General features: G+C 47.7%; 1 protein-coding gene across 1 annotated transcript; it reads left to right on the top strand.

Annotated features, from left to right (window-relative positions):
* The first annotated feature begins 41,725 nt into the window (after positions 1–41,725).
* Positions 41,726–55,449, top strand: LOC136624348 (zinc finger protein 83-like). Its single transcript, XM_066598286.1, has 5 exons — positions 41,726–42,092; positions 42,173–42,296; positions 42,379–42,443; positions 42,812–42,914; positions 52,417–55,449. Exons 1-5 carry the CDS (start codon positions 41,871–41,873, stop codon positions 53,841–53,843), a joined length of 1,941 nt encoding a protein of 646 aa, XP_066454383.1. The 5' UTR covers positions 41,726–41,870; the 3' UTR covers positions 53,844–55,449.
* Positions 55,450–72,089: the final 16,640 nt, after the last annotated feature.

The following is a 72,089-nucleotide window of genomic DNA, read 5'->3' as shown; positions in this document are numbered from 1 at the left end:
TAATAAATGAATGGATCTCCTCCCCTCACATGTAACATTCCTGTTATGCGGCTGTTCGGGGTTAATAAGTGAATGGATCTCCTCCCCTCACATGTAAAATTCCTGTAATGCGGCTGTTCGGTTGTTAATAAGTGAATATATCGCCTCCCCTCACATGTAACATTCCTGTAATGCGGCTGTTCGGGGGTTAATAAGTGAATGGGTCTCCTCCCCTCACATGTAACATTCCTGTAATGCGGCTGTTCGGTTGTTAATAAGTGACGGTATCTCCTCCCCTCACGTGTGACATTCCTATAAAGCGGCTGTTCGGGGGTTAATAAGTGAGTGTATCGCCTCCCCTCACATGTAACATTCCTGTAATGCGGCTGTTCGGGGGTTGATAAGTGAATGGATCTCCTCCCCTCACATGTAACATTCCTGTAATGCGGCTGTTCGGGGGTTAATAAGTGAATGTATCTCCCTCCCCTCACATGTAACATTCCTGTAATGCGGCTGTTCGGGGGTTAATAAGTGAATGGATCTCCTCCCCTCACATGTAACATTCCTGTAATGCGGCTGTTCGGGGGTTAATAAGTGAATGTATCGCCTCCCCTCACATGTAACATTCCTGTAATGCGGCTGTTCGGGGGTTAATAAGTGAATGGATCTCCTCCCCTTACCTACAAAATTCCTGTAATGTGGCTGTTCGGGGGTTAATAAGTGAATGGATCTCCTCCCCTCACCTGTAACATCCCTGTAATGCGGCTGTTAGGGGGTTAATAAGTGAATGGATCTCCTCCCCTCACATGTAACATTCCTGTAATGCGGCTGTTCGGGGGTTAATGAGTGAATGGATCTCCTGACATGTAACATTCCTGTAATGCGGCTGTTCGGGGGTTAATAAGTGAATGGATCTCCTCCCCTCACATGTAACATTCCTGTAATGCGGCTGTTCGGGGGTTAATGAGTGAATGGATCTCCTCCACTCACCTGTAACATTCCTGTAATGCGGCTGCTTGGGGGTTAATAAGTGAATGGATCTCCTCCCCTCACCTGTAACATTCCTGTAATGCGGCTGCTTGGGGGTTAATAATTGATTGGAAATTCTCCCCTCACATGTGACATTCCTGTAATGCGGCTGTTCAAGGGTTAATAAGTGAATGTTCCTCCTCCCCTCACCTGTAACATTCCTGTAATGCCGCTGTTTGGGGGTTAATAAGTGAAGGGATCTCCTCCCCTCACATGTGACATTCCTGTAATGCGGCTGTTCGGGGGTTAATAAGTGAATGGGTCTCCTCCCCTCACATGTAACATTCCTGTAATGCGGCTGTTCGGTTGTTAATAAGTGACGGTATCTCCTCCCCTCACGTGTGACATTCCTGTGATGCGGCTGTTCGGGGGTTAATAAGTGAATGGATCTCCTCCCCTCACATGTAACATTCCTGTAATGCGGCTGTTCGGGGGTTAATAAGTGAATGTATCGCCTCCCCTCACATGTAACATTCCTGTAATGCGGCTGTTCGGGGGTTAATAAGTGAATGGATCTCCTCCCCTCACATGTAACATTCCTGTAATGCGGCTGTTCGGGGGTTAATAAGTGAATGTATCGCCTCCCCTCACATGTAACATTCCTGTAATGCGGCTGTTCGGGGGTTAATAAGTGAATGGATCTCCTCCCCTTACCTGCAAAATTCCTGTAATGTGGCTGTTCGGGAGTTAATAAGTGAATGGATCTCCTCCCCTCACCTGTAACATCCCTGTAATGCGGCTGTTAGGGGGTTAATAAGTGAATGGATCTCCTCCCCTCACATGTAACATTCCTGTAATGCGGCTGTTCGGGGGTTAATAAGTGAATGGATCTCCTCGCCGAACATGTAACATTCCTGTAATGCGGCTGTTCTGGGGTTAATAAGTAAATGGATCTCCTCCCCTTACCTGCAAAATTCCTGTAATGTGGCTGTTCGGGGGTTAATAAGTGAATGGATCTCCTCCCCTCACCTGTAACATTCCTGTAATGCGGCTTTTTGGTGGTTAATAGGTGAATGGATCTCCTCCCCTCACATGTAACATTCCTGTAATGCGGCTGTTCGGGGGTTAATGAGTGAATGGATCTCCTGACATGTAACATTACTGTAATGCGGCTGTTCTGGGGTTAATAAGTAAATGGATCTCCTCCCCTTCCCTGCAAAATTCCTGTAATGTGGCTGTTCGGGGGTTAATAAGTGAATGGATCTCCTCCCCTCACCTGTAACATTCCTGTAATGCGGCTTTTTGGTGGTTAATAGGTGAATGGATCTCCTCTCCTCACATGTAACATTCCTGTAATGTGGCTGTTCGGGCGTTAATAAGTGAATGGATCTCCTCGCCGAACATGTAACATTCCTGTAATGCGGCTGTTCTGGGGTTAATAAGTAAATGGATCTCCTCCCCTTCCCTGCAAAATTCCTGTAATGTGGCTGTTCGGGGGTTAATAAGTGAATGGATCTCCTCCCCTCACCTGTAACATTCCTGTAATGCGGCTTTTTGGTGGTTAATAGGTGAATGGATCTCCTCCCCTCACATGTAACATTCCTGTAATGTGGCTGTTCGGGGGTTAATAAGTGAATGTATCGCCTCCCCTCACATGTAACATTCCTGTAATGCGGCTGTTCGGGGGTTAATAAGTGAATGGATCTCCTCCCCTCACATGTAACATTCCTGTAATGCGGCTGTTCGGGGGTTAATAAGTGAATGTATCGCCTCCCCTCACATGTAACATTCCTGTAATGCGGCTGTTCGGGGGTTAATAAGTGAATGGATCTCCTCCCCTTACCTGCAAAATTCCTGTAATGTGGCTGTTCGGGAGTTAATAAGTGAATGGATCTCCTCCCCTCACCTGTAACATCCCTGTAATGCGGCTGTTAGGGGGTTAATAAGTGAATGGATCTCCTTCCCTCACATGTAACATTCCTGTAATGCGGCTGTTCGGGGGTTAATAAGTGAATGGATCTCCTCCCCTCACATGTAACATTCCTGTAATGCGGCTGTTCGGGGGTTAATAAGTGAATGGATCTCCTCCCCTCACATGTAACATTCCTGTACTGCGGCTGTTCGGGGGTTAAGAAGTGAATGGATCTCCTCCCCTCACATGTAACATTCCTGTACTGCGGCTGTTCGGGGGTTAAGAAGTGAATGTAGCTCCTCCCCTCACATGTAACATTTTGAGGAACACTTTGTTTTCCTGCACCAAGCCCAGTTTGCAGCGGCTCATAGGTGTCACAATGATAGATACCCCCCCCCCCCCCCAAATGACCCCACTTTAAAAACTGCACCCCTTAATGTATCCACTTAGGGGGGTCGTGTGTATTTTGACCCCACCAGTTTTTTTCAGGAATTAATTCAATTTTGAGGAGAAAAAATAAAAGTTTATATTTTTGCATATATGTCATTTTAAAGACATATTTTTTCCCTATAGTGCCCATGAAAATGAGGATTAACCCCCCAAAATGGATCCCCCTGTTTCTCCCCTCTTCAGAAATCTACTAATTGTGGCCCTAATCTTCTGTCTGGATGCACAACGGGGCCCAAAATGTAAGGAGCAGTCGGTGGCTTTCAGAACATAAATTTTGCTTGAAGGCGTTTTAGGCCCCATAGCACTTTTGTTGATCTCTTGAGCGGCCAAACCCAAAGAGAACCCCCACAAATGACCCCATTTTGAAAACTAGACCCCTTACCGGATTTATCTAGGGATGTGCTGTGAATTTTGATCCCTCAGTTTTTGAATGAATTCAAGGAACTCAAAAGGAAAAAATGTGATTTTCGTTTTTTTGTCAATTCTGTCATTTTAAAAACTGTTTTTTTGTACAGCACACACATGAATGAAGACTTGCACCCCAAAATGGATCCCCCCGTTTGTCCCGTGTTCAGAGACATACCCATTGTGGCCCTAATCTTATTTCTGGATGCACAACGGGGCCCAAAATGTAAGGAGCAGTCGGTGGTTTTCAGAACAGAAATTTAGCATGAAGGTGATTTAGGCCCCATTGCCCACTTGTAGAGCCCTTGAGCGGCCAAAACGACAGAAACCCCCCACAGATGACCCCATTTTGAAAACTAGACCCCATAGCGAATTTATCTAGGGGTGTACTGTGTATTGTTACTATATAATTTTTGAATAAATCAAAGCAAAGTAGTAGGAAAAAATAACAATTTTCATTTTTTTGGCAGTTGTATCAATTTAAAAACAGTTTTTTTGTACAGCACACATAGGAATGAAGACTTTCACCCCAAAATGGATCCCCCTGTTTGTCCCCTGTTCAGAATCATACCCCTTGTGGCCCTAATGTACTTAAAGGACACATGGCAAGGCCTATAATGGAAGGAGCACCCGTTGGATTTCAGGGTACAACGGAATAAATTCCAGGCCCCATTGCCCACTTGTAGAGCTCTTGAGCGTCCAAAACAATAGAGAACCCCCACAAATGATCCCATTTTGAAAACTAGACCCCTTAACGAATTCATCTAGGGGTCTACTGCGTATTTTGACACCACAGTATTTGAATGAATCTAAGCAAAGCAGAAGGAAAAATTTCCGATTTTCATTTTTTTGGCAATTTAAAAAGTTTTTTTGTGCAGTGTACACAGGAATGAAGACGTTCACCCCCAAATGGATTCCCCCATTTGTCCCGTGTTCAGAAACATACCCATTGTGGCCCTAATCTATGTTGTGGAAAGACCCTCTCAGTATGTCATTCGGCATCCAAATTAAAAATAAGTCTGCAGACTGAAAGAGTCAGTATATATCAATTGATAGGAAGAATGAAGAATCCGTCCATCTCTAGTGAGTGTCCAATACCATCTTCGAGTTTATTGCGCCTCCAACAGCTCTTTTTATAAGCATATCATATAATTAAAGTGACATTGATTTTGAGCCAAACATTACATACGTGTTTACATCATTCAGTAGTCTGCCACATGTTTGATCAAAGTTCATTCATAGTACCTAACATTTCTCCATTCCTCAGCGGTTTTGTTATTTTATTATAATCGATTAAACATTTGAACGTTTCCTGCTGATTCAGCATAGTTATTCAATCATCAGCTGTTATTTATCAGTACAAGCTTGTCTTTATTTATTCAGAGACAGGTATATAGCTCAGACCTGTTACACCCTGGTTTATTAGCCTTTATCAGTTGGTAGCTCGATCTTATCCATCTTCTGACTAACTAGCAGATGTTGTTTATTACTTGTTAGGTCACCCTGACTTTTTGTAATGTCTAAGGTTCATACGTGTTCGTCTTATACAAGAAAATGTAATACAGTAGAATTTAAAGGTAATATCACACACAAAATGGGGTCCTGGGTAATTTCCCCCACAATTCCCTCCTTTTTAAAATAGTCCATGTGAGGAGACGTTGTGGTACTTCAGGGAGGGTAGAGCCCTCCGAGCCGAACTTTTTCCCAATTTTCTCTTCCTTCTTCGGGCCGGGTTCCCACCGATACGGCTCCTCGATATGACTGTTTTTGAAATTCATTGAAGATTATGATAGAATCGTAAGTCCTTCATTGTATTCCTTGCGATGATCAAGATGGTTTTCTTTTCCTTCGTGTATATTCATTGTTTTGTATTACTTGATTTCTCAGATATGAACAAACAAACACAAGCATTAGTTCTTATATAAACGTGACATTTCTATGTTATTCCCATAATAGGGTGGTCTTCTTTTTGGCACACACTTCAGACATATAGTCACCAAATTTAGAATATACTGTATACAACAGCAAATCAAAATTAATCCCACAACTATTATTGCAAATATCAAAAACACTTTCTTTATCCAGCTCAGGCTGAACCATGAGGACAACCAACTGAACCATCCTTGATGCACATCTTGTTTTATACTAGTGGTTATTTCCTTCAAAGTGTTAATGCTTTGGTGTATTGATTCTGAATAGTGAGAAAGGTGTTGCGTCCTCCGGACGTGCAACCTCAATAACACAAACAAAAGGCACAACTGTGCAAAGGAAACATAAAACCATGGGGAATACTCTCTCTATAGTCCCCTAACCCAGGAGGGGGCCCTGCCTACTTGGCTGACCGATCACTCTGACAAGTGCGAGCCCCCACGCGTGCCTGGGCCATCGGCAAGTCCCTATCAGGGAGCCCTAGCACAAAAGAAAGGCGGAACGGAAAACCAAACAAAAACAGAAAAGCACTTAGCTCGCATGGAAAGCTTCAGCCAAGGTGTGTTCCTCCATCGCTGTCCAAAGGCAACTGAAGTAACACAAACAAAAGGCACCACTGTGCAAAGGAAACCTAAAACTATGGGGAATACTCTCCCTATAGGATTATGGGGAGAGTATTCCCCATAGTTTTATGTTTTCTTTGCACAGTTGTGCCTTTTGTTTGTGTTATTGAGGTTGCACGTCCGGAGGACGCAACAAAAGGTTGAAGCAACACATCCCTTCAAACCCTTCACAACCACGATTTAGTGTCAACAATAGGTAATCTATAGTGGCTCTATTTTGCAGGGCGGCCTTTCTTACACCTTGCACATCTAATAGGAGGAGGTCTAAAGCTTGAGAGGTAGTGTTTAAACCTTTTGCTAAATCACAAGCTATACCATTTATGACTCTCCCATTATATACGGCTAGCCCCCATACTCCTGCTATAGAAAATCCTAGAGCTTTTACTTCTGTGCCACTAAGAAGGGTAGGTGGACCCTCACAGCTTTTATCTAACCCTTTTATTTCTCTTGTTTCTCTGTCTCGTTCTTCTGGTTTCTGGTACATAAAAATACTCAAACGGGACCGTGTACATGGTTCTTCTGTGGCATTTGCTGGAATATATGTATAAGTGAGATTTCCACATGATAAAACCGAACCAGTTGATAATTTAACATGTCGAAAATGATTGGGGCTTCTAATAATCACTTTACAACGCATTTCATTTGCTACCTTCTTACATTGATTTACCGCATGATTACAGAGTATTTGAGAATCATCAGTAGCCTGTTCGGGGTGTGTTCTAATTTGCTGATATTTCCCAATTTCCTCTGGGTCGTAAGTGAAATTATAACACACCTCCATTCAGTATTCTCTGCTTCCCTACAATCCGGACAGTATTCATACACATTTAAGAAAGAATTCATGCTGGTTACATCGGATTCATTTACTAAACTATCATTATCTATTGTTGTAAATATATTTCTGAGCACTTTCACAGGTGTAGGAACTGATAACAAACATGTCCGTAAAATGTCTTCTCCACTACTCAAATTAGACATACACATACTTGAAATATTTAATACATCTCTTGCCAAATATTCCCACATATTGGGACGCCCTTCTGCCCACATGGACCATCTCCTTTCCACCTTTGTCTTTTCATTCTGTTTCCAATACCAAAGTATACCTGTAAGACAGATTGCAATACACTCCAAAAAAGCTAAGATGGCATACTTCCCCTGGTATCTGGACCTTTTTACAGTGTTAAGCATGTATCTAGTTTTGTTTTCCTTCTAGTTTTACTGAAGTAGAGGTGGTCAGGAGAACTTGGAAAGGACCATCAAATCGTGGTTCCAGTGCTTTTCTCACATGTCTTTTTATCACTACCCAATCACCAGGCTGTAACTCGTGCGTACCCTTGAGAGAGTCTGGATCTGGAATGGAAGAGAACACTTGGTCGTGTGTTACTTTAAGTTTCTTACTTAGAGTAATAACATAATCTGTTAGGGTGCCATACTGGGCCTGCAGTTGTTGTGGAAAGTACAGCCCCAGTCTTGGCACACTTCCAAACAGAATTTCATAGGGAGATAAGCCTGTTTTCTAGTTAGGGACATAGCTTACAGAGAAAAGGGCCAAAGGCAAACACTCTGTCCAAGGTTTGCCGGTCTCCTTCATGGCCTTCTGTATTTTTAATTTCAGGGTGCCATTCAACCTTTCCACTTTACCACTACTCTGTGGGTGGTATGGAGTATGAAAGGCCTGAGTGACGCCCAGAGCTGACATTATGTGTTTCATTATTTCTCCTGTGAAGTGGGTACCTCTATCGGATTTGATCACCTCAGGTACCCCATATCTGCAGATTATCTCGTTCATCAGTTTCTTTGCGGTCACTTGAGCAGTTGCTGAATTGACCGGATAGGCCTCACACCACCCCGAGAACATGTCCACACATACTAACATAAATTCATACTTGCCTACACGGGGCAGTTGAATGTAGTCAATTTGCAGTCTCTGAAATGGGTAGAGTGGCCTAGGTGCGTGTTTCTGGGGTACTTTGACTTTTTGCCCAGGATTGCTTACGGCACAGATCATACAAGATTGGACAAATGATGCGGCAGCTGCAGAAAAACCAGGGGCCAACCAGAATTTCTCTAACGTTGCGACCATTGCTGTCTTTGATAGATGCGTTCTTCCATGAATCAGCTGGGCCATCATAGGGAACAAGGCACATGGGAGGCAAGTTCTGGTAACAGTTCTCCATATGCTGTCATCTTCCTTGGCCCCAGCTCTTATCCACTTGTCCTTTTCTTCTTTGCTGGCTTGTATTGAGAAAGTCTTAATAATGTCCATATCAGATGAAACAGGTTTCCCTGTGTCTGTTTTAGAACAGAATGTCTCTGTATCTGTATCAGAACAAAATGTCTCTCTTGTGACTGGGTCGGGGTCTGTATGCTGCGTAGCAAAAATACCCTTTTCTTTCTTTTTCCATGATTGCATTGCAGCACTTTTTGCCATTGCATCCGCGAAGGCATTTCCTTTAGCTTCCATCGTTGTTTCTTTTGTATGTGCTTTGATCTTTAGTACTGCTATCTTATCTGGCCATAGCAGGGCCTCCATTAATTCTTTCACTGCAGCACCATTCTTAATAGGTTGTCCAGCAGAAGTTAAAAATTATCTGGCCTTCCATATGGGGCCGTAATCATGAGGAATGCCGAAAGCATACCTGGAGTCAGTGTACACATTAGCTGCTTTACCTGCAGCAACTCTACATGCTTCTGTGAGTGCTTTTACTTCAGCTTCTTGTGCTGAGACATGCGGAGGCAGAGACTCTGCTTTTACCGTGTCATGTTGTGTAACGACTGCATAACCGGAGTGGAATCGGCCAGCTTCACCCTGATAACGAGAACCGTCTACAAAAAGTTCAAAATCAGGATTATCTAGTGGTTTTTCAACAACATTTTCAAAACCTGCCGTTTCTTGTTGCATCAATTCTATGCAATCGTGCTCGTGTGTGTCATCATCAAATGTGTCGCCATCAATTTCTGAATTTTCATCATGGTTTTTCCCCTTCTTCCCCTCCTTCCTCCCCCCTTTTGGAATCCGGATAATCCACTGGCAATAGAGTAGCCAGATTCAAAGTAGTACATCTTTGAAAGGTGATGTTAGGGGGCATGAGGAGTGCACATTACAAGGGCATCTGTCTGGCTAAGAACATATGTTTTGGCTGTACCTGCGTGAGAATACCCTGAATGTCATGTGGTGTTAATACAACAACCGTGTAGTCGAGTACAACTTCTGAGGCTTTGTCAATCATGGCTTGAACAGCAGCAACAGCTCTGACACAAGATGGAGCTCCTCGTGCTACTGCATCAAGTCTGGCTGAGTAGTAGGCCACAGGCCGTGGCCTGCCACCATGCTGTTGACAAAGTACTGCTGTAGCATGTCCAGAAAGTTCTGCACAGTAAAGTCGGAAAGGAAGTTGGTAATTGGGTAGACCAAGTGCAGGAGAAGAAGTGATAGCCTGTTTTAGCAAATGAAAGTTAGTGACTGCTTCTTCAGAAAGAGTGAAAGGAGTGGTGGTAAGACAGTCATAGAGTGGTTGCATGAATAGAGAGGCTGAACGCAACCAAGGCCAGCAAGATGATACAAGGCCTAAAAAGGTGCAAAGTTTTGCAGCAGAAGTTGGGAGAGGCAAATTTTGAATAGCCTTTATCCTTTCTTCCGTCAAATGCCTGGTCACTTGTGACAGGCAGTGACCAAGACAGATTGCCTTCTGCTTACAGAACTGAAGTTTGTCTTTTGAAGCTTTGCATCCACTATCCGCTAGGAAGTGGAGCAGCGAGACTGATGCCTGCTGGCAAATTTGGAGATTGTCAGCACAGAGTAACAAATCATCCACATATTGTAGCAAGGCCATCCCTTGTGGCCAGGGCCAGGCCTGCAGAACGGTTTTTAGGGCCTGTGTGTACATATTTGGAGAATTCTGCGCTCCTTGTGGCAGAACTGTCCAAGTGTACTGTTTTCCCCTGAAAGTGAATGCAAAGAGATATTGCGAATTGGGGTGCAATGCAACTGACATAAAGGCATTGCTAAGGTCAATCACTGTAAAATAGGTGGCGCTAGCGGGTACTTGTGCCAATAAAATATGTGGATTTGGCACGACTGGGGTATTTAAAACCGTAACCTTATTAAACCGTAACCTTATTAACCTTGCACAAATCCTGAACCATAAGATAAACGTCTGGCTCCCCTTTTGGTGTCTTCTTTTTAACTGGAAACAAAGGGGTGTTGGCGGGAGAAGTGGTTTCCCATAGGGCACCCATTCTGAGTAATTCTCCTATTTGTAAGGCAATTGCCTCATCCTGCGCCATACTAAGAGGGTATTGCCTTACACGTGGTGGGGTACATCCAGGTTTTAAAGAAACTACCATAGGGGTTACATCCATTTTTCCTATATCTGCTTTTGAAGTGGCCCATAAGGCATTGGGCACAGTAGACAGTATTTGTTCTTCCTCAGGGGTCAGAACAAATACTGGTATGGGGGTCACCAGTAAAGCAGCTATTTGACAAAACTTTTCAGAGGACATGTCATTCATATGCACCTTGACCGTTCCATCAGGTGAAAAGTGAATAGAAGTTGACAGATCTCCCAAGATGTCTGTTCCCAATATGGATACAGGAATGTGATCACTGACTAAAAATTTTGTCAATATAGTATGCCCTTTTACTGTAGGAGGGAGAGGTTTATGCCTAGTACTGATTGTGTTTCTTTTTGTCTGTCCTCTAGAGCAGGGGTTCCCAACCACCGGGCCGCGGACCGGGGCCGGGCCATTGGATGTTCAGTGCCGGTCCGCGGCACCGCCGGGAAATTTTGCTCTAAACACAACGCCCGCGGGCCGAATCCAGCCCGCTGCCTTGTGTTTACGGACGCCGCTCACCACTGAAGTGATTACCAGCGGGGGCGGCGCAGCTCCCCGCTGGTAATCGCGCTCATCCCGGCGCACACACTGACGTCTGTGCAGCCAGGATTCTCCTCCCCGATTCCCCTGCTCATTAGTTCCACTGGAGAGGACTCAGGGAGGAAGCGTTCCGGGCTGCACAGACGTCAGGGCAAGCAGACAGAGATCGACAGCAGGGAGGAGGTAAGTATATGGGTTGGGGGGGCTGCCTATTACCGGGAAGGAGGGGGGGTGCTGCATATTATGGGGGGGCTGCCTATTACTGGGGGTGGGGGGGTGGGGGCTACCTATTACAGGGGATGGGGCTGCCTATTACTGGGGGGGCTGGTTATTATGGGGGGGACCTGCTTATTACTGGGGTGGTTGCTTACTGGGGGGGCTGCTTAGTACTGGGGGGGTACTTATTACAGGATAAGGGGCTGCTTATTACTGGGGGGGCTACTTATTGCAGGGGTAGGGGCTGCCTATTACTGGGGGGGGGGGCTGCCTATTACGCAGGGCTACCTATTACTGGGGAGGTGGGAGCTACTTACTACTGGGGGGGCTGCCTATTACTGGGGGGGTTGCTTACTGTGGGGGCTGCTTATTACTGGGGGGGGCTACTTATTACAGGGGAAGGAGCTGCTTATTACTGGGGTGGCTACCTATTACTGGGGGTGGGGCGCTGCCTATTACTGGGGTGGGACCTGCCTATTACTGGGGGGGACCTGCCTATTACTGGGCGGGGGCCTGCTTATTACGGGGGGACCTGCTTATTACGGGGGGGGGATGGATATTACTGGGGGGGGCGCTACTTATTACAGGGGGAGGGGCTGCTAATTACTGTAAGGTGGGGGCTGTCTATTACTGCGGGGGAGATAAATTATATGCTGCCCTATGTGTGTGCTGGGGGGGGGGGGGATAGATTATATACTGCCCTATGTGTGTACTGCCAGGACATTCTAAATGTCACAATTAAATAAGAATGGACTAAACTCCAACCCCCTTCATAACCCCGCCCCATATAACCAAAGCCCCGCCCATGTCCCGCCCAACCCTGCCGGGCCTGGTAAAAATGGTCTTACTGGAAGCCGGTCCCTGGTGCCGAAAAGGTTGGGGACCACTGCTCTAGAGGTATGTGTTGCCCCTGTATGACTGAAACAGCAGCCTCGGTATCTAACAAGAATGGCACTGGTTTGTCTACTACTTTACCAGTTACAAAAATTGAGACTCCTTTCTTTGGTGTGTTTAGTGGGAAAAGGGGCGCAGAGGTGCTGGACCTTCATGCTTGTTTCTGCTCAGTGTAAGCTGTCTTGCCTACTTCTGTACCCGGTTTTTCTCTCTGCAGTTTTCTACATTCCCTTTTGAAATGGCCGGGTTTCCCGCAGTAGTGGCATTTGAGATTGTTTTCCTTGAGGCTTTCCTTTAAAGCCCTGTCTCTGCATCATCATGACAGCTCTAGGATTTGTAACCCCTTCAGATCTTTCATTTAACTCTATTCCCTTTGCTGCCTGCAAAAGATTCTTATATTCTGTCTGCCACCATTCAGGCTTGCATTCCTGCAGTTTCTTGCGGATGGAGGGTTTAAGACCTTCCACAAAAGACAATGCTAACACAGAAGTCCCAATGTTACCATCAGTTATGCCGCTATACCCAAGGTCCGCCCACCTATTATGTAGTTTTGCCGCATAGGTCTCCACACTCTCACCCTTTTCCTGGATTACAGTGGACAGGGAAAGGGAAGACTCCCGTAACCTTTCACTAGCCCACTTTTGGAGACCCTCACAGTATTCCTTTCCGGATTGTAGTCCTTTTTTATCTCCGTAGACTACACCATTTAGATCTACAGCTTCATTAATGATTTTTCCCCCTGCTTCACCTGCTTTTAGATGAATCAAATTCTCTAGGTCTATGCAGGTGGCTGAGTATGTATTCTGTATCTGAACTATCTGTCTATAAAATGGCATAGGGCGAGAAATTGGGTCGGGTAACTGCTGTATTAGGGCCATATGTTCTTGCAGGGTCCATGGTTTATATTCTGTTACTTCTTTTAGGACTGCGGTCGGAATTTTTATTTGGCTTCGTGCTTTTCCCGTAGCAGTTTCCCATCCTTCTTCTAATTCTGACACTGCCATATTTTTAGTAATCATAGGGTAAAGTCCCTTAGGCATAGGGGCCGAAGGTTCTTCACCTACTGCTTCCTGCTTTTTTATCTACAGACGCGCTGAGAAAAGGGTTATTGCTGTGCTTTTGAGAGAGCCGTCTGCCTGAACCACAGGCAGAACAAGTGTCCCTCCAACACGGGTTTTGCTGTCTACAGTTCCAACAAGTCCATTAGGGCCTTTTTCCTCTGTGAGTAACTTTTGATTAGAATCATAGCGTGGTGGATTTTGTATTTTGGGGGCGTAATACATTATACCCTTGTACTCTTCTTGTTGATAATTCATGTCTTCGATTGTTTTACTTATTTTTATCCAACTATTTAATACCCCATACAAGTTTTTGTCTGCAATCCACCCCCCCCCCCCCCCTGGAAATTCCTGCATGGGAGAGTCCCGGAGCAGGCGGTGAGCGAATGCGGCGCCCCAGGAGCGGGGCGCCATGGCGGTGAGCGGATGCGGTGCCCTGGGGGGCGGGGCGCTATGGCGGTGAGCGGATGCGGCGCCCCGAGGGGCGGGGCGCCAAGCTCGACCACCAGGCAAACCTGAAGGTAGCGCTTTCGGTGTCACGGCGTGGCTTCCGGGGCAAGCCACGCCCTCTCTAACCGCGGGCAATTGAAAAGGAGCGGCCGGATAAGGATATCCTTATCCGCCCGCTCCTGTTATGCAGAGCTTGGCAAGCACAGTCTCGGAGACGCCACCCTGGCCCAGCACCGCGCCTCAAGACCACAGTAACGGCCTCAGCAATGCTGCACCGGCCTCAGCACCAGGCCTCAGCCTCAGCACCGGACTCAGCGCCGCCCCAGTACCGGTTTCAGTACCAGCACCAGCCGCAGCACTAGATACTGGCCGCAGCGCCGGCTACCGACCGCAGCACCGGCTACTGACCGCAGCACCAACCGCAGCACTAACCAGAGGCCGCTGCATCAAACGAAGCACCGGCTTAAGTGCCAGACACAGCTCCGTGTCATGTACGGGCGTGACGACAACCAGTGTCAGCCGGCGAACGGTACAAGTGCCTGCCAGAAAGAACACCAGCATCTGCTACTGCTGGTATCCACGTCACCGTCCGGAAGACCACCGGACGTTTCAGGGACCCAGAGGCTCCAGCTGGACGAAGGAATCCGCGTAACAGCTGCAAGACCAGGTAAGCCCCGCCAAGGCAGCACTCCCGCGGTTCCCCCTCCCACCCCCACCCCGCCCGCAGGTACTCGCCCGCGGCAGTACGGGTAGCCCCCCCGCTTCTTTGGGTGGAGGTCTCCCTTGCAGTACGCCATGTCTGACCCTAGATCAGAGGGTTCCAGCCCGGGTAAGGGGAGGGTTAAATATTATGCATACACTTCATGCAATACCAAGTTCGCTTACAGTCAGGGGGACCCCCGCTGCGCAAAATGTACCCCGGCGCGCCCGGCTCCAGGGATACCGGTGCCCCCCGCCGCCCCTGTGGAGCAAGGGACCGACCCGGAATGGGCTAGGTCGCTTGCGGACACAGTCTCAGGCCTAGCCAGTTCGTCGGCAGCAATTCTACGCCACCTAGAGTCCGGTTCTTAGGTATCCTCTCCGGAACACGCGCAGGGGAGATCACGCAAAAGGCGGAGATCCCGCAGTAGCGAGGGCACCTCCCGGAGGTCCCGTCATGCCAGGAAGTCTTCCAGGCCCTCCAGGTCCCATCGGTCCAGGGACTCTTATCATGACTCCCGGGGCTCTAGAGAGTCCATCTGGACATATCACCGATCCAGGCACTCCTCACGCTACCGGTAGTCTGCAAGACCGGCCCGATCCCACCCGGCCTCCCCCCGGGCCTCATGCTCCGGGGCCTCTTAGAGTACGGCTCAAACCCAACAGCCGCAATCATCGGCAGGAGATAGTAGTGGCTCAGAGGAGGGCGAACGTTCAGGGGTCTCGTCCCTATCTGACCTGGATGAAGAGCAGGTATCGCGACTGGCCACCCTGATGGACAGCTTAGTGATAGCTGTGAAAGAGACGCTGCAGGTGGCAGAGGAGCCAGTGGAAGCAACCCCGGCTACAGTATCTTTCAAATGCCAGAAACGGCCACGATTTAAGCACCCAGGAAAAACCTGGGAGGTCACATATCCCTTCCCAGGTTACCTTGTAAAAAAATGGTCGGAACCCCAAGTGGTGGACCCACCAGTGTCGCGTCTGTCCAGGGGCACGGCGCTACCGTCGGCCGAGGTCGCGACATTAACTAACCCACAGAAAAGAAAGCTCGATACGCTAGCGAAGTCGGCTTTTCAGTCGGCAGGCACGGTTCTACAACCCACTTTCGCTGCCGCATGGGTAAGCAAGGCCTTCGTGGCCTGGAAGAAACAACTCCGGAAGGACATCCTGGCAGGCGCCCCACCCAGCGAGCTGTTGGAGGCCACGAATAACATCATAGAGGCAGGCAAATTCGTGTGCGCGGCAGAATTGGACGCAGCAAAATTTGTGGCCCGGGCATCCACCGCATCAGTCGCAACACGGCGAACCCTCTGGTTAAAGGGGTGGTCGGCGGACACGGCATCAAAGATGGTCCTCACAAAATTACCCTTCGAGGGCAATAGGCTCTTTGGGGCCAGGTTGGACGACCTAATCAAGGACGCCACAGGTGGCAAAAGTACCTCCCTTCCGCAGATACCTACAAGGAGGGAGAAAGCTCCATTGAAGAAAAGGCCATTTTTTCGGTCCTTTCGCCGGTTCACATCCCGGCCTGTTACTGGTCAGTGGCCCCAACCTAGAAGGGCCCCAACTGATCAAGGGAAGGGCCCCGCCTTTAAAGCAAGACCCACCTGGCGGTCTCGGACAACCAGGGGCTCTGGCACAAAAAGCACAGCATGAGTTCCAGCCCCCACCCAGTGTCATCAGGGTGGGGGGCAGGCTCTCCCTATTCCAGGAGATATGGTGGAGCCGGGTGACCGATGCCTGGGTGCGGGAAATCGTGGCCATCGGGTACTCTATCGAGTTCACGACTCTACCTCAAGATTCTTTCCTCAGATCCAGGGTGCTGGCCACTCCGGAAGGAGCGGCCAAATTACAAATGGCAGTGGAGAACCTGCTGGCACAAGGGGTAGTGAAACTAGTGCCGACGACGCAAAGAAAACTAGGTTTCTATTCAAACCTCTTTTTAGTGCCCAAAAAGGATGGCAGGGTCAGGCCAGTACTAGGCCTAAGACGGCTGAAGTGGTATGTCAGAACAAGACATTTTCGGATGGAGTCCCTCAGGTCCGTGATATCCTCCATGGAGCCGGGGGAATTTATTTCCTCAGTGGACATCAGAGATGCATATCTCCATATTCCGATCCGGGAAGCGCATCAGAAGTTTCTACGCATCGAGGCGCAAGGAAAGCACTTCCAGTTTGCGGCCCTGCCATTTGGCCTCTCGACATCTCTGAGAGTATTCACAAAAGTCCTGGCAGCGGTGATGGCACTCCTCCACGCAAGAGGCATAGTGGCCATCCCATATTTAGACGATATATTGATAAAGGCGCCATCGCGGGACAGCAACCTTGAGAGCCTGCACATCACGATACAAACTTTGGAGGAGTTTGGCTGGATAATAAATCACAGCAAATCCTGCCTAGTGCCAGCGCAACGCCTGGAGTTTCTGGGGATGGTGTTTAATACCAAACAGCACTGGGTTCAGCTAGCCCGAACAAAAGGGGAAGAACTCCTTCGCAGTGTCAGGTCGCTGATGCAGGGGAGACCAGTGACCATCAGACAGTGCATGAGGGTATTAGGCCAGATGGTAGCATCTTTCGAGGCCATACCATTCGCACAGTTCCGCTCAAGGGCCTTCTAACACCTGATCCTGTCACACTGGAACAGTTCCTTGCTGACACTGGGCCATCAAATTCGGGTCACCCCCCCCCCCCCCCGAGTCCGGGACACCCTAAACTGGTGGTTGAACCCCAGGAGGGTTTAGGCGGGGCGAGCATTGGGCCCAAACCATTGGGTAATAATGACCACGGACGCCAGTCGCTCGGGCTGGGGCGGGACTCTGGGGAGTCAGTCCACTCAGGGATGATGGTCTCAGAGTGAGGCAAAACTGCCAATCAATGTCCTGGAACTGCGAGGCATACATCTAGCACTCCAGCATTTCAAAATGAACCTCAAAGGGAAAGACGTGCGAATACAAACAGACAGTGCTACAACAGTAGCATATATCAATCACCAAGTATACTCAGTTGGGCAGAGAACCACCTACGGTCCGTCTCGGCAGTATACGTCCTAGGCATGGACAACTGGGTGGCAGACTTCCTCAGTCGGGAGATGGTGGATTCCGGCAAGTGGGGATTACACCCGGACGTCTTCCAGGCAATCTGTCAGAGATGGGGCACCCTGGACGTAGACCTGATGGCATCCAGGATGAACTACAAAGTCCGTCCGTTCGTAGCCTGATCTCGGGACCCACAGGCAGCAGCAGCAGAACCACTAACCATCTTGTGGGGAGGCTTCAGGCTCCTGTACATTTTTCCCCGGCTCCCTCTTATCCCAAGGGTGTTAGGGAAAGTCAAAAGGGAAGGACGGACAGTAATATTGATAGCACCAGACTGGCCGAGAAGAAGTTGGTACGCGAAAATTGTGGAACTTCTGTCCGACGTGCCGTGGCAGCTGCTGGAGCGGGAGGATCTTCTGTCCCAAGGACCTCTCTTCCACTACGTTTGACGGTGTGGCCGTTGAGACCGAAATATGAAGAAGGCAAGGTTTCTCGGAGGGTGTAATTCGAACGATGATACAAGCCAGGAAGCTGGCTTCATCTACAATTTACTACCGGGTTTGGATACGTTTTTTTGGCTGGTGTGAGGATCGGCACATTCAGCCCATACAATTCTCTCTAGCAAATCTCTTGGCATTTTTACAGTCAGGCCTCAAGACAGGGTTGAAACTAGGCTCGCTAAGAGGCCAGGTATCGGCACTTGCGGTACTTTTTCAGAGGCCAATTGCAAGTAGGCTGGCAGTGCGGACATTCCTTCAGGGAGTCGCCCATGCCTTACCACCGTTCAGGCCGCCCATTCAGATGTGGGACCTCAATCTGGTGTTGGAGGCTATGCTAGCTCACCCATTCGAACCACTGAGAGAAGTCCCCCTGCGGCTTCTGTCCTGGAAGATAGTGTTCTTGGTCGCAATTACTTCAATTCGAAGAGTTTCCGAGTTGGCGGCCCTGTCAGTAGAACCACCCTACATGACGTTTCATCAAGATAAAGTGGTGCTAAGGCCAGCACCAGATTTTCTCCCGAAGGTGGTTTCGCCCTTTCATATTAATGAGGACATCATTCTACCATCCTTTTGTCCAACTGCGGTACATGCAAGGGAGAGAGCACTGCACTGCTTGGACCTGGTAAGGGCATTAAAGATTTACGTAAAAAGAACCAGAGCGTTCCGGCGAACGGAGACTCTTTTGGTGATTCCGGAGGGGCCCCGCAAGGGTTCAGCGGCCTCAAAAGTAACCATTTCAAAATGGATAAGATCTTTGGTAACGGAGGCATACCGCGCCTCAGGGCGCTCGCCGCCTTTCCGGGTTACGGCCCACTCCACTCGGGTAGTGGGGGTCTCTTGGGCAGTTCGCCACAGGGCCTCGGCATTACAGGTATGCAAGGCAGCTACTTGGACCTCCTTGCACACATACTTAAAATTCTATAAGGTCCACACGTCTGCGTCTTCAGACGCCGCATTTGGCCGGAAGATTTTGCAGGCGGCGGTCCTTTGATTGCTCTGGCCAATCTTGTAAATAGCCCACCCCATTCTTTGTTGGGACTGCTTTTGGATGTCCCATGGTCTGGCTGTGGCCCCCAATGATATGGACGAGAAACGGCTATTTTTGGTATAACTTACCGTAAAATCTCTTTCTCGTCACGTTCATTGGGGGACACAGCACCCACCCCTTTCTTTAAAAAGCGGTTGCTGGAACTTTTTGTTCTTCGGTCATAGATGGCGTAAGATTAGTCCTAAACATTATAGGTTTGGTGTGTATAAAAAATGTATTGTTTTGTGCTCGTACTCCCACTGGCGGCTCCTACTGCTTGCATACAGACTGATTAGCTGAGTGCCTGCAGGGGGGATATAGCCGGTGGGAGGAGCTAACACTTGTGCTTAGTGTCGCCTCCTAGTAGCAGTGGCTATATCCCATGGTCTGGCTGTGTCCCCCAATAAACGTGGCGAGAAAGAGATTTTACTGTAAGTTATACCAAAAATATCCGTTTTACTTTTGCCTGTACCTCTTCCCACTTCTTCCTGCTGACCTTAATTGCTACCCTTTTCCTAAGAAGGGTTTTTCCCCGACTAAGATGTGTATATATATATGTAGTCTATGTAAAATAAGCTACTACGCTAATTGTACTTCCCAAGGTTAAGTGAAGGGGATCTTTGTACCACAGGGCTATAAAACCTTCCTGTTGGTTATATGATTCCTTAAGCATACACACCCAAATTAAGAGGACAAAGTACAGTAGTAAACTTAGCAACGCACAATATTCTTCCCGCCCAAATGACATACCAGATCCCTTTTACAGGTTCTTTGGGAATCAGGCTTTATAGGAGGAAAAAAAACATTCACCCACTTAGCTCCGGACGGAAAGAGGAGAAGGTCAGAAAAGCACAGATTGGATGGTAAGCTATAAATTTCTTACCTGTACAGCGCTGTTTTGTGAATCTGTGGTTTCCTGGCGTCCTCGCTCTTCCACTGCTAGGTCCGGGGTCCAAGGGGGAGGATCTACTTACAGGACACATGGCAAGGCCTGTAATGGAGGGAACACCCGTTGGATTGCAGGGCACAAATGAATAAATTCCTGGCCCCATTGCCCACTTGTGCGGAATAAAAATTGGCACGTTTTAAAAATTCCTCCCCGTCCGCGCCCTTTTTGGCATTCCCAAATCGTAGATAAAAGTAATAATGTGAACTGTGTGGTATTTCCGAAGACGGGTAATTACGGAGGCTGGTTGGGATGGGTACATGGGGCAATAAAACCAGGTATGCCCCCTCCTGTCATGCTTTTTGGGGGTATTTTGTGACCTCAGCGGCAGGTATGGGGTGTAAAAAGTGGCGCTCCGTGAGTCTTCGTAGGCTTGATGAGGTGCGGCGGTCTCACACAGAGGGCGCTCAACAAGCTGCTCCTGGAACTGCATGAAGGCGAGCGTTCCCGGGGCTTCTTGTAAATTACGTATTACAGGTAGCGGTCTGAATAACGCTGGGCTCACGCGGCCGTATGTGGAATCCGCTTGGGGAGGCCCGCAGCGAATCCCAGCTATGAGCCTGGGTGTGAGCCCTGCGTACGGCCGCGTAATGTACTGCGCATAACTGCCTACTCACACAGACGGTCATTCGCATTACATTTTTTTTTGTTTGTATTTCCCGCACCGTCGCTTAGCGATGACACGGGTACCCGCAGTCCGTACACAATGTAGTTGCATATGGGCTAAGGGTATATCAGCAACCATGGAGCACAATGGGCTCTATGTTGCGGATATCTGCTGTAAAATAGAACATGCTGCGTTCTCTTTTCTGCGAGTGGATTACGTAATTCCGACCCACTAATGTGAGCGGAATTGTGTAATCCAATGCAATTGATCTGCGTATTACCGCGGATCAGACGCATGCGGAATCCGTAATTCCTATCCGGTCATGTGAGACCGGCCTAAGGTAGATCGCTACCTTTTTATCACGTGACCGGCGACCGCTCAACAAGGTCACTGCTCCAGTCTCTCGGTGACCATTGATCGCTGGGAGTAAGGAGATTTTAAATTTCCTGGGCCCCCGACTTCTGCGCATGTGTCCGGTGTTTTGTTGGTGGTCGCATGTGCAGAATCCGGGAAAGTTCACGGAGGAAGTTCACGTCGGGGTTTAAATACGGAGGCCTCCGGTAAAAAGTTTCATCTCATCTCACCGATCGCATCGGTGAGGGGAGATGAAGCTTCACCTTTTTTTTTACTTTTACGTGGTTGCCATTATCCATTGGATAACGGCGAACACGTGATCAGGAACCGCTCACTGCGGCTCTCCGTGAAATCACCGGGCTCTCGGCTAAGTTTTGTAGCCAAGAGCAGGGAGATTTTTAAATTGCCCTGGCAATCGACGGCTTTTGCGCATGCATCTGCCATTTTGGCGACGGACGCGTGCGCAGAAGCTGGGGTAAGGTCCGCGCATAAGTCCGGGGGCCTTAGGTACATCATTTCATCCTCCCTCACGGATGTGATCCGTGAGGGGAGATGAAAACGTAAGCTTTTTTAACTTTTTTTTACTTTTTAAAACTTTTTTTTTTTTTTTTTACTTTTACTTTACATGATCACTGTTATCCATTGGATAACAGTGATCATGTCCCCAGGGACATCCCTCTACTCCTGGCTGCCATGTGTAGCCAGGAGCAGAGGGATTTTGAATTTCCCGGGGCACGAGCCCCTCTGTGTACGCTCCCGATGATTGACATCAGGCGCGCATGCGCAGAAGGGGACCTCGGGTCCCGGGAGATCAGGACATTGCCGGAGGACCCGAGGTGATCTGATCCATGAGGGGAGGTGAAACTGACACTTTTTAAAAACTTTTTTTTAACTTTTTCACGATCGCCGCTATCCCGGGGACATCTCCTGGTTCCCGGCTACCTTCAGGACCGGGAGCCAGGAGATTTTGAATCTGCTGGGGCTACTGGCCTTCTGCTCATGTGCGCGACGTCATACACCGGGTCCCGGAGGACCCATTCACCGCGGGACATTGTGGACAAGCCGGGTGAGTATTTTCAGCTGCCCTGATGGATCCGATCCATCTGATCTAGCGGCTCTCTTGCTGCCCGGGAACAGTGAGAGGAGGGCTAGTTTCGGTGTCATTCTCACTCTTGAGTGGTTGATGTGGTTATATAGGGTTGTCACCCCGTCCCATAGGTCAGCCACTGGTCGACAGTCCTACCAGATGTGGGTCATTGTGCCTCGGATCCCACTGCATCTCCAGCACATGGGAGAGGACTGGTGAGGGATCCTCTGTAGGTGGTCGGGGGTCCTATACCACCTTGAGACTATCTTATAGTTGAGGTCTTCTATTTTGCCAGCTTTGGATAGCTTGTGGGTTAGGGCCCAAATTTTACACCAGTCCTCCTCCATGATGCTCTCCCCTAATTCCCGTTCCCAGGCCTCCCTATAGTTCAGGGTCTCCTCCTCCATCTCCCGATCCAGCAACTTTTTATATAACGTGGAGATCATGTGCCTCTGGCTTAGGCTTGATATGCAGAGTTGCTCAAACTCCGTCAAGGGCGCCGTCAGGTTTTCTTTCGGAATCGGCATACTCGCAAAGTCTCTCAGCTGCAAGTATTGAAGCCAGGACCCTGGCTGAGGTGGGGACTGGTTTAAAATCTCGGTTATGGGTTCCAAGCCCATCTGCGTTACTATGTCCCTCAGTCTGGGGGTTGGCTCTGCTGGGATGGACAGCAGTCCCTTCTGGCTTATAGTAGCTTTAAATAGGGGATTTGCTATGAGCGGGGTTAGGGGGCCTGGGACTGTGACCAGTCTATATTGGGGAGCAAAACTCGCCCATGTCTTAAATAGTTGTAGGCCAAAGGGGGAGATGTTGGGTATCGACTTAATCCATTTGGGCGGAATCCAGGGGGCTCTGTATAGGTCATCTATTTTGCCTGCGTGTTCTATATCTACCCAAAGCCTTGCGCTTCTACTTTTAAGGATGTCCAGGATGCAATTTGCAATGTTAGCCTTGTGGTAGAGGGAAACGTCTGGGAAGACCCCTTTTCTTTTCCCCCTTTAGCAGTGAGTAATGCAGACGCGGTTTGCGTCCTTTCCAAACCAAGTTTGAAATTAGGGATCTGATTTTTTTCAGGAATGTTCTTGGGAGCCCGATCGGGATTGTTTGACAGAGATATAGAAATCGGGGCAATACATCCATTTTAATTGCGTTGACTCGACCATTCCATGAGAGATATAGGGGGCTCCATTTGCTAAGGTCTCTCTCGAGTTTCTCAGCAAACGGAGTGAAGTTTAGTTTAAAGCTTAGTGATAGCTCTGCGGGGATATTGACTCCCAGATACTTTAAGTGCGAACCAACCCAGCGAAAAGGGAGTACCGACTCCAAGTGGAAGACCTCGGCCTGCGGGAGAGAAATGTTTAGGGCCTCTGATTTCTGCGCATTAATTTTGTAATTGTTGATCCTTCCGAACTTTTCAAATTCATTTAGAAGTACGGGCATGCCGACTCAGGGGTTGGATAGGTACCACAATAAATCATCGGCAAATAGTGCCATTTTGTGTTTCGAGGAGCTGACACATTTAATCGAGTTATTACTTCGAATGGCGTTGGCTAGGGTCTCCATGGTTAGGATGTATAGAAAGGGGGAGAGGGAACACCCCTGCCTCGTCCCATTGCTTACTCTGAGCGGGTCAGACAGGGTTTCACTTACTCTGATCCTAGCCGTAGGGTCTTGGTATAGGGCCATGATCCACTGGAGCATCCCTGAGCCCAGTCCAATTTTTCCTAAAGTGGCAGAGAGGAAGGCCCAACTTACCCTATCAAATGCCTTTTCCGCGTCAATTGAAAGGAGACATAAAGGGGTTTTTGTTGCTTTGGCTCTGGCTATTAGGGACATCGTTTTGATGGTGTTGTCCCTTGCCTCTCTGCCTGGGACAAAGCCAACTCCAAGTGGATCAGTCTAGGGATGAGGTTCTGGAGTCTGTTTGCTGTCAGTTTGGCAAATCTCTTAATATCGACGTTTATTAGCGATATCGGTCTATAACTCCCGCAGACCGAGGAGTCCTTACCCGGTTTAAGGATGATGGTGATATGGGCTTGTAGCGCCTGTTTGGACATCCTCTATTTACTGAGTTAAATGCTTCTAAAGCTATTGGGGAGAGTTCTTCGGCAAATAGTTTATAGAATCTGGCCGTATAGCCATCTGGCCCTGGACTCTTATTTACTTTTAGATTTTGGATTATATCTAATAGACAGATTGGCACACACCCCGCTTTGAAATGGGTCTCTTGCAACAGAGCCACCATCACCTTTTTTTCTGTGGAGATGGTAGAGGAGCTGTCTTCTTTTCTGTGGGCTGTTCAGCCCTTTAGTATTGAATGAGCAAAAGGTTAAATTCGCCATTCAGAATTCAGTATGGGGGTGGGTGTGTGCTTTATGTCTCTCCTGAATGGGTTGGAGGGGGGGGGGTGGCAAAGGGAGGGCACATGAGGAAAGAGGAAGTGGGGGGAAAACAGAAGGGCGAAACATACAACATAAATGTAAACGGAAACGAAAAGGGGCCACTGTAGAACCCCTAGAACTAAAGGTCTGGCTAAGCTTGGCAAAAAATATCCGCTTCAACTAGCTGTTAGCCCTAAGTGGGAGAGCGGGGGCTAAGGAGGGGTGGGTTTGGAGCTCCATTATCTGTTGAGAGTGTAAGTGTAGTTCCTGATTATGGACTTCTTGGGTTTCAGTGGTCTTCTCCTGCGCCTCTTCTACTGCCTCTACTCTCTGGCCTATTTGTTGGATCTAGTGTTGCAGGGAAGCCATCTCTTCCTTATGGGCGTCTTCCAGTTGCTGGAATAGAGCATTAATGTGGTTCTGGTTCGGCAGAGCCTTGAGACGTTTTTTCCAATCCCACTCTTCATCTTCCACCCGTGTGGGGGGTTTGGGTGTGGGTTGGTATCTGGGTGGATTGTCTAAGTGTTGATATTTGACTCTCTCTGTTACTGGGTTCCCCCTGGTTGTTTAACCCCTGGGTCGATTTGAGTTTTGTTGCAGCCTGGGAGTCGATCTTTCTGGGCCTCTTCTGAATAACGCTTCTTAGCGGCAGTGGGTCACTTTGCTGCGGCTGACATGTTACCGTAGCTGGCTTGTTGGGGTAAGGGTGAGGGCTGTTTGTGGAGCCCATGATAGGGCCTCTCTGCCCTGAGTACAGTTCTGAGAAACTGTGCGGAGGTGCGGAGCTGATCGGTGGCATTGAGCCGTGCGTTGGTGGAGAGCGGGCGCTGGTCTGGGGTGAACCTTGTTGTGGGGGTTCTCCCCCATTCTCTGTGTGCTGCGGGAGTCCCTTATTTGGTTTCTCTCCTGCACAGGGCTTATTGCTCGTGGGGGTCGTTGCTATCTCCCTCTGTGGCATTAGGGACACTTTGGACAAGGGGGGCTGATGTGGGCCTCCTTCCTCCTGTGCTGCATGCTCTTGCTCCTCTTCTCCTGAGGGTTTCTGCATAGTAATGTGAGGGGGGGGCTATGTGTGCCCCGTGGGACCCGGCTCTGGGCTGATTATGTCTCCTCACTCCTCTGAAGCTGGCCCGCCAGCTGCCCTCACTGCTCCTGCCACCTTGGATGCTGTGCCTCTGTCCCGGCTCGCCGCTGCTCCCCGCCTTCCCCCCTCTTCACTGCTGCCGGCGAGTACCCGGGTTTCACTCCTCGCCGTCTCGGAAGCTGCGCCTCTGTGCCGGTTCGGCGCTCCTCTTCTCACTCCCTCCGCGATGCCGCTGATGAGTACCGGGGATTCGCTTCCTGCTGCCACAGGTTCTGAGTCTCCGTCCCGGCACGCCGCTCCTCCTATTCTCCCCTCCGTGCGGCTGCCGACGGATATCGGGGTATCTCTTCCCACGGATGATTCTCCGCTGTTTCCACTGTGGTGGCGGCTGGTAGTTCAGGATTAAGGATAACTAGGGCCGGGTGCTGGAGCCGAGCAGAGATGTGTCCTACTCCTTCATTAGCTGGCCACCCCCCCCCTGCTTAATTTTTTTAAACATTTTTGGGGTGTTTTTTTTTTTTTGTTTTTTTTGTTTTTTTTTAATGCTGCTCTTCACAGACTCTCCAAAACCTCATCTAAAGCTCCTCGTGTGAATGTAGCCTCACTGCAATGTGATTAACTAATGTAGATATAAGGAGAAATGCACACATTAAGAAGTTCTTGTATTCCGTGTATCCTTGTGTGTTGGAAGCTTACTGACCCCCTCAGAGTGATGGTAGAGCTCTAAAATATACCAGCTGTACACAGAGATAGTGATTACAGTGCAGTTACCTCCAGTATTAGTGATTATAGAGCAGTTACCTCCAGTGTTAGTGATTACAGTGCAGTTACCTTCAGTGATCACAGGTGATGTGTCCTCTGATTGTGGTCATCCATTTATCTTCTTTCTCTGGGCCCAGACCATCATGAAGACTTCTTCCAGCGATGACTAGTCCCTGCACACTCTGTCCATCCTGACACTGCCCCAATTAACCTCTCAGTAACTCCCCTGTAGTATTAATGCATCTTCTGTGGTCTGACAAATTAGTAATGTCTCTTTCTCTTTAATTAAGAAGTCCCTTTGTGCCTTCACTAAGCTGTAATGCTGCCTTTGTTGCCCCACTTAGTCATAGTGCCCCCTATGTATCACCCAGAGTGGCTTTGTTCCTAGCATCACCTGACTCCGCCCCCTCTCCATCCTTGCACCCAGCATGTCTGGGGTTTGTGGGACAAGTCAGGTAATGCTGTGAACAGCGTGGCGCTGTGTGGCAGTCCTGTCAGTCAGGAAGACAGAAGATGGCTGATAATGGTGCTAATGAACTGGGGGTCAGCAGTGGGGGCCGAGCAGTGGGGTGTGGAGGGGGTTGTGTTGGGGCTCAGCGGGGGTGCGGAAGGGAAGAGGGAGGAATGCCCGGTAATTGTATTATTATAGCGGATTTTGTATGATGTTACATTGTCTCGTCTTCTTCCCATTCAGGATCCTCGGCTGATATCTTCTATATCAGATAATTATCCTGATTGACCCGACAAGGATGGATAGGAACCGGGACAAGATGGCGGAGAGTATATTCAACCTCACCCTAGAGATACTCTTTCAGCTTACAGGAGAGGTAAGAGCAGGGGCGTACCGAAAGGCTCAGGGGCCCGGGTGCAAAAGTTTAGCTCAGGGCCTCCCCCACCCCCTGTACCCATGCCTAAATCCTGCACTACAGGTAAACTTGTTTGTAGCCCCTTAGGCCACTCTCTCACACCGCTCTTTACCGCTATTAGCACGGCGCCCCGAGCGTCATGCTAACCACAGTGCAATGCTCCCATTGACCTTAATGGGGTTACTCAGACCTGAGCTTGAATGCAGTGTTCCTAATGCCACGATTTTCGAGAGCTGTCTGTTCTATTTTTGTGTTTTTTAACGTACCTCCTCACGCGTCACAATGGTGGGGTGCATTTAGAAGCGCTGTCAAATGTTGTACCATGCGGTCAAAAACTCCGCTAGAACTTGCAGTAAAAATGCCACAATTTAGAACTGCGTTTTCTGAACGCATGTGTGAGAGCGGCCTTAGGGTGTGTTCATGTTTTTTGTTATACTTTTGAAATAAAATAAAAGAATACATTTTTAAAAACTGCATGCGGTATTCAAAGACCACATACGTTTTTAAGATGCCGCATACACTATAAGAAACTGCAGGTGTTTTTGATGCATTTTTTAATTGTGTGCAAAATGTGCAATTATATACAGTCTATACAGGGAGATGCATAACTATATAGCAGTGATGGACAGATAAGGTAGATAGATAGATGAGAGAGGTAGGTAGATGAGAGTGTGGTAGATGGCTGAGAGGTTCACCATCTTGTCTGTATTTTTATAAGCTGTGAAGATGCTATATTGTGTCTCTAATCTAATCCTCTGGGGAAAGGGAACATCCCCCCCCCCCCCCCCTCCTCCACGAGAATTGAAGGAGCAGTGCTTTGTGTCCAAAAACTGGTCAAACCGGTTTTTAACCAGAAAACACATCTAGGAATGCCTTTATGTAAAGGGACAGGAAATGGCTGGTTGGAGAGAAACACAGGAAGTATTTCCTTCGAACAACAAGTCAAGAATGAATAGAGCAGTGGTCCCCAACCTTTTTGGCACCAGGGACCGGCTTCAAGCAAGACCATTTTTACAAGGCCCGGCAGGGTTGGGCGGGACATGGGCGGGGTTTTGGTTATAGGGGGCGGGGTTATGAAGGGGGTTGGAGTTTAGTGCATTCTTATTTAGTTATGACATTAGAATGTCCTGGCAGTACACACATAGGGCAGTGTATAATCTCCCCCCCCCCCCCAGCACACACATAGGGCAGCATATAATTTATCTCCCCCCCCCCCCCAGTAATAGACAGCCCCCATCCCTCAGTAATTAGCAGCCCCCCCCCCCAGTAATAAGCAGGTCCCCCCCCCAGTAATAGGCAGCGCCCCACCCCCAGTAATAGGCAGCGCCCCACCCCCCAGTAATAGGCAGCGCCCCCCCCCCCAAGTAATAGGCACCCCCCCCCCAAGTAATAGGCACCCCCCCCAAGTAATAGGCACCCCCCCCCCAAGTAATAGGCACCCCCCCCCCCAAGTAATAGGCACCCCCCCCCCAAGTAATAGGCACCCCCCCCCCAAGTAATAGGCACCCCCCCCCCCCAAGTACTAGGCGGCAGCTCCCCCCCAGTAATAGGCAGCCTCCCCAGTAATAGGCAGCCTCCCCAGTAATAGGCAGCCTCCCCAGTAATAGGCAGCCTCCCCAGTAATAAGCAGCCCCTTCCCCTGTAATAAGTAGCCCCCAGCCCACCCCAGTAATAAGCAGCCCCCCCAGTAAGCAATCCCCCCCCCCCCAGTAATAAGCAGGTCCCCCCCCCAATAACCAGGTCCCCCCCCCAGTAATAACCAGCCCCCCCAGTAATAAGCAACCCCATTCCCCTGTAATAAGAACACCCCCCAGTAATAAGCAGCCCCCCCAGTAATAAGCAGGTTCCCCCCAGTAATAAGCAGGTCCCCCCAGCCAGTAATAGGCACCCCCCCCCCAGTAATAGGCAGCCCCTTCCCCTGTAATAAGTAGCCCCCCCCCCAGTAATAAGCAGCCCCCCCAGTAAGCAACCCCTCCAGTAATAAGCAGGTCCCCCCCCCCCAGTAATAGGCAGCCCCCCCCCCAGTAATAGGCAGCCCCTTCCCCTGTAATAAGTAGCCCCCCCCAGTAATAACCAGCCCCCCCTCCAGTAATAAGCAGCCCCTTCCCCTGTAATAAGTAGCCCTCCCCCCCAGTAATAAGCACCCCCCCCCCCCCCAGTAAGCAACCCCCCAGTAATAAGCAGGTCCCCCCTGTAATAAGCAGGTCCCCCAGTAGTAAATAGCCCCCCCCCCCAGTAATAGGCAGCCCCTTCCCCTGTAATAAGAACACCCCCCCAGTAATAAGCAGCCCCCCCAGTAATAAGCAGGTTCCCCCCAGTAATAAGCAGGTTCCCCCCAGTAATAAGCAGGTCCCCCCAGCCAGTAATAGGCACCCCCCCCCCAGTAATAGGCAGCCCCTTCCCCTGTAATAAGTAGCCCCCCCCAGTAATAAGCAGCCCCCCCAGTAAGCAACCCCTCCAGTAATAAGCAGGTCCCCCCCCAGTAATAGGCAGCCCCCCCCCCCAGTAATAGGCAGCCCCTTCCCCTGTAATAAGTAGCCCCCCCCAGTAATAACCAGCCCCCCCTCCAGTAATAAGCAGCCCCTTCCCCTGTAATAAGTAGCCCTCCCCCCCAGTAATAAGCACACACCCCCCCCCCAGTAAGCAACCCCCCAGTAATAAGCAGGTCCCCCCTGTAATAAGCAGGTCCCCCAGTAGTAAATAGCCCCCCCCCCCCAGTAATAGGCAGCCCCTTCCCCTGTAATAAGAACACCCCCCCAGTAATAAGCAGCCCCCCCAGTAATAAGCAGGTTCCCCCCAGTAATAAGCAGGTTCCCCCCAGTAATAAGCAGGTCCCCCCAGCCAGTAATAGGCACCCCCCCCCCAGTAATAGGCAGCCCCTTCCCCTGTAATAAGTAGCCCCCCCCCCAGTAATAAGCAGCCCCCCCAGTAAGCAACCCCTCCAGTAATAAGCAGGTCCCCCCCCCAGTAATAGGCAGCCCCCCCCCCCAGTAATAGGCAGCCCCTTCCCCTGTAATAAGTAGCCCCCCCCAGTAATAACCAGCCCCCCCTCCAGTAATAAGCAGCCCTCCCCCCCAGTAATAAGCACACACACCCCCCCCAGTAAGCAACCCCCCAGTAATAAGCAGGTCCCCCCTGTAATAAGCAGGTCCCCCAGTAGTAAATAGCCCCCCCCCCCAGTAATAGGCAGCCCCTTCCCCTGTAATACGTAGCCCCCACCCCCCCAGTAATAACCAGCCCCCCAGTAATTGGCAGCCCCTTCCCCTGTAATAAGTAGCCCCCCCCGTAATAGGCAGCCCCCCAACCCATATACTTACCTCCTCCCTGCTGTCGCTCTCTGTCTGCTTGCCCTGACGTCAGCCCGGAACGCTTCCTCCCCGAGTCCTCTCCTGCGGAACTAATGAGCAGGGGACTCGGGGAAGAGTATCCTGGCTGCACAGACGTCAGTGTGGCCGGCATCAGCGCGATTACCAGCAGGGAGCTGCGGCGCCCTCGCTGATAATCGCTTCGGTGGTGAGCGGCGTCGGCACGCCGCAGGCCACATAACACAAGGCAGCGGGCTGGATTCGGGCCGCGGTCCTTGTGTTTGGAGTAAAAGTTCCCGGCGGTGCCGCAGACCGGCGCTAACCACCCAACGGCCCGGCCCCGGTCCGCGGACCGGCGGTTGGGGACCCCTGGAATAGAGCATGCTCAGGGGAAGCTTCCCCCTGGTAAATGATCTCACAGCTACCTCACAAATACCTCCCTATGAGAATGACCTACCAGCACACAAAATCATGTAACTGTATCCTAAATTACCTAACTTCCTGATTTAAAACCTTATATAAACTTTTACCCGCCTAAATAAAAGGAGAACCTTGGCACACATGATTTAGACGTGTGCTCTTTTAAAAGGGTCTCCAGGCCTGTACATTATTCCTATCTAATATGGCACCCACAGTATATCAAATAGCGAAAATTGCGGTAACAAGAGAGATAGGTAGGTAGCTGGAGAGATAGATGAGAGAGGTAGGTAGATAGATAAATGACAGAGATACGTAGGTAGATAGATAGATGAGGTAAATAGATAGATAGATGAGATAGGTAGGTAGCTAGATGAGAGATAGATGGGTCGGTAGATGATCGAGCTTGGCAGATAGATGAGATAGATAGATGAGAGTGATAGGTCGTTAGATAGATGAGAGCGACAGATCGGTACATACCCCGGACCAGTTCCCTGTGTGAGGAGACCAGCAGGCACAGAGATGCTGTACACTGTGCAGGAGTATGACATCATCATCAGCTTCCTCTGTTCCGAGCCATGTTATGTGTGTGCCTGCCTGCCTCTCTCCTCCTCCCTCCTCGTCTTCTGCTCTGCTGTTGTCTGACTCGCACTGTCTGCCGCAGCGTAACAATCACGCGGCTCGCAGTACGACAAGCCGGTAATGCACTGTATGTGCATTTGTATATGGCGGAGGTCGGCCCGTGGGCCCCCTCTGTGCAGGCGCCGCATTGCTATTGCGACCCCTGCGACCATGAACAGCATGTCAGTGGGTGAGAGATTCTGAGTATGACGTCACGTTCCATCATTCTTATCTATGTCAGTCTCTGGTCACATCTACGTCAGAGGACTTACTGCCAATTCAGTCCTTCTGCCACCTTCACATGAAGCATGATTACTACGGGCTTTACACAGTGGTAGCTTGCAGCTATTACACAGTAAATACGCAGGGGCCAAATCCACATCTAAGCCCGCCTGCACACAAAGAGGTGGATTTCTGTATGCGGTAGCCCACAGTGGAGTCTGACCCTGTGCCCGGCTGGCATCTGCGTGTATCTGTCTATTCTGTTCTTCATCTATACTGCGGATGGTCCACACGGCTCGCTGTCGGACATGCGCTGTACAACTTTTTTTTCTCAATTTTTTCCCCACACCGTCGCTAGGTGATGAATTGGAATCTGTGACCTGCCTGCAATGTCACTTGCGGATGGACCGCGGGTCGAGCGGCTTCCATTGACTTAAATGGAAGCCATCCATGCAGACATCACATGAAATGTGCTGCGATATTTCCTCCGCTCGTGGAAACCGCAATTTGTTTCCGTAAGTGTGCAGGAAAAAGCGTTTTTTCCGTAGCATGCTATGGATGGTATTTGGTGCAGACATCGGCCATGGAGTCCTTAATGCAAATCCGTTCATGTGCAGGTGGCCTAAATGGCTCGTATTATGCTGCGGACTTACTTGACAAACTTCTGTGGATTTTATCCTTTGTTCTTCAGGGGTTCAAAATCCGCAGCATAAATCCGTAGTATAAATAGTCTTGCTGCGGATTTAGAAGCTGCCGCAGTTCTCAAAGACTAAGTAGATTTGTTATAGAAAATACCGGCACCGCGTGAAAGACATTTTATAAATCTCCCCCGCATGGCCTGTACTGTAAATGCTGCAGCCAAGTGTGAAGACGGACGGAATGCTGGAAGCTATTGCAGCTGGTAAAATGCCGAACAGCCAACAGAATAGAACTGTCAGGGTAATCAATCAGTACAGCATCAGTCAAAACCCACCCTAATGTCCCGTTGTCGACGGTAAGGGAAAAACACCACACACAGGTGTGGTATGCTTCCCTGTACGGGAGTAATGGCCAACACTTTACTGGCTTACACAGGGCTTTATACCCTCCTGTTGCTACACAAAGCATATAGCATCTCATTGGTCCAGATATATAGCATCACCATATATGTCCATAATACTGTCCATAGCAAAAGTTAATCAGACAGGCGGCTGTATCAATCACATTGTCAGGGAAATTCTGCGTACAGCACCAATCAGGCCCACCCCAATGTCCCGCTGTCGACGGTAAAGAAGAAACACCTCACACGGAAGTCTGGTATAGTTCCTCACACGGGAAAATAACTGCGCACTTTATTACAGATTACATGGGGTCTTATACTCTTTGGTCACATCACTAGGAATGGGTAATAGTCTCATTGGCTCAAATTCACCGCATAACCATATATGTGAAATCCGGATTTCCGGCTGAAGCACTGATGGTTATATACGTAGTTAAACAGTCGTTATCTAGATACGGCGCTTCTGGGAAAACAGCCAAGCATGCGGCCTTCGTGTCCGGTTCTTCCTTGCGGTGTTTAAGATATATTTTGTCTTCGCCTTGCAAGGCCTTTGGAATATCTGATGTAAGGCGACAGATTAAGTTTTTCTCATTTTAACTTTGAATAGAACTTGCATATAGGTATAAAAGCATAAAAAACATATGGCAATATATACATATACCCTCACAAACCCCCCCTCAAAACTTAATATGGAGATCAAGCACCAGACCTTGCACTCTTCCTCGATTGCCTCTTCCTTGCGTCCGGGTTTCTCCACTGCCCGTAAGGCCCTACTCCTAGGAGGGGGGATCCCTACCTCACCTCAGAAGGAGGCCATGGATTCCCTGGGCTCATTTCCGGGCATCCATACCCTCTATCTGTACAAGTTAACACCCCGCAGAGTGTGCCCTCGCTCGAATTTAAGGTCTTCTGCACTATCCCTAGGCAAATGGGAAGTCCACTGACAGTGCATCTTATGAGATCGGGGTAGATGCAGTACTAGTACATTTCTCCATTCTTCTGGTAACGTACGTGATTAGCATTATCCGAACTGGCTCTTCATCTTTTTCAAACATGGGAAATGTTGGTGTCACATTGTCCAGTCCCTTACTCATACTCTTTTTTTGATCAAAGGGATAATACACATACAGGAAATTACATACCCCACCTCTTTCTGCTAAAATCATATCCAGGGCCACTCTATTTTGGAACGCCATGGATGCAGTGGGCCCTAACTGGTCAACTAACCCTTGCAAAGCATCTCTGGTGTAGTTTACAAACCTCTGCTGATTTGTAATAGATATAATTCATCCAATCTACATTATTATTAACAGTGACAATAGCAAATAAGGACTCAAAACCTGCTTTAAACTGATCTCTAGAATTAAATTAATCTGGCACCCCCCTTGGCACTCCTATTGCATCTATATATACATGTGGATCAAAGTTACCACCTGGAGCGTCAACTTCTCTCTTAGTACGATGCGGTGTTGGATTCTCACCCTCAGTGTAGTCTTATTGCACATTTGATTGTATTCATTTGTTCTGATCCCTGAAACAGGGGGCTAGTGTACAGTAGTCAAAGGTGTGTGTTAGAGGAATTGTACCACATTATAGCATGTAAAGGATATGCAGGATCATGAGTTCTGTGCTCCGGGACCCAGGGCCTTTTTGCAGTGCGAGGTGTGGATCCAAGTGGGCTTTCCTTCGAGCTTGACTACAGTTGGGGTGGTGAACAGCATCTGGTAAGGACCTTCAAAACGGGTTTCTCTCTCAAACTTTTTTACATAGACCCTGTCACCTGGTTTCAAATTGTGACACTCATCTGTAGGACCTGGGAGAAAAGCAGAGACTGCAGAATGCGTTATTGACAATTCCTTGGAGAGGCCTATGACAAAATTAACAAGAAAATCATTCCCCACACTCAGCTACTGTGGCATGTACCCTCCTGGAAAAGAACTAATGGAAGACACTCAATTCAAGATTTGCCCATTTCCTCCATTGCCTTTTGTATCTACTTTCCCACTACTCCGCGGATGGTAGGGTGTGTGAAAAGCCTGGAATATACCCAAAGCAGACATGATGTGTTGCTTTATTTCACCTGTGAAGTGTGTACCTTTGTTTGACTCAATCACTTCCGGTACCCCCGTATCTGCGGATTACCTCATTCATGAGCTTCTGTGCGGTTACCTGCTTATTTACTTTGGTAACAGGGTAGGTCTCCCCAACCTGAAAAGAAAAACAAGTACATATTCATACTTCCCAACAAGTGGGAGCTGAGTGTAGCCAATTTGCAATCCCTGAAATGGGTAGAGTGGTCTAGGCAAGTGTTATGGGGCAAATTTACTTCTGCCCTGTTGCTTACGGCAAAGATCATGCAAAATTGGACAAATGATGCAGCAGCTACAGAAAACCCAGGAGCCACCCGTCCTTGTTCAAGCGTCGACATCATTGCTGCTTTGAGAGGTGCATCTTTCCGTGCGTCAGCTGGGCCATCATGGGGCACAGGGACCGTGGTAGGCAAGTTCTGTTGACTGTTCACCATACGCCGTCCCTTTTTAGTCCATTTTTCCTTTTCTTCCTTGCTGGCTTGTAACTGTAAAGTCTTTAGCATATCAAAGTCCAAGTTTTTATCAAAGTCCAAAGTTTTTAGTCAATGTCCAAAGTTTAATCAAAGTCCAAAGTTATTGTTAAATTCTTCTTTTCTTTCATGGCTTGAGGGCTGCTGCCTTTGCTGTGTGGTCTGTGATGGTGTTGCCTCTTGTTTCTCTGGTGTAGGAATTGGTGTGTGCTTTCCACTTTCAGGTAGAAGTAGGGCCTGCATGAGACTCTGCACCGCTGCATCATTCTTAATTGGCTATCCTGTTGAGGTAAAAAACTGTCTGGCCTTCCATATTGGGCCGTAATCATGAGCTATGCCAAATACATACTGGGAATCAGTGTAAATGTTTGCCGTCTTACCTTCTGCCACTCTACACGCCTCAGTGAGGACCTTTAGTTCCGCTTCTTGTGCTGAGACATGCGGAGGCATTCTGCTTTCAGGACATCTTGTTGTGTGACCACTGCATATCCAGTGTGGAGTCGTCAATCCTCACCCTGGGACCATCTACAAAAAGCAACTCAAAATATCCATTGTTAACAAGGGGTTTCAGTAACCTTTTAAAACTTAAATTTTCTTGCTGCATCAATGCTAGACAATCCTGCTGATATTCTATTTCAAAAAGATCAGAACCTTGTTGCAAAAAATATTTTAAAAATGGCTTATTTGCAATACCTAGATCACCTATGCCTTCTCCCCCCCCCCCCCCTTTGAACCAGGGTACTCAATTGGAAGAAGAGTAGCCGGGCTCAAGGTAGTACAACATTGGAAAAAGATTTGATGGATGCAGATAAGGCCTGTAAGATGTTAGCACCAATAACAGAGACATGAGTTACATCAGGGCAGAATAATCTACAAACATCTATTAATATTGGAAATGTGATATCCTTTAAGCAAATTCATTATTAATCTGATCCTGCCTGCAATGTCTTATCAAATTTGTGGGGGAAAAAAAAACAACAAAAACTTTTACTAGCTGCTCAAGATTCTCACCCCCTCCTTTGTGGAGGGATGGCCCATTACGTCATCTAGCTCCACCCCCGCTTGCTTCTTTCTACACACCTTCATTTAAGCTCCACAGTCTGCACGTCCACATCTCAAACAAGTAAAGTCTTATGCATGGGGGAGGCGAGGAATTTTTCATCCCCAGTCAATATCCGCATCACACATTTTACATTCATCATAGCCTGAACACGGGTCACTTACTCTCATCCATCCATGCGCTCAAGCCTGCCCCGTCACCCCCCATTGAAGGTGTACCAGTACATACAGATGCACAGACAAAAAGTGTGACAAACATACATACATCAGTTGAATAACATTGAGGCGAGTGCTATAATGTTATAAAGTACATGATTCTATTGAGATGAGATTGTGAATGAGCGCTATTTTTGACAAATTATGTGAAAAAGTTTGCTGAGTGACTGAGGCATTCTATCTTTCTTATTTACTGAAGCTATTTAATGCTGTATTAAACGCTGAAGTATTTTAGTTTCTGTGACCCTGAGCTTGGAGTGAAGTCTGAAAGCCCCCACCTTTGCAAAATAACTGAATATGCATTCAACAACTGAACAGAGTTGTTTTAGTTTAACTATTCCCTGCATTTGAACTCATAAATAACACATATGCTGGGACCTCCTGACAGCGCAACATGTTCTTCATTTTCAACCCCCTGTATTCTTAAAAGCCCCCACAGGATGTGAGTGGGGTATAACTTTCTTACACCTGTATGAAAGAGACCAAGACGTGTCCATTTGTGACCTCAGAACCCAGTAAGAATATACCTTAGAAATTGCTATATTTCCTGCCTTCTAAGACAGTATAATTGATTAAATTCATTACAAGCTTCCATTCCATTTAAGCAAGCAAGGCTACTTTCCAGGGTTAGTATTGCATTTTCTCTCGCTCTGTTATCGCTTGGCCTTGAAAGCTAAATAGAAGCTGCAGCTTCAAGTAAACAATCCTTCTCCCACTAAAAGCAAGCTCAGTTAACCATTTGTACATATATACACACATATATATATATCTATCCACCTAGTATTATACACCTTTTCCTCTCTCCCTCTGCCACCAAATCACATGCTTTGTAACTTTCTTCTCGACTTGGCTTGTTTCCCATACTTCTCTCCCTACCTAACTGCCAATGTAACCTTCAGTAGACACTCTCCCGACACCCTCCAGATCACTTACTGTACTTTCCAACATTTCACTTACGGATACATTCTTAAACAAATAATGTGTACATACTTAACTTTCTCTGACTGTCTCTCTCCTCCTCACTTCAGCACTTTCTAGCAACCCTTGGTCTTTCAAGGCGCCCTTCTTGGTCCTAAAGACCTCCTCCCAGACACCATGCTGTAATCTCCCGTGCAGGTCCTTGTTACACATTTTCATAAGAGTTTTCTTAGATTTTACAAATTGGGACCCTTGTCTCTCCTCCACCAATTCATCTGCACAGCGGCGGCCCATAAGGGGATCCGTCTTCTTTAATAAGGTCTTACGCTTATTAGAACAACAATAATAATAATAACACGCTCCACAGAGTGCATCCTTCTGACCCGAATTGTTAGCCCCTTATATACGGCAAAACAACCGAAGGTATCTCCTTCTATGGAACCAGTCTCATAGAGTGCATCTCCTCCTCAGCTAAACCATCAACAACTAACTAAACTAAAACCGAGGGTCCCTTCTTCTATGAGACAAAATGAAAAGAGAAAGAGAAAAAAAAAAATTCTGCAGATACAACAAACAATCTCCACTATCTGTTACGGCACTCTGCCCCCCGAGCGCCAAGTGGGGTGCCCTGATCTTCCCGCACCCCACTGTCCCTGCCTACTTGCCTCGGCCCTGGCTAACCCCAGGCGGACAACTGGACGGCGGTCCCTGCCCTGGCTAGGGACCTGGCGGCTGACAAGAAGAAAGCTACCTAATGGGGGGAACAGAGTGCCGACAGGGGAGGCAGATGGATCAGACCAACAAAACTTACAAGGCTGGAGATGGAGCTCACAGGCAAACTGGAAGGATGCTGGATAGCAACTAGTGCTGACTGGGCCAGACTAGACTAGAGGCTAAACGAACTAACAAGAACAAACAGAGCAATAGGGAACCAGAAGGAGCTGACTGGCAACTAGGGACTGGCTGAGGATAACCGCAGACAGACTGGCTAGGTGCATGCAGAACCAATAACTGGCAGTGAGCTTAATTCACTGCCAGTCTTTTAACCACACGGCTCCGCCCAGGGGCGGAGAGTGGGAGGAGGCCACTCCACCCCCTGCTGTATAAGAAGAACGGAGGAGTGCGGGCGGCACCCTACGGGCGGGCACGCCCATGCCGCCACCCACCGGCCGCCCCAAGCTGCTGGGATAACCTCGACACAGGGCTCCAGGCCGCCGGAGCGACGCGCGCCGACCCCGGAACCCCGTGCCGCGCTGTATGGTAACATTACCCCCCCTCTGACGGGGGACCTCCGGGCCCCCGGAAACTCGACCAGGCTTATCCAGAAAACGGCTGTGAAAACGCTGTACCAACCCAAGAGTGTGACCCTCCCGAGCAGTCACCCAGGACTGATCCTCAGGTCCATGACTTCGGTAGCCTGTGGCTGCCCCATTTCCTTCAGGGGCTCAACGAGACTCATGCTTATCAGGTTAGCGGCTGCTCCGGAATCAATAAACGCCTGCCCTGGGCGGGAGAAGTTCCGGAATCTAACCTGGCAGGGTATCGGAAGTCTAGGACGTACCTGTGGTCCTAGGCGACCTTCCCTGCAATCGCCTAGGACTGGGAGTCTTTCTGCCGATTCAGACTGTGGACGCTGAGGCCTCAGGGGGCAGGTTATCACCCGATGTCCAGCTTTCCCGCAGTAGAGGCAGAGATGATGTAATAACCGAATCCGGCGTCGCTCCTTGGGGTCCAGCGGGTCCAGTTCCATAGGTTCGGGAACAGAGACTGATACGGAAGAAGAGGGAACGGGACAAACGACCTCCCTGACTCTATGGGTCGGTCTATCTTGCTTCCCAGCCCTGAGCCTCCTATCTGCCTTTACTGCTGGCTCCATAGCCTCCTTTAAGGACCCGGGAATGGGATGGGAGATCAACAGTTCTTTTACCGCGTCCGAGAGACCTTGCAGAAAAATGTCTTTCAGGGCACTATCGTTCCATGCAGTATCACCCGCATAGCGTCTGAAATTGGAGCAATAATCCTCCACACAAAGCGACCCCTGATGCAGCGCCAGCAACCGCGAAACCGCCAACCCCACTCGGTCTGGTTCATCGAAGATACCCCCGAGTTCCTGAAAAAAGGAGTCCACCGACTGCAGGGAGGGGGCACCCTCGGAAATGGAAAAGGCCCAGGTCTGGGCAGAGCCCCGCAGCAGGGACATTATAAGCCCGACCCTCTGGGCCTCTGAGCCGGAAGAACGGGGACGCATCCGAAAAAAACAGGCGACACTCCTGTTGAAAAACGAAAAACTTGTTCCTCTCCCCAGAGAACACCTTGGGAAGAGGGCACTTGGGTTCGGGACTGGTAAAGGCGTCCTGCCCCTGCGACAACGCCCACTGCTCCTGGGCCACCATGCGAGCTGACAAATCCCGGATCACCGGCACCAGGTCTTGCAGCTGGTTTGCAAGGGCGCTGATCGCTGCCATGAAAAGAAAAACAGTATTTTAAGGGCCAGTTATTATGTTATGGCACTCTGCCCCCCGAGCGCCAAGTGGGGTGCCCTGATCTTCCCGCACCCCACTGTCTCTGCCTACTTGCCTCGGCCCTGGCTAACCCCAGGCAGACAACTGGACGGCGGTCCCTGCCCTGGCTAGGGACCTGGCGGCTGACCAGAAGAAAGCTACCTAATTGGGGGAACAGAGTGCCGACAGGCGAGGCAGATGGATCAGACCAACAAAACTTACAAGGCTGGAGATGGAGCTCACAGGCAAACTGGAAGGATGCTGGATAGCAACTAGTGCTGACTGGGCCAGACTAGACTAGAGGCTAAACGAACTAACAAGAATAAACAGAGCAATAGGGAACCAGAAGGAGCTGACCAGCAACTAGGGACTGGCTGAGGATAACCGCAGACAGACTGGCTAGGTGCATGCAGAACCAATAACTGGCAGTGAGCTTAATTCACTGCCAGTCTTTTAACCACACGGCTCCGCCCAGGGGCGGAGAGTGGGAGGAGGCCACTCCACCCCCTGCTGTATAAGAAGAACGGAGGAGTGCGGGCGGCACCCTACGGGCGGACACGCCCACGCCGCCACCCACCGGCCGCCCCAAGCTGCTGGGATAACCTCGACACAGGGCTCCAGGCCGCCGGAGCCGACGCCTGAGCGACGCGCAGACCGCGGGACCCCGTGCCGCGCTGTATGGTAACACTATCGTTAAAACGCTACAGACTTCAAAGTACAAATAGACTACAGACTAGTTTCTGGGTGAGCGATTGGTGCGCTTATCACGGTCAGTGGTCCGTGACGGCAAACCCGAAGCCCACGAGTTACCGTGTAGAACTCTTAACCCAACCCGTCCGGTCACAAAACACAGATAGTCCCTCCTGCTGCAAGACTCTCAGCGTAAAACACAACATAAATATATGCCGGTCTTACCTGGAGTTCTGTGAGTTGATCAGGCTGTTTGCAGCAGGACGGCTTCCCCGTGGCGTGGATCCGGGTGGACAGGGCTGCACGGCTCCGGTTTTGTCGCCCCACCTTTGGCCGCCATTTGTCAGGGAAATTCTGCGTACAGCACCAATCAGGCCCACCCCAATGTCCCGCTGTCGGCGTTAAAGAAGAGACACCACATACGGAGGTCTGGTATAGTTCCTCACACGGGGACATAACTGCGCACTTTATTACAGATTACATGGGGTCTTCTACCCTTTGGTCACATCACTAGGAATGGGTAATAGTCTCATTGGCTCAAATTCACCGCATAACCATATATGTGAAATCCGGATTTCCGGCTGAGGCACTGATGGTTATATACGTAGTTAAACAGTCGTTATCTAGATACGGCGCTTCTGGGAAAACAGCCAAGCATGCGGCCTTCGTGTCCGGTTCTTCCTTGTGGTGTTTAAGATACATTTTGTCTTCGCCTTGCAAGGCTTTTGGAATATCTGATGTAAGGCGACAGATTACGTTTTTCTCATTTTAACTTTGAATAGAACTTGCATATAGGTATAAAAGCATAAAAAACATATGGCAATATATACATATACCCTCACAACATGTTCCTTATTCATATCAGACACTTCTCTTTTTCTCTCAGTCCTTCGAGCAAGATGTTGCAAGTTCCTTAAACTGCCAAGCTAATCGCCGTTGTATCTTGTTCCTCTTTGTAATTTTCCAAGAAACAGTCTCTTTCCGCCTTGCAGAAGCCTTTGTCGTATCTGATATGATTTTTTAAGAATGCATATTACATATTTTGAATATTAGGTTTTTTGTCACAAAGCATTGCATAGAATTTGCACGCAGGTCTAAAGATATAAAAACATATAGCAATATATACACGTGCCCTCACAGAACAACAGAACTGAGGAACACAGATGTGAAGAGCCGACATAACTGCCGGACCAGACTGGGAGGACTCTAGAAATGTCTGCAGGGATATTTATGGATGTATCTCCCCATAAACAGGATTACACGGTAGTGAAGAAGACTTCTAGTGATGGCTGTCAGGCCCCGGTGTCTGATGGATGGGGAAGACCCCTGAGCCCAATCACAGGGCCTCCACCTCACCCCCTGATACTGGAGGAGATCAATGAGCAGAAGATCCTAGAACTCACCAACAAGATGATTGAGCTGCTGACTAGAGAGGTGACGCTGCTGGGACAGTATACAGTAACGCTACGGCGGTATAACGTGTCTGGGTGATGACGGTATCATTGTGTTGTCAGGTTCCTATAAGGTGTCAGGACGTCACTGTCTATTTCTCCATGGAGGAGTGGGAGTATTTGGAAGGACACCAGGATCTGTACAAGGATGTCATGATTGACGACCACCAGCCCACCCCATCACCAGGTAATAAACAGGACTACATCCACATAGTCTTTATTATTTGTATGTAGAGAATGAATTCAGTGGCTGTGTGTGTTTTCTGCAGGTAGATCCAGTAAGAGAAGAGCAACGGAGAAATGTCCCCGGCCTCTCCTTCCACAGGATGATCAGGTAGATGGAGAGAAGGTCTCATGAAATCTCCCCTCTGGTCTTTCGACGGCTGGGAAGGTCTTGTGTTCAGTCTTATTATATGATTGATACTTGTGTAATGAGAAAGCTGGAGATGGCAGGATTACAGCCGACCGCAGACATTAGATCTCCGCATCTTATCACTATTTTCTGGTTCTGGAGACTTCTGGTTGGAATAAAGAAGCAACAGGTTGGAGTTATACAGGAGACCTGCAGCTATTTGGCCCAGATCACTACTGCTGTCATGTCATTCCGGCTCCTCATACTAATTAATTACCTTTTCTGGCCATATAAAACCTTCCACGCGACTTCTCCAACTGTGTGATGACTTTTACAATTTTATTTCATAGCTTGTGAATCCGATTGAAGATCTGCTCTATATTGATGCTACAGAGACACATGTGAGGGGGTATCAGCCGTGTAAGAAGGGGATTCCTACAGATGACCCCCCAGGTGAGACTACGTGTAGGGAAGAGTCTGTGTTGTCAAGGTTTTCAGCTGTATATTCCCTTATTCATTCCCTTATTATCTATATATAAAGGCAAAAGCCCTCACTGACTGACTGACTTGCCACTAGTTCTCTAACTTCCCGATGCCGGACAAACATAAAATTTGGCACAACGATTTTTTAGGTCCAAAATAGGAAAAGCAAAGGAGTCACTACTCGATTATTCAATGTTAAAAGCAAAAAATAAGTTACCCCCTATGTCAGTGGTGGCGAACCTATGGCACGCGTGCCGGAGGCGGTACGCATAGCCCACCCTGCTGGCACGCGCCGCCGCCGGTCACTCACCACGTTAGTAGTGAATACCGGCAGGGGCTGTTGCTCCCCTGCTGGTATTCACTCACTGCGCTGCTAGTGGCGCTGATCCCGGCACACACTGTGATGTCAGTATGCTGCCGGAATCCGCCTTCCCTTCCCCTGACATCTCCTCTTATGTTCCGCGAGAGCAGGGGAGAGGAGGCGTCTGGCAACACACTGACAGCACACTGTGCCCCTGTGATCAGCGCTGCTGGCGGCGCGTCGGGCAGAGGAACAGCGGAGCTTCCACGAGGAGGAGGGGGTAAGTATATGGGACTCAGGAGAGCACTGTCACTGCTGGGGGTCGCTGTGGGATGTCACTATTATACTGGGGGCCACTGTGGGGAGTCACTATTACCGTGGGGGCCACTGTGGGATGTCACTATTACTGCGGGGGCCACTGTGGGATGTCACTATTATACTGGGGGCCACTGTGGGGAGTCACTATTACCGTGGGGGCCACTGTGGGATGTCACTATTACTGCAGGGGCCACTGTGGGATGTCACTATTACCGTGGGGGCCGCTCTGATGGATGTCACTATTATACTGGGGGCCTCTCTGAGGGATGTCACTATTATACTGGGGGCCGCTCTGGGGGATGTCACTATTATCGCAGGGGCTGCTCTGGGGGAGGTCACTATTTCCCCTGGGGTATGCTTACATGTGGCGGACATGGGCAGGGCTGTTTCAAAATAGACAGGGTGCAGATTTTGACTACTTTTTGGAATGCGGAAATACTGCAGAATTTGCTACAGAAATTTCTGCTGAGTACATTCTGCAGCATTTCCGCATCCAAAAAGCAGTCAAAATCTCCACGTTGTCTATTTTGAAGCGACATTTTCCTTTTTAGAACGACAGGGGTAAAAATCATACGTCGTGATAAGCCCCGCCCCCTGACATATTGGCACTTTGCAATAAATAAGTGGGTTTTGGGTTGCAGTTTGTGCACTCTGTCTCTAAAAGGTTTGCCATCACTGCCCTATGTTATATTACTTCCCGGAGTCGTACAAGCGTGAAATTTGGCATGAACATTCTTTAGGTTGTAAGTAGGAAAAGTCAAGGGGTGGCAACTTAGTCAATTCTAAGTGCAAAAGTAAGTGACCTCATATGTAATGTAACTAATAACACACGTATGAACTGCACAAACATGAAATTTGCCACAATGATTCTTTATGTCCCAATGGGGAAAGTAAAGGGGTTGCAACTTCAATATTTAATTCTAAGCCTGAAAAACTGAAAAGCCGCCATACATTACATAGTTCTTTTCTCAGAAACCATAAAGCCTAGGGAAATGATTTGTATACTGAGGAGAATATAACTGATCTGTGTGTGTATATACTCAGGAGAATCTACCTCACCTCTATGAGTATATACTGAAAGGCTATAAAGTACATAAGGAAGCCGCCATGCACTGCAGGCATGGAGCCTCTAAGGCCAAGAAGGGGCTGCAACCTCCAGTCTGGGGGTAAATTTGAATAAAAAAGGAGCGTTACCTTTAAAAGTAATATGTGAGGAGAGTGGTAGGGGTTGCACATTCTGCAGAGGGACATTGCTACATACAGTCTGAGGAGAATCTAACACTCCTATATGTGTATACATATTTTATTCCTTGGTTTTCAAGTAATTATGACTTCATTTTCCCTGCGAACAACATGTAAACACCTATACTAAATTAACTCAGGCGAAGCCGGGTATAACAGCTACTATATATATATATATATATATATATATATATATATATATATATATATATATATATATATATATATATATATATATATATATAATGAAAACACTCACTGACTGGCCATTAACTCTCTTACTTCCTGGTGTCGTACAAACATAAAATTTGGCATGACCATTCTTTAGGTCCTAAATAGGAAAATTAAAGCATTCACAACTTGATTATTCAATGCTAAGTGCAGAAGTAAGTGACCCTCTATGTTATGTAACTTCCCAGTGTCGTACAAGTGTTAAATTTGCAACGACCATTCTTTAGGTCCTACATAGGAAAAGTAAAGGGGTCACAACTTGAGTATTCAATTCTAAGCTTGAAAAAATCCGTGATACATAAAGCTTAAGGAAATGATTCGTATAATCTACCTCATCCTATGTGTATATACTGAGGAGAATCTACCTCACCTCTGTGTGTAGACATATTATATTCCTCTGTTCCTCTGAAGTAACCACAACTTCATAAAATGTTCCACGCAGACAACAGATAAACACTTGTACCAAATTTACTTGCCCGAAGCCTAATATATCAAATGTGGATGATCTCCATCCTCTGCAGACTCTTTCATGTCTGTTACATGTGCTCCTTGTGAAGCTGCTCTTGTCTGTGAAGAGAACAGGGTGCCAATGGTGGACTTGTCAATTCCAGTGTCTCTGGCAAATGCTATTCAAGCTACATGGTGCTGGGATGTGAGCTCAGCTTCCACTACAGGATGTTGGGCCCTCATGGTTCCCTCGCGGAGTCTGTTTCCAACAATTTTGTCAGTGGTGACCTGATGACAGCGAAGTCGAGAGGCGACTACTCCCTGCTAATCCTCCTTGACCTGTTGCAGCATTTGACACTGTTGACCACAAACTCCTCCTCAACATGCTTCTTTCTATAAGCCCTACTTACTGGCCCTATTTCCTTTCCACCTCCTCTCACTGTTGGGGTGCCCCAGAGCTCAGACCTTGGTCCCCTACTCTTCTCCTAAGTCCCAATTGGACAAGCTATCCGCAAACTCGGCCTCTAATTCCAGGTCTACGCTGAGGACACCCAGCTATATGCCTCTTCCTGTGACATCTCAACGCCATTCCTCCAAAATCCCACAGACTGCCTGTCTGCTGTCTCTAACACCATGTCCTTCCTCTTTCTCAAACAAAGCCTTTCCAATACTGACCACCTCGTGTTTCCACCCTCTGCTTACTGATCTCCCTCTAATATCTCCAGATCGGTATCTGGCACCACTCCCAGACAGCACGCCCACTGCCTTGGGGGTCATACTGGACTCTGACCTCTTCTTCAATTCCCACATCCAATCTCTGTCCCAAAAATGCCACCTGCTCCTCAGAAATATTGCTCAAATCTGGCTATTCCTCACCATGGACATGCTAAAGACACTTGTTGCCGCCCTTCTCATCCATTCCCGACTTGACTACTCCTACTTGCTGCTCAACGGCCTTTCCGCACCAGACTCTCCCTTCTTCAATCTATATTAGACACACCAGCTAAGCTCATTTTCCTATCCAGCCATTTCTCCGATGCCTCTGAACTATGCCAATTATTAAATTGGCTGCTCATCCACTGCAGAACTAAATTTAAACTCCTCACCCTCACCCATGGCACATCGCTTCCCTTCTGTCCATTTATCACCCAGCCCACATACTCCGATCCGCTAACACATGCAGACTAAACTCCCCACTAATACAAACCTTACATGCTCGCCTCCAGGACTTCACCAGAGCAGCACCCATCCTCTGGAAAGCTCTACCCCAAGGCATCTGGACAATCCACAATGCACAAAATTTCAGACTCGCCTTAAAAACGCACCTCTTCAGGGAATCTTGCTAAATCTCCTGATCTAGTCCCCCTCCCCCTCCCTACAGCTCCCCACACCTTCCACCCTGCATATGACCTCTATCCCGGCCCCTCCCTACCGATCCACCCGTTTTCTTCCTACCGTAATAACTGATTTACTCATGTAATTCCTGTACTGCCTATATCGCCTCCACCTCGTTTGTTTCAAATTGATTGTAGAAAAACATGTAATTTGTTGTATTGTCTGTTTTCTCCTGTGCTTGAAAGCGCTGCAGAACAAGTTGGCGCTATACAAATAAAGATTATTATTTTATGGTCGGCTGAGGGTCATTCTGTAGGGTTCTGGCACTACTTCTCCTGTTCCTCCTTGCACAAAGGAGCAGATCCCTATCCTGATGCTGTGGATAGTGAGTTCAGGACGGTCCTTCGCCGTGTGCCTGCAGGCTGCAACGAGCACAAATCAGTCAGGAGTTCTGTAATAATCGGGGAATATACAGCAATAAGCTATACAAGCTGTTATGTTATTTCCCCTTAATGTTTTGGTAGAGCCACAGGCGCCGTGTAAGGAGAAGCCATCCTCATTCTGCATTCAGCTGCTCCTTCCATCTGCCCCCAGCTGATACCCCATGCACTATGTCAGGGGCAACATCCAATCACTCTATCAGACCTGGACCCCCGTCCCCAGTGCTGCCTCCGCACATGTGCAAGTACTATTATCATGTCCCTCTCCTCTGCTGCTGGAACCAGAAGGACTGGGCATGCTCAGCAGGAATTTCCCACATCTTGGTACAAGTAACAGTCAGCTGGGTTAGTGAATGGCTACAAACATATGTGTGCCCACTGATAATGGCGGTGCCGGGCTTGTAAAGGCGTCTTTATTCCCCGGTCAGCAGCACTTGATCAGCAGACTGTAGTTGCAGCGCAGTACAGGGCAGTTTACAGCAGGGGGCGTCAGCAGCTCTTATCCACGGCTCGTTTGGCTCCTGCGCTCTGTAATCTTACAAGCTGTATGAGCGCCCCCTGGAGGTAGGAAATTACCATCACCGCATGGGAGGAAATCAGCGCAGAACACGTCCTACAATGTGGAAGTACAAAAAGTAAGTTTATTGGGTAAAGTAATTGTCCCATTAGGATGTTATCAGTAGACTAGGCGCTCCACAAATTATTGTACCTGCAGTTAATGGGAAAACCCCTTTAACTATTTAATATTTTTACATATCTGAGCTTGAATAACTACGACAAAAAATATCTCCCGTTTTGGTGGAATAAATGTGCTAAGGATGGACGTCGCCCCTCGCTTGTTGTACTTATTCCAGACTCTGCCTATTCAGCCCCCCGTGAATTTTTTAAAATGTCTACAATCTGCTTTTACACATCAGCTACCGAACCCTCTCAAAACCTAAACCCACAGGAGGGGCGGGGCTTTCTGGCCTTAAGCCTCTATCCTTCTTAGATCGTTCGACTGGCACTTCCACGGGAAGTCTAAACAATGGATTAAGCTAGAAACGGATATTGTTGGAACTTCCCTAAAAATGCTGCCTTGGATTTTTCCCTCAGCCAGACCCCACAACAATGTTACATTTTCCCTCTTTGCCCCCGTTCTTGCAATGTCCCGGCGGAGGGCTAGCCAGCTGCTGCTGAGACCACGGGCATATACAGCATGGCGGCCATGGTGGGGGTGGGGGTCGGGTTGCAACTTTTCCAGTTTGTTTGTAAATGTATTTTTTGTCCATCAGTACAAAGACATCTAATATTTTTCTTTGGTCAGTGGTGTTACGTGAAATTGTTTGTTTGCTATTAATATTCATACGGTGATTGTTCACTCAAGTCTGTAATGCGTTTATTGTTCGGCCCACATATTTCAGGCCGCATGGACACTCAAGGAGGTAAGTAATATAGATTGATCCATAGTTTAAAAGATATTGTAGAATATAACTTTTATTTACATCTATATATATATATATATATATAAGACGAAAGCCCTCACTGACTGACTTGGCAAAAGTTCTCCAACTTCCCGATGTCGTAGAAACATAAATTTTGGCACAAGCATAGACTATCTCCAGAGTAGGAAAAGTAATTGGGTCCCAACTCGATTATTCAATTCTAGCGCAAAAGAATTGACGTCCAAATTTAACGTACGGAATGTAACTTTCTCACTTTCCGGTGTCATAGAAACGTGAAATTTGGCAGGAGCATTGATTATGTCATAAATAGGAAAAGTTAATGGGTGCCAACTCGATTATTCAATTCTATGTGCAAAAGAATTAGCGTCCAAATTTTATGTGCGGAATGCATTTTTCTCACTTTCTGGTGTCATAGAAACGTGAAATTTGGCACGAGCATTGATTGTGGTTTTTTTTTAACCATTTAGATGACGTACAAATTTAACATTAATTTTCAGCATTTTGAGGAACACTTTGTTGTCTTACAGCAAGCCAAGTTTGCAAAGGCTCATAGGTGTCACAATGATAGATACCCTCCTAAATGACCTCATTTTAAAAACGACACCCCTTAATGTATCCACTTAGGGGGGTCGTGTGTATTTTGACCCGACAGTTTTTTTTTCAGAAATTAATTAAATTTAGAGAAGAAAAAATAAAATTTCATATTTTTGCAAATATGTCATTTTAAAGACATTTTTTCCTATAGTGCACATGAAAATGAGGATTGATACCCCAAAATGAATACGCCTGTTTCTCCCGTCTTCAGAAATATACTCATTATGGCCCTAAGCTTATATCTGGATGCACAACGGGGCCCAAAATGGAAGGAGTAGTCAGTGTCTTTCAGAACATAAATTTTGCTTGAAGGCGTTTTAGGCCCCATACCACTCTTGTAGAGCTCTTGAGCATCCAAAACCATAGAGAGCCCCCACAAATGACCCCATTTTAAAAACTAGACCCCTTAATGTATCCACTTAGGGGGGTCGTGTGTATTTTGACCCCACAGGGTTTTTTTTAGGAATTCAATTTAGAGGAGAAAAAATAAAATTTCATATTTTTGCAAATATGTCATTTTAAAGACATTTTTTTCCTATAGTGCACATGAAAATGAGGATTGATACCCCAAAATGGATACCCCTGTTTCTCCCGTCTTCAGAAATATACTCATTGTGGCCCTAATCTTATATTTGGATGCACAACGGGGCCCAAAACGGAAGGAGTAGTCGTTGTCTTTCAGAACACAAATTTTGCTTGAAGGCGTTTTAGGCCCCATAGCACTCTTGTAGAGCTCTTGAGCATCCAAAACCATAGAGAACCCCCACAAATGACCCCATTTTAAAAACTAGACCCCTTAACAAATTTATCTAGGGGTGTACTGCCTATTTTGACTCCACGGTTTTTGAATGAATTCAAGCAAAGCAAAAGAAAAAAATTGTGATTTTCATTTTTTTTAACAATTCTGTCATCTTAAAAACAGCGTTTTTTTGTACAGCGCACACACAGGAATGAAGACTTGCACCCCAAAATGGATACCCCTGTTTCTCCCGTGTTCAGAAATATACCCATTGTGGCCCTAATCTACTTAAAGGAAACATGGCTAGGCCTATAATGGAAGGAGCACCCGTTGGATTTCAGGGTACAACGGAATAAATTCCAGGCCCCATTGCCCACTTGTAGAGTCATTGAGCAGCCAAAACGATAGAGAACCCCCACAAATGACCCCATTTTCAAAACTAGATCCCTTAACGAATTCATCTAGGGGTCTACTGTGTTTTGTGACACCACAGTATTTGAATAAATCTAAGCAAAGCAGAAGGAAAAAAATTACGAATTTCATTTTTGTGGCAATTTAAAAACCGTTTTTTTTGTACAGTGTACACAGGAATGAAGACGTTCACCCCAAAATGGATTCCCCCGTTTGTCCCGTGCTCAGAAACATACCCACTGTGGCCCTATTCTACTTACAGGACACATGGCAAGGCCTGTAATGGAGGGAACACCTGTTGGATTTCAGGGCACTGCTGAATAAATTCCAGGCCCCACTGCTCACTTGTACAGAATAAAAATTGACAGGTTAAAAATCCCCCCCCCCCCCCCCCCCGTCTGCACCTTTTTCGGTGTTCCTCAAATCTTAGATAAAAGTAATAATGTAAAATGTGTGCTATTTCCGAAGACGGGTAATTACGGGGGCTGGTTGGGATGGGTACATGGGGTAATAAAATCTGGTATGCCCCCTCCTCTCATGCTTTTTGGGGGGTATTTCATGACCTCAGCGGCGGGGATGGGGTGTAAAAAGTGGCGCTCTGTGAGGCTTCGTAATCTTGCGGAGACGCGTCGGTCTCACACAGAGGGCACTCAACAAGCTGCTCCTGGAACTGCATGAAAGCGAGCAATCCCGGGGCTGAAACGTAAGCTTTTTAAACGTTCTTTTTACTTTTTAAAACTTTTTTTTTTACTTGAAATGATCACTGTTATGATTGAGATCGGGCGCGCATGCGCAGAGGGGGATTTCGGGTCCCAGAACACCGGGTACATCAGCGGAGGACCCGAGGTGAGTATTTTCACCTCCCCTCATGGATCAGATCCATGAGGGGAGGCGAAACTGACACTTTTGAAAAATTTTTTCGCGATCGTCGCTCTCCACTGGAAAGCGGCGATCGCGGGCCCAGTGACATCTCCTGGTTCCTGGTGTCATACGTCTGATGCACATGCACAGAAGAGCGGCGCCGGGTCCGGGAGGACCCTCCTCACCGCAGAACACCTCAATCAAGGCGGGTGAGTAATTTCAGCTGCCCTGATGTATCCGATCCATCAGGGCAGCGGAATCTTTAACTTTATTTACTTTTTTTTTCACTTTAATGCAATCGGCGGTATCCATTGGATAGCGCCGATTGCATTGCCCGGGGGGACTGCCCACAGCCCAGGATGACAGCTCCATGCTGTCGGCTACCTGTGGGCACCGACAACATTGAGCTGACACGTCCTCAGCTAAGAGGGCATTAATCCTAAGAGGACGCATGTTTCTACGTCCTCTAGGATTAAAGCCCACTTAATGAGGACGTAAAATCCCGATGGGGCCGTCACAAAGGGGTCAAAATTTTGGAGACTTGTGTGTAAAAAATAAAAGCACTCGTTTGTTATTATGTATACTTAATCTGTATAAAGAGCATGTGCAAGCCGAGCATGCGCACAAAATTGCCTTTGCTTCCGGTTAGGAGTGTACCGGGATATAGCTCAGCAGCTACTTTCTTCTGGATGCACGCACGTACACACTTCCAGTCGCCCCAGTTCTAAGAAGTACCTGATACTTTTATCATGTCTCTGTGTGATATGCTCATGAAAGGTGGCAGATTAGTCAGTAAGCCCTCCGACTCGCGTTGCATCTCCTGTATTGTATATATTGCCCTTACGCTAATGGAATAAACACCAGAAGGTACTGACTCTCCAAAAGAAACCTGGAGGAACGGGTGATAATTTAGAGGCTAACCTGGATTCTTGAGGAGGTTCGCTAATGTCTGCAAACCCCTTTATTCAAGTAAGTAAAACCCCATACATAAAAGAGCACAGGGTTTTTGTAACTTGTCTTTTTCACAATTTGTATGAATATTTTATATAGAAATTTTTATAAAATATTGATATAATTGTAATGTTAAAATCTGTTTTATTCTTGGCAGATGACGACATCAGGAGCTCAGAGGAACATTTGATATCTTCAGGTTTTACAGTGGAAGATGGTGGTAACATACAAGATACACACGAAGAGCCTGCCATTATCCCAGATGTACCCTCAGCCCTTCCCAGCAAACATCTGTCATCTGATCCTTTTATAGAGGTTCTATCTTATAATTCATCACAAACTAGCAAGCAACATAACATTTACAGAAGAGATGTTAAAGAAGAAACAGTTGTCACAGGGAAGAAGTCATATTCATGTTCAGAATGTAGCAAATGCTATGCCCAAAAATCATATCTTGTTAGACATCAGAGAACTCACACAGGAGAGAAGCCATTTTCATGTTCAGAATGTGGGAAATGTTTTACAAAGAAATCAAATCTTGCTAATCATCAGAGAATTCACACAGGAGAGAAGCCATTTTCATGTTCAGAATGTGGGAATTGTTTTCCTCAGAAATCATATCTTGTTGAACATCAGAAAATTCACACTGGTGAGAGGCGATTTTCGTGTTCTATCTGTGGAAAATGTTTTACCATGAAATCACATCTTGTTAATCATCAGAGAATTCACACTGGGGAGAGGCCATTTTCATGTTCAGAATGTGGGAAATGTTTTAACCAGAAATCAGTTCTTCTTTCTCATCAGAGAATTCACACAGGAGAGAAGTCATTTTCATGTTCAGAATGTGGGAAATGTTTTACCATGAAATCATCCCTTGTTGAACATTTGAAAATTCACACCGGTGAGAGGCGATTTTCGTGTTCTGTCTGTGGGAAATGTTTCACCCAGAAATTAGGTCTTGTTAGACATCAGAGAATTCACACAGGAGAGAAGCCATTTTCATGTTCAGAATGTGGGAAATGTTTTACCATGAAATCAAATCTTGCTAATCATCAGAGAATTCACGCAGGAGAAAAGCGATTTTCATGTTCTGTCTGTGGGAAATGTTTTACCATGAAATCACATCTTGTTAACCATCTGAGAATTCACACTGGGGAGAGGCCATTTTCATGCTCAGAATGTGGGAAATGTTTTGCTCAGAAATCATCCCTTGTTGTACATCTGAAAATTCACACAGGAGAGAAGCCATTTTCATGTTCTGTCTGTGGGAAATGTTTTACCCAGAAAACAGGTCTTGTTGATCATCAGAAAATTCACACAGGAGAGAAGTCATTTTCATGTTCAGAATGTGGGAAATATTTTGCTCAGAAATCGGGTCTCATTAACCATCAGAGAATTCACACAGGAGAGAAGGCATTTTCATGTTCTGTCTGTGGGAAATGTTTTACCCAGAAATCAGTTCTTGTTAATCATCAGAGAACTCACACAGGGGAGAGGCCATTTTCCTGTTCAAAATGTGGGAAATGTTTTACAAGTAATACAACTCTTGTTACCCATCAAAGAATTCACACAGGGAAGAAGTAATTTCAGAATGTAGAAGATGTTTTTTGAACAAATCACATCTTGTTACACATCAGAAAACTCACACAGGAGAGTGGCCATTTTCATGTTGTAAATGTGGAAAATGTTTTTTGTGGAAAACACTTCTTGTTGCACATTAAAGAATTCACATGGAGGACAAGCCCTTTTCATGTTCTAAATGTGAGAAATACCCATAAAGGGGATCTTGTTAAAGATCAGAGAATTCACACAGGGGAGACAACATTTTTATATTCTGACTGTTGTCAATATTTTTAAGACAAATCAGATCTTGTAAACTATAAGAGAACTCACACAGGGGAAAACCTGCATTTATGTTCAGATTGCTGGCAATATTTTAGCTATACATCAAATCTTGTTAGACGTTGGAGAATTCACACAGGGGAGCAGCCATTTTTGACTATGGAAAACTTACACAGCGGAGAACCCATATTAATATTTTAGAATCTGCTTGTCTTCTTGAGTTATCGTGATTGAAAACCTCGACCGCCTCACGTGAACTTCTGTTACCGACCATCAAGATGATCTCAGTTGTATACTAGATTTATTAATATCATGACAATTGAAAAGTCATACAATTAGTGGTTTCCATATTATATAATTCAATAAACTCTTATTAACAATCAGCATATCATCCCTAACTCAAAAGTGCTTGCAGGTATTGAAAAAAATTTACTGCGCCTATCAATTTCTGATGGAATTCTGCCCTTTAAACATCCATCCCATGATCCTCTTTCCATTGAAGTCTTTTGAACTTAATGTATAAGAACTCACTCACATATGTTTTATTTTGTCCTTATCCTGGCCGGCGCCTATTACTCCCTATCTACTGCGCCAAACTTTTTGGTTTGTCTTTGTTTTTTTCTGGATTACAGATTTGTAGCTGAATTTAGTTGAGCTTTAAAGGGATTGTCCAGTTGTCAACTATTGATGGCTCATTCTCAAGATCAGTCATGAATAATAGATCTGCGGAGTCTATCACTGGGGCCCCTAGTGATCAGCTGTTCTCTGGGCCAGTGTGCTCAAGCACAGTCTCATTATTGAAATCGCAAAGCCTAAGAGTGAACCTGTAAACCCCCTCTTCCCGCCTGATTCAATATCTGCTTTTTTTTTTTTATTGCCAGGGTTTTATCACCCAGGCTGTTTTAGAGGTATTCGCCCTTTTACTTAAAGCAATTTCCTCTATGGCTATGATTAAAGCACTGCTTGCATTGCACAAAGTAGACTTTCTGACTGTAGGTGTTGCTTTTATCAGCTTTTTAAGAGGCCCCAATTGCAGTGTAATCCCTCAGACATCTTGTCAGCACAATGTGCAGAGTTTACAATAGTTAGTAGGATGATTAACTCACTTCTTACAGGCAGTTTTCTTTTGAATGTACACAGCCGCTAAAGCTGGTGGAAACAACCCCGTGCTTAAGAGGAGTTCCTCTGTTGTGTCTTCTCTTAAATCTACTACCAAATTCCTGTAAGGCTCTCATGTGGCATACTCAAAAGCTTCTAAGAAGAACCATGTCTTCCTGGGTACGTCTGTCTTGTTAGTGTGACAATTTGCAGCTGATCGCCGGGATTATTAAAAAGGTTTTTAAATTTATCGGTCTACTTTTTTTTACCCTGATTAAATATGTTCTGTACCAGATAGAGAATGCTTAGATTTCTGCGATGCACATACTTGGTAAATGCCTTTCCTATTTCACAATTTTCACTAGCGCTCTGTCATATAAAGAGATTGAGAAAGTGTCCCCCCAGCTGTCCAGTGTCAATCAGTTGCCGTTCAGGACAATAGAAAAGTTGAGCTGACAACCTTTGCCCCTTGAATCTACTCTAATGATAGATAGTTAGATACTAGATAGATGGATAAAGATATGAGATGGGTAAATTATAATGTTCTAATACCCCCTTCCTCTTGTGTAATTGACAAGCCTTTGATATACAAGAGGACAGGAAATCCTTTGTCCCAATGTCAATACAAGTGGCCTTTTGACAGGTAGATGCTGATTTGCTCTCCCCAGGCTGGTGGTTGTTGCCTTTAGAGAGATAATTGCATTACCTCCCCATACCTCACCCCAAGCTCAGGAATTCCCCTCAAACTATGTAAACCCATACCTGGTTATGATTTCTGCCTCATGCTTGATATTCATGCATAGATAAAATCATGACAAAGATCTTCTGGATCAACAAGGGGGTGGGGGATGGTTAATAGGCTGGACATTTGCCTTTTTTAGCTTAGCATACTATATTACTATGTTGATCATTTTAGGTTTGTGAATTTAGACTGCATACATTCATTTGTAGAAGCTGTGAATGCTGTACACAGCGGACAAGCGACCATCACCTACGACCACAATGCTACAGCAATCTGCCTGGCCCTGCACTGCAAACCAATTTGCCCCACACTGGACAGGAGAAGAGAGTAGAAGGGACGATGCCAATTAATCCCGCCTCGGTCCTCAATCACCCTAGCAGTATTGCAAGCTTGAAGTCGTTAGAATACAGACTGATATGTACCCAGCTTTACTGGGCTCCTGCACGCATGCCAAGTGAAGGCTCAAATCATCCACCTGATCCTTTATAACACACTCCAGAGCTCTACAATACGCATAGAAATAAAACCCTGCCACTACTAGTTTGTCAATGGTGCACTGGAACTCGATTTATGAATAATTAATACAATCTTCGGAGAATATGGTTCGTTTTTAAAACTGACAGGGCTTGAACTGATAAATTCTAGAAAAGATTAACTACAAAGATTTGTAAGAAAACTACCTGCATATTTGAAGGACGCATCTCAATTATTATCCCTATTGCAACAGATCCCTTGGAAAAAAACATATATATGGGTAACTCTTGACGTTTGCTCCCCATACTCTAACATCCCACATTTACAAGGAATTGAGGCCATTGCCCACTTTTTAGAAAAAGATACTTTAATGCCACAAAACAAAAACAATTTCTGTTGGACAGTGTAGAATTTATCTTTACAATAATTATTTTAAATTTAACAACCACTTCTGCCTGCAAACAAGGGGGACCGCCATGGGGACCAAATGCGCGCCCTGCTATGCGAACCTATATATGGGCTCATTTCAAGAAAACATCAAAGATCCCCACATCTATTTCTATAGACTATACATTGATGACACCATCTTTATTTGGGACGGCACCATGGGAGAAGTAAAACAATTTATCAAAAATCTGAACCTAAACACATGGGGTTTAGAATTCACCGGCACTTGTAGCACTACACAAGTTACTCTCTTCGATTTGGACATCTATATTAAGGAAAATAAGAAAACACTCTATCAGCGCCTCCTATCTCATGATGGTTTGCATAATGGTGAATATGAGGTTAACTCACCTGGTGCTCGGTGGAACTCTCTGGCCTGAGAGTCCACGGGCACCTACTATCCACGTTAGCCTGCTCAACCACCCTGGGTCCTTGATCCGGATCTCCGGAGAGTCGTCCACGGGTTACAGCCTTCACCTCGGCTGTGGTATAGAATCACACGTAGAAAAAACAAAAGAACCCCGCGCTCGTAGAATCCAGGGATTTACAATAGGACACAGCGGTCCATGTAATATATATTTATTGATATGCAACGTGTTTCGGTGATATACAACAATCGCCCTTTTCAAGCATAAAATTAACAATACATTTATATAAGGTGCTCACTCACGCTTTCATTGTAGATGCCGCTGTCGGGGGCCATCTTCTCTTAAATCTACTACCAAATTCCTGTAAGGCTCTCATGTGGCATACTCAAAAGCTTCTAAGAAGAACCATGTCTTCCTGGGTACGTCTGTCTTGTTAGTGTGACAATTTGCAGCTGATCGCCGGGATTATTAAAAAGGTTTTTAAATTTATCGGTCTACTTTTTTTTACCCTGATTAAATATGTTCTGTACCAGATAGAGAATGCTTAGATTTCTGCGATGCACATACTTGGTAAATGCCTTTCCTATTTCACAATTTTCACTAGCGCTCTGTCATATAAAGAGATTGAGAAAGTGTCCCCCCAGCTGTCCAGTGTCAATCAGTTGCCGTTCAGGACAATAGAAAAGTTGAGCTGACAACCTTTGCCCCTTGAATCTACTCTAATGATAGATAGATAGTTAGATACTAGATAGATGGATAAAGATATGAGATGGGTAAATTATAATGTTCTAATCCCCCCTTCCTCTTGTGTAATTGGCAAGCCTTTGATATACAAGAGAACAGGAAATCCTTTGTCCCAATGTCAATACAAGTGGCCTTTTGACAGGTAGATGCTGATTTGCTCTCCCCAGGCTGGTGGTTGTTGCCTTTAGAGAGATAATTGCATTACCTCCCCATACCTCACCCCAAGCTCAGGAATTCCCCTCAAACTATGTAAACCCATACCTGGTTATGATTTCTGCCTCATGCTTGATATTCATGCATAGATAAAATCATGACAAAGATCTTCTGGATCAACAAGGGGGTGGGGGATGGTTAATAGGCTGGACATTTGCCTTTTTTAGCTTAGCATACTATATTACTATGTTGATCATTTTAGGTTTGTGAATTTAGACTGCATACATTCATTTGTAGAAGCTGTGAATGCTGTACACAGCGGACAAGCGACCATCACCTACGACCACAATGCTACAGCAATCTGCCTGGCCCTGCACTGCAAACCAATTTGCTCCACACTGGACAGGAGAAGAGAGTAGAAGGGACGATGCCAATTAATCCCGCCTCGGTCCTCAATCACCCTAGCAGTATTGCAAGCTTGAAGTCGTTAGAATACAGACTGATATGTACCCAGCTTTACTGGGCTCCTGCACGCATGCCAAGTGAAGGCTCAAATCATCCACCTGATCCTTTATAACACACTCCAGAGCTCTACAATACGCATAGAAATAAAACCCTGCCACTACTAGTTTGTCAATGGTGCACTGGAACTCGATTTATGAATAATTAATACAATCTTCGGAGAATATGGTTCGTTTTTAAAACTGACAGGGCTTGAACTGATAAATTCTAGAAAAGATTAACTACAAAGATTTGTAAGAAAACTACCTGCATATTTGAAGGACGCATCTCAATTATTATCCCTATTGCAACAGATCCCTTGGAAAAAAACATATATATGGGTAACTCTTGACGTTTGCTCCCCATACTCTAACATCCCACATTTACAAGGAATTGAGGCCATTGCCCACTTTTTAGAAAAAGATACTTTAATGCCACAAAACAAAAACAATTTCTGTTGGACAGTGTAGAATTTATCTTTACAATAATTATTTTAAATTTAACAACCACTTCTGCCTGCAAACAAGGGGGACCGCCATGGGGACCAAATGCGCGCCCTGCTATGCGAACCTATATATGGGCTCATTTCAAGAAAACATCAAAGATCCCCACATCTATTTCTATAGACTATACATTGATGACACCATCTTTATTTGGGACGGCACCATGGGAGAAGTAAAACAATTTATCAAAAATCTGAACCTAAACACATGGGGTTTAGAATTCACCGGCACTTGTAGCACTACACAAGTTACTCTCTTCGATTTGGACATCTATATTAAGGAAAATAAGAAAACACTCTATCAGCGCCTCCTATCTCATGATGGTTTGCATAATGGTGAATATGAGGTTAACTCACCTGGTGCTCGGTGGAACTCTCTGGCCTGAGAGTCCACGGGCACCTACTATCCACGTTAGCCTGCTCAACCACCCTGGGTCCTTGATCCGGATCTCCGGAGAGTCGTCCACGGGTTACAGCCTTCACCTCGGCTGTGGTATAGAATCACACGTAGAAAAAACAAAAGAACCCCGCGCTCGTAGAATCCAGGGATTTACAATAGGACACAGCGGTCCATGTAATATATATTTATTGATATGCAACGTGTTTCGGTGATATACAACAATCGCCCTTTTCAAGCATAAAATTAACAATACATTTATATAAGGTGCTCACTCACGCTTTCATTGTAGATGCCGCTGTCGGGGGCCATCTTTATGTCAAGTGTGCAGTGCATCATCGCTCCATCACCTGTATAGCACGTCATTTCAAATCACATGACGCTTCCCGTCACTATTGTAAATCCCTGGATTCTACGAGCGCGGGGTCCTTTTGTTTTTTCTACGTGTGATATTAAGGAAAATAACATTTGTACAGAAACACATTTTAAACAAGTGGATCCCAACAGTTTCCTGGACTTCAGAAGTGGCCATGCGAAAAAATGGAAATTAAATGTTCCTTTCGGACAATTCAAACGGATCCGAAGAAACAGTTCTACCCTTGAAACATTTGACGAGCAGGCAAAAATTCTGTATAATATGTTGAAAGAAAAAAAGTATCCAGAAGCCCTATTAAAAACATCTTATATTAGAGCTAGGCAAGAGGGCGGGCCAATACGTACTAATATAATAACAAGAAAACAACTTTTTATGAGGCCTGTTACCAGCCTCACCTGGTACGTGGGACTGGCCATCCCACCCTTCGCTTTGACCACTCCAGGAAAAGCTGGCCCGGACTATGCAGCTTGGAACCACTTTGTAAAACTACACCGTGTCAGTAACTTAGTGTTACTGACACACAAATGCTGGCTTCCTCCACCGAGCCCAGGCTGCTCGGTGACACGTTTCTGCCCAGGTGCTCCCTAAAGTCACATATGAGAGCATCCTAGGTGAAACATATCTGCCCTCCACCACTTTGCCGGTCACTGTCTCACATACCCTTCCTCTCTGTTCGAGCCCATGGGATCGGACACTTTAAGCTGCCATGCAATGCGTCCTAGACAAGGCATCGGCATTGCCCTGTAGCTTTCCTGCCCTGTGTTCTGCAGAAAAGTTAAAGTTTTGTAGTGTCAGGAACCACCTAGTGACTCTGGCATTTCTTTCTTTTGCATGTGACATCCAAGTTAAGGGAGAGTGGTCTGATTAGCCTGGAGTGCCGACCTAGTAGATAGTACTTTAGGGATTCAAGGGCCCATTTGATGGCTAAGCACTCCCGCTCAACTATGCTATAATTTTTTTCTGGTAGCGTGAGCTTCCTGCTCAGATAGAAGACGGGATGTTCCTCTCCCTCTACTTCTTGGGACAGAACTGCTCCCAGTCCCACATCGGACGCGTCTGTTTGGACGATAAATTCCCTTTTAAAATTGGGTGTGACCAACACTGGACATCTACAGAGTGCCTTTTTTAACTCTTGGAGCGCCTTTTCTGCGTCAGGGTTCCACTTGACCATAACTGACTTACTGTTCTTGGTCAAGTCTGTTAGGGGTGCTGCTATGCTAGCAAAGTTTGGCATGAACTGCCGATAGTACCCTACAATGCCTAAAAAGGCTCTCACTTGCCTTTTAGTTGTGGGTTGTGGCCAGTCCTGTACAGCTTCAATTTTATTGACCTGGGGTTTTATAATACCCCTACCTATTATATACCCCAGGTACCGTGCTTCTTCAAGGTCCAAGGCACACTTCTTTGGGTTTGCTGTTAGTCCCGCTTTTCTAAGGGAACTCAGTACTGCCTGTACCTTAGGTAGATGGCTATCCCAGTCTTCGCTAAAGATGATGATATCATCTAAATACGATGATGCATATTGACGGGGTTTGAGTATGATGTCCATCAGTCTTTGATGTCGTAGAATTCCTTTGCGGAATCACAGCTTACTCAATTTGGAATGTTTACAGCCCTCCATATTAATTCTGAATTGATAATGCGCATAAGAAGTTCCCACACTGACACGAGGTTCAGCATGCATAGCTTCCTCAATTCTAACTTTAATGATCGGCGTGTAGCCTATTTTAAGAGTTTAACAAATCCGCCCATCTGGGCAGGTCAAAGATTACATGCATACAACGTATTGTTTAATTATTGGATAAGCATCTTGCAATTCTTCCATCCTCCGGTCATCTGTGATTGGCCATCAGGTGGTGGATGAAATGAGTGGGTTGTCTTGGAGCCACGTGGGGTTCCTTCGATATGATTGGATGTTACATCATGAACTATAAATTGCACAAACCTCCCATGTTATTTGCATACGTTTCCAGTAAAATTGCTTGGGTAATTTCTGCGGTTGTCCATGTCTGATTCCTAGTTCCGTATTAGTGCATGCAGCTGGACAGTCAAATATATTTATACATGTTGGTTACGGGCTAAATTCCATCTTTGTCAGCAGAGTTATGAAAAACAGATACTTTCATATGTAGGAAGTACTTATTGCACAACTGTCATGAACTATATTTGTAGCAAGACAGAAGTATGTATACAGAATGTTAAATTGATAACTGTCTACTGCCAAGGCCCACCGATCCAAAATATAGGAATACTGGACTTCCACCACATTGAAAGATTGCTAGAACTCCATGCAAACCAAAAAGGTAGGCAGATGTACTGAAACAGCCCGTCTGGTGTGGCAAACGCAGTCTTTTCTTTCGCCTCTCTGTAAGGGGAACCTGCCAGTAACCTTTAGTAAGGTCGACAGTAGAAAAGTATCTGGCATGACCCAGTCTCTCAATTAACTCGTCTACTCTCTGCATTGGGTATGCGTCAAATTTTGACACATCATTTAGCTTCCGGAAGTCATTACAGAAGCGTAAAGAACCATCAGGTTTTGGTATCAGCCCGATAGGGCAGGACCACTTTTTGACTCCTCAATCACCCCGAAGTCTAGTATTTTCTTGACCTCCTCAGATATGGCTCGTCTGCGGGCTTCTGGAACCCTGTACGGTTTCAAATGAGCCCTTTACCCCTGGTTCAGTTACAATGTCGTGTTTTATGACACCAGTACGCCCTGGTATATCGGAGAACACACCCGAATTACATTCTATAAATTCCCTAGACTCTTGCTTTTGGGACTTAGACAGGGACTCTGATACACACACCTCTGGGACCACACTATGGGGGGCGCTCACCGCAGTCTGGGTCTCTCTGTTCTTCCATGGCTTAATTAGATTTACATGGTACAACTGTTCTGGTTTCCGCCTACCTGGCTGGTGCACCTTATAGTTTACCTCTCTGACTTTTCCAATTCTTTCATAGGGCCCTTGCCACTTTGCCAGGAATTTACTTTCTAGGGTGGGCACAAACACTAGTACCCGATTCCCAGGGTTGAAGCTTCTCACCTTGGCGGACCTGTTATATACCCGGCTTTGGGCTTCTTGGGCCTGCTGTAAATGTTCCCTAACAATGGGCATGACTGCCGCAATTCGGTCTTGCATAAGGGAGATGTGTTCAATAATTCTCCTGTAGGGTGTGGACACGTGCTCCCAGGTCTCCTTGGCTTTATCAAGGAGCCTCCGTGGACGTCTACCATAAACTAACTCAAATGGGGAGAACCCAGTGGAGGATTGTGGGACTTCACGGATTGAAAACATTAAATATGGCAGCAGACAGTCACAGTCCTTCCCATCCTTATTGACTACATTTTTTAGCATACTTTTCAGGCTCTTGTTGAATCTTTCAACAAGACCATCGGTCTGTGGGTGGTACACGTAAGTACGTAAGTGCATAATATTCAGCAACTTACACAGCTCCTTCATGACCTTTGACATAAAGGGGGTTCCTTGATTCGTCAGGATCTCTTTTGGTATACCCGTGTGGGAAAACATATGAAGTAGTTCCCTTGCAATACCTTTTGACGAAGTATTGCGCAAAGGAACTGCTTCGGGGTAGCGGGCGGCGTAGTCTACAACCACTATATATGTTGGTGACCCCTGGCAGACTTTACTAAGGGGCTGACTAGGTCCATAGCAATCCGCTCAAACGGTACCTCTTTAATGGGCAGGGGCACTAGGGGACTCTGGTAATGGGGCATAGGAGCCGTTATTTGACTTTCTGGGCACGACTCACAGTACGGCTTGACGTCACCTTGTTCTGCAGGCCAGAAAAAACGCTGAAGGACGCGGTCCCCCCCAGATGACCTTCTAGCACATGCTTGTGCGCCAGGTCTAAGACCATTCTGCGACAGGACTGAGGTTTCACCAGCTGTTCCACAACCTCCCCACGGACCTTGTCAATCTAATACAACAGTTCTTGATTTACTGCCAGGTGTGGAAACACTGCATCAGCCCCTGGGTATTGGGGTTCCCCATTTACTACCTTAATATTTTCCCTGGCTTTTACTAGGGTAGGATCTCGGAGCTGCTCAGTTCCGAAGTTAGCACGTAAGACCTCTAAGTCAGGCATAGCAACCACTTCGTCCTGTACCTCCATCTCACCTGCCAGTACTGTTAAGGGAAAATGATCCCCATTCTCTTGGGTCACCCGTACTGCCGGAACCGTACCATCAGGGTCAAACGGTTCTTGACACACATGATACACATTTACATCATCGTGAACAATACTTGTAGATGACCCTTGGCTTCGCCATAAGTCCTGAAATAGCGAAACGTGTCTCCCGAGAATCACGGTGTGCATAAAGGATTTTACGACGCCCACCTCATGAGTGGCAAGTCCACACAGAGTCTCAAGTCTTACAAGGGCAATAGGATACTCCTTGGTGTCCCCATGCACACACACCACCCCCATGCGACGGTCGGTGACTGTTGTGGGATTGACCAAGCTGGAGTGCACCAGCGTAACCAAGCTCCCAGAGTCCAGTGGAGCTGTCACCGAAGTCATTCACCTTTATGCAACATAATTGTCGATCAATCTCTGACACAGTCTCTGCAGAGCATACTGGCCATGCAAACATTGACCTCCGCTTGGCTGAGTCACAGTCCATTGGCTCTACTGTGAGTGGACAGTTGGCGGCAATATGCCTGGGCTCATGACAGTGCCAGCACAGAATGGGGCCCCAGTCTCCTTGAGGTTCTACCCGGGACCGAACTGTCCATTTGGGACTCCTCTTCTGTCCCAAATGATCCCCCTCTGAGCCGCCTCCCTTTGGGACACTTTTGACACCCCTTAAATAAGCAACAGTCTTACCAGATGCCCTGGCCGACTTGCGATTCCCGGGGTTGGAACATCCAGGAGGTGCGGCTTTATACCTCTTGACGAGTTTCACGAGCTGTTCCACGTCTTTGGGGCCCCCTTGTCCCACCCAGTGCTGGATTACGAGGGGCAATGCAATGCGGACGAACTTGTCCAAAACAACTTTTTGCACCATCTCCACAGGGGTCGACTCCTCTGGTTGTAGCCACTTTTTCACCAGGTGGAAAAGGTCATACTTCTGGGAGCACGCTGGCAGGTGGTCAGAAAAGGTTCAGTTGTGCACCCGTCGGGCCCGCACATTGGTATTCACGCCCAAGCGTGCCAGAATCCCACCCTTGAGTTTGGCATAGTCCTTAGCATCCTGCTCACTGAGGTCAAAATAGGCTTTCTGGGGTTCCCTCATCAGGAAAGGCGCCACTACCTCAGCCCACTGAGGCACTGGTAGCTTCTCCCTCTCTGCCACTCTTTCAAAGACAGCGAGATAGGCCTCGACGTCGTCTGTGCGTGTCATCTTTTGCAAGGACGCCTGTACCGCGGTACGGGCGGTGGGAAGCAAACCAGATGACCTATGCACACTTTGCGCCACCGCCAGGACTTGCTCTTGCAGCTGCTGGTTAACACGTTGTTGCTCCAGCAAGGCTAAACGGTTTGCTTCCACCAAGAGAGCATTAGTTTCGGCCTGAGCTCTCATGGCCTCCTCATGGACCTTTTGCTGGGTCGCCGTCATCAGCTGGAGGCTGGAGTTCGCCTGAATTAAAGGGGTTGTCCCGCGGCAGCAAGTGGGTCTATACACTTCTGTATGGCCATATTAATGCACTTTGTAATGTACATTGTGCATTAATTATGAGCCATACAGAAGTTATAAGAAGTTTTTCAGTTACCTGCTCCGTTGCTAGCGTCCTCGTTTCCATGGAGCCGACTAATTTTCGCCGTCTAATGGCCAAATTAGCCGCGCTTGCGCAGTCCGGGTCTTCTTCTTTTCTGAATGGGGCTCCGTGTAGCTCCGTGTTGCTCCACCCCATCACGTGCCGATTCCAGCCAATCAAGAGGCTGGAATCGGCAATGGACCGCACAGAAGCCCTGCGGTCCACCGAGTGAGAAGATCCCCGCGGCCATCTTCATCAGGTAAGTAAGAAGTCACCGGAGCGCGGGGATTCAGGTAAGCACTCTCTGGTGTTCTTTTTTAACCCCTGCATCGGGGTTGTCTCGCGTCGAACGGGAGGGGGGGGGGTTTGAAAAAAAAAAAACCCGTTTTGGCGCGGGACAACCCCTTTAACTGCTTCATTAGCTCTTCCATCTTGGCCGTGTCTGATTGCTGCGCCGTTGCAGCTTTCACCCAGGACATGGGGTTATGGTAGTCTCCAGACAATTCTTTCTTGGGCGGTTGCCCTTAGCAACGGTTCTCCAGTTGCTGTAGCAAAATGTCCATTAACTGGTGCATGTCTCTTTAAGACCGATGCTCGCATCCAAACACCATATGTGAGGGATTAGTGTCAGGATAAGTTAGCCGCCTGGGCATCCACGGCCAGAGACAGTGACACAAGGAAATAAAGTTCTTCAGTCCAGGCTTCGCCTGGGTTTATTTTAGCAAAAACAAAGTAAAACAGGCCTTAACTCCAGGCGAACAGAAATGAACACCTGCTTGTCTGAGCACTCACTATACATAGATCGGTCCTGACTACTCACTGTCAAAAAAACCCAGCTTGCTGCGCACAGCCAGTCTGGTCCTCAGACCTGCAGAGGTCTCACCACACAAGACCTGCAGGCCCAGGTTTTTATGAGGCCTATTACCAGCCTCACCTGGTACGTGGGAGTGGCCATCCCACCCTTCGCTTTGACCACTCCAGGAACAGCCGGCCCGGACTATGCGGCTTGGAGCCACTTTGTAAAACTGCACCGTGTCAGTAACTTAGTGTTACTAACACACAAATGCTGGCTTCCTCCACCGAGCCCAGGCTGCTCGGTGACACGTATCTGCCCAGGTGCTCCCTAAAGCCACATATGAGAGCATCCTAGGCGAAACATATCTGCCCTCCACCACTTTGCCGGTCACTGTCTCACAAAACCTATAACCAAATACCTGCACAGCCGTAGAATACAATATGCACCTGTCTATATGATTGATGTAATTATGTAATATTTTATACTTTAATTTAACTCTTTATATTCCTAAAACTATTTTTCTCCCTGTTGTTTTATCACTTATACCTTTGTCTATACTGTACTATTATTATAGTTTTATTTCCCATATTCTTTGCTAAAGTCTTGTTTCAAATTTAATATATTAACATTAGAGATGAGCGAGCACTAAAATGCTCGGGTGCTCGTTACTCGAGACGAAATTCTCGCGATGCTCAAGGGTTCGTTTCGAGTAACGAACCCCATTGAAGTCAATGGGCGACTCGAGCATTTTTGTATTTTGCCGATGCTCGCTAAGGTTTCCATTTGTGAAAATCTGGGCAATTCAAGAAAGTGATGGGAACGACACAGCAACGGATAGGGCAGGCGAGGGGCTACATGTTGGGCTGCATCTCAAGTTCACAGGTCCCACTATTAAGCCACAATAGCGGCAAGAGTGCCCCCCCCCCCTCCCAACAATTTTTACTTCTGAAAAACCCTCATTAGCAATGCATACCTTAGCTAAGCACCACACTACCTCCAACAAAGCACAATCACTGCCTGCATGACACTCCACTGCCACTTCTCCTGGGTTACATGCTGCCCAACCCCCCCCCCCCCACCCGCACGACCCAGTGTCCACAGCGCACACCAAAGTGTCCCTGCGCAGCCCTCAGCTGCCCTCATGCCACACCACCCTCATGTCTATTTATAAGTGCGTCTGCCATGAGGAGGAACCGCAGGCACACACTGCAGAGGGTTGACACGGCTAGGCAGCGACCCTCTTTAAAAGCGGCGGGGCGATAGCCCACAATGCTGTACAGAAGCAATGAGAAATATAATCCTGTGCCACCGCCATCAGGAGCTGCACACGTGGGCATAGCAATGGGGAACCTATGTGCCACACACTATTCATTCTGTCAAGGTGTCTGCATGCCCCAGTCAGACCGCGGTTTTTTATAAATAGTCACAGGCAGGTACAACTCCGCAATGGGAATTCCGTGTGCACCCACAGCATGGGTGGCTCCCTGGAACCCACCGGCTGTACATAAATGTATCCCGTTGCAGTGTCCTGGACAGCAGAGCTAACGTCAGATTAAATGTAGGTGGGCTTCGGCCCACACTGCATGCCCCAGTCAGACTGGGGTTCTTTAGAAGTAGACACATGCAGTTACAACTCCGTGTGGACCGACAGCATGGGTGGCTCCCTGGAACCCACCGGCGGTACATGAATATATCCCATTGCAGTGCCCAGCACAGCTGAGGTAACGTCAGATGTTTAATGCAGGTGGGCTTCGGCCCACACTGCATGCCCCAGTCAGACTGTTTTTTTTAAGAAGTGGACACATGCAGTTACAACTCCGTGTGGACCGACAGCATGTGTGACTCCCTGGAACCCACCTGCGGTACATGAATATATCCCATTGCAGTGCCCAGCACAGCTGAGGTAATGTGATGTTTAATGCAGGTGGGCTTCGGCCCACACTGCATGCCCCAGTCAGACTGGGGTTCTTTAGAAGTGGACACATGCAGTTACAACTCTGTGTGGACCGACAGCATGGGTGGGTCCCAGGAAGCCACCGGCGGTACATAAATATATCCCATTGCAGTGCCCTGGACAGCAAAGCTAACTTCAGGTTTAATGCAGGTTGGCTTCGGCCCACACTGCATGCCCCAGTCAGTCTGGGGTTCTTTAGAAGTGGACACATGCAGTTACAACTCCGTGTGGACCGACTGCATGGGTGGATCCCTGGAACCATAAATAAATCCCATTGGTACATAAATATATCCCATTGCAGTGCCCAGCACAGCTGAGGTAATGTCAGGTTTAATGCAGGTGGGCTAAAAATTACTAGGATTACACTGTAGGCGAGGGCCCAAAAACATTGGTGTACCAACAGTACTAATGTACCTCAGAAAAATTGCCCATGCCCAACCAAGAGGGCAGGTGAAACCCATTAATCGCTTTGGTTAATGTGGCTTAATTTGTAACTATGCCTGTAGGCAGCCCAGTTAAAATAAAAATTGGTTCAGGTGCAAGTTTCAACGCTTTAATGATCATTGAAACGTATAAACATTGTTTACAAGAGTTATATGACTGAGCCTTGTGGGCCTAAGAAAAATTGCCCGTTCGGCGTGATTACGTGAGGTTTCAGGAGGAGGAGCAGGAGGAGGAGGATGAATATAATACACAGATTGATGAAGCTAAAAGGTCCTCGTTTTTGATGGTGATAGAGAACGATGCTTCCATCCGCGGGTGCAGCCTACGTATTGTTTAGGTATCGCTGCTGTCCGCTGGTGGAGAAGAGAAGTCTGGGGAAATCCAGCCTTTGTTCATCTTTATGAGTGTAAGCCTGTCTGCACTGTTGGTTGACAGGCGGGTACACTTATCCGTGATGATTCCCCCAGCCGCACTAAACACCCTCTCTGACAAGACGCTAGTCGCAGGACAAGCAAGCACCTCCAGGGCATACAGCGCGAGTTCAGGCCACGTGTCCAGCTTCGACACCCAGTAGTTGTAGGGGGCAGAGGCGTCACGGAGGACGGTTGTGCGATCGGCTACGTACTCCCTCACCATCTTTTTACAGTGCTCCCGCCGACTCAGCCTTGACTGGGGAGCGGTGACACAGTCTTGCTGGGGAGCCAGAAAGCTGTCAAAGGCCTTAGAGAGTGTTCCCCTGCCTGTGCTGTACATGCTGCCTGATCTCCGCGCCTCCCCTGCTACCTGGCCCTCGGAACTGCACCTTCTGCCACTAGCGCTGTCGGATGGGAATTTTACCATCAACTTGTCCGCCAGGGTCCTGTGGTATAGCATCACTCTCAAACCCCTTTCCTCTTCGGGTATGAGAGTGGAAAGGTTCTCCTTATACCGTGTGTCGAGCAGTGTGTACACCCAGTAATCCGTAGTGGCCAGAATGCATGTAACGCGAGGGTCACAAGAAAGGCATCCTAACATGAAGTCAGCCATGTGTGCCAGGGTACTTGTACGCAACGTATGGCTGTCCTCACTAGGAAGATCACTTTCACAATCCTCCTCCTCCTCCTCTTCAGGCCGTACACGCTGAAAGGATGACAGGCAAGCAGCATGGGTACGCTCAGCAGTGGGCCAAGCTGTCTCTTCCCCCTCCTCTTCATCCTCCTCATGCTCCTCCTCCTCCTCAACGCGCTGAGATATAGACATGAGGGTGCTCTGACTATCCAGCGACATACTGTCTTCCCCCGCCTCCGTTTCCGAGCGCAAAGCGCCTGCCTTTATGCTTTGCAGGGAACTTCTCAAGAGGCATAGCAGAGGAATGGTGACGCTAATGATTGCAGCATCCCCGCTCACCATCTGGGTAGACTCCTCAAAGTTTCCAAGGACCTGGCAGATGTCTGCCAACCAGGCCCACTCTTCTGTAAAGAATTGAGGAGGCTGACTCCCACTACGCCGCCCATGTTGGAGTTGGTATTCCACTATAGCTCTACGCTGCTCATAGAGCCTGGCCAACATGTGGAGTGTAGAGTTCCACCGTGTGGGCACATCGCACAGCAGTCGGTGCACTGGCAGATTAAACCGATGTTGCAGGGTGCGCAGGGTGGCATCGTCCGTGTGGGACTTGCGGAAATGTGCGCTGAGCCGGCGCACCTTTCCGAGCAGGTCTGACAAGCGTGGGTAGCTTTTCAGAAAGCGCTGAACCACCAAATTAAAGACGTGGGCCAGGCATGGCACGTGTGTGAGGCTGCCGAGCTGCAGAGCCACCACCAGGTTACGGCCGTTGTCACACACGACCATGCCGGTTGGAGGCTCAGCGGCGCAAGCCAGCGGTCGGTCTGCTCTGTCAGACCCTGCAGCAGTTCGTGGGCCGTGTGCCTCTTCTCTCCTAAGCTGAGTAGTTTCAGCACGGCCTGCTGACGATTGCCCACCGCTGTGCTGCCACGCCGCGCAACACCGACTGCTGGCGACGTGCTGCTGCTGACACATCTTGATTGCGAGACAGAGGTTGCGTTGGAGGACGAGGAGGAGGAGGGTGGTTTAGTGGAGGAAGCATACACTGCCGCAGATACCAGCACCGAGCTGGGGCCCGCAATTCTGGGGGTGGGTAGGACGTGAGCGGTCCCAGGCTCTGACTCAGTCCCAGCCTCCACTAAATTGACCCAATGTGCCGTCAGGGAGATATAGTGGCCCTGCCCGCCTGTGCTTGTCCACATGTCCGTTGTTAAGTGGACCTTGGCAGTAACCGCGTTGGTGAGGGCGCGTACAATGTTGCGGGAGACGTGGTCGTGCAGGGCTGGGACGGCACATCGGGAAAAGTTGTGGCGACTGGGAACCAAGTAGCGCGGGGCCGCCGCCGCCATCATGCTTTTGAAAGCCTCCGTTTCCACAAGCCTATACGGCAGCATCTCCAGGCTGATCAATTTGGCTATGTGCACGTTTAACGCTTGAGCGTGCAGGTGCGTGGTGGCGTACTTGCGCTTGCTCTCAAACACTTGCGCTAGCGGTGGCTGGACGGTGCGCTGAGAGACATTGGTGGATGGGGCCGAGGACAGCGGAGGTGAGGGTGTGGGTGCAGGCCAGGAGACGGTAGTGCCTGTGTCCTGAGAGGGGGGGGGGTGGATCTCAGTGGCAGGTTGGGGCACAGGGTGAGAGGCAGTGGTGCAAACCGGAGGCGGTGAACGGACTTTGTCCCACCTTGTGGGGTGCTTGGCCATCATATGCCTGCGCATGCTGGTGGTGGTAAGGCTGGTGGTGGTCGTGGCTCCCCGGCTGATCTTGGCGCGACAAAGGTTGCACACCACTGTTCGTTGGTCGTCTGCACTCTCAGTGAAAAACTGCCAGACCTTTGAGCACCTCGGCCTCTGCAGGGTGGCATGGTGCGAGGGGGCGCTTTGGGAAACAGTTTGTGGATTATTCGGTCTGGCCCTGCCTCTACCCCTGGCCACCGCACTGCCTCTTCCAACCTGCCCTGCTGCTGCACTTGCCTCCCCCTCTGAAGACCTGTCCTCAGTGGGCTTAGCAAACCAGGTGGGGTCAGTCACCTCATCGTCCTGCTGCTCTTCCTCCGAATCCTCTGTGCGCTCCTCCCTCGGACTTACTGCAGTTACTACTACCTGAGTGATAGTCAACTGTGTCTCATCGTCATCGTCCTCCTCACCCACTGAAAGCTCTTGAGACAGTTGCCGGAAGTCCCCAGCCTCATCCCCCGGACCCCGGGAACTTTCCAAAGGTTGGGC

This window comes from Eleutherodactylus coqui, chromosome 4 (genome assembly GCF_035609145.1).
Source record: "Eleutherodactylus coqui strain aEleCoq1 chromosome 4, aEleCoq1.hap1, whole genome shotgun sequence".
NCBI classification, from domain to species: Eukaryota; Metazoa; Chordata; class Amphibia; order Anura; family Eleutherodactylidae; genus Eleutherodactylus; species Eleutherodactylus coqui.
The sequence above is the reverse complement of the archived record's forward strand: the minus strand, read 5'-3'. Positions and strand labels throughout refer to the sequence as shown.

What these genes read in the sequence shown, in the direction of transcription:
- LOC136624348 (XM_066598286.1), top strand. Translation starts at nt 41,871, where the DNA reads ATGTCTGCAGGGATATTTATGGATGTATCTCCCCATAAACAGGATTAC. An exon ending in TTGAGCTGCTGACTAGAGAG is followed by an intron (nt 42,093 to 42,172) that starts GTGACGCTGCTG and finishes TTGTGTTGTCAG; the next exon opens with GTTCCTATAAGGTGTCAGGA. An exon ending in CCAGCCCACCCCATCACCAG is followed by an intron (nt 42,297 to 42,378) that starts GTAATAAACAGG and finishes TGTTTTCTGCAG; the next exon opens with GTAGATCCAGTAAGAGAAGA.